Genomic DNA, 58374 nt, shown 5'->3' with positions numbered 1-58374 from the left:
ACCCTGTCACCAGTGTTGTTTCTATTGCTGTGCATCCACTGCTCGTGCAGTCACCAAATGCACACATTTCACATCAGCAGATGGCCATGTCCTCCTGCAGTGTTTATCTGGAGGTGACTAATGGCTTGGAGATGCCCACTTCTTCCGACATTTAGGCTCATGGCCACAAGTCACAGTGCCTGGGTATAAGTTATTTAAAGGGCAGGGAGACAGAGACAAGGACAAAAGTAACCAACCATCTCAATTTAAAAGAAACTGATCAAACAAGAGTTTATGATAAAAACTTTATTGTCTTAAATATCAAATGTTTTACACATCACTTTTTCTTCAGAAAGTTCCTATTAAAAAAAAGAAAAATAAAATAAAGTGTTTTGATTACTTAGGGCTGACTTACATTTCATTATCTGACAAAAACTCAAACCCAAACGCACCTAGTTCACTCAGCTGCAGAGAGGTCCTATGTCTAGCCCCTAAACCAATGGCACAATGCAACCAACTGTGGGATTCCTGAGTTTGGTTCCCTTAAGTTCTCAGAGTTTTCCCAACTCTCAAAACCAAAGCGTTATGGGAGTAAAAGAGCTACTGATTGGCAAGCCTATTTTGCCAACCTGCCTAGTTGTTCTTGTAAGATGCAGTAGTCTCAAAGCTTAAAGAAAAATCAGGAAAGCAATAAAAGTACAATTGCAAGAACAAAGGGGAAAAGAGGGGTTTCTATTTGCTAAAATTTGCCAAATATGGCTACAAAACTGGTAAACAAACCTTACTTGAGTGCAAAGCCCATTAGCCCAACTTGCCATGGAAATAAAATTTTGAATAAAAATGGGCAAGTCAATGTTCATTGTAAGCGCATAGTAAAAAAAAGCAAATACATTGATCTGAGTATATCACCAGAACTATTTCGAAAGGATGATCAGGAGAATAGAGAATGGAAATATTATCATTCAGAGGGAAAGGTCTCAGATGGGAAGCATAAACTCAAAGCTGTGGGGCCTTCAGGGAAAGAAAAAGAAGTCTAATTAGCATCAGGTAATCTCAGACCAAAGGAATCTAGAAACAAACTGATGTGACTGCCTCTGATAGGAAATTACAGAGGTCTACCTTTCTTTAAGTCACTGATGCATCATTCAAAGTTGTATGTAAAACAAACTCATGGTAAACAAAATAATTTATTAGTCATGCATCTTCCCAGGAAAAAAATATACCAGCATGCCCCTTCCCCAAGTCAGCTAATGAAAACCTTCCTATGGTACGTATTCAAAGAAATATAATTCTGTAAAAATTATTCTAATTCTGTATTCCACACCCCCACCCCAAGTCTTCTGTAGTTTGCTTAACTTTTTTTAGGTAAAAGAAATATCCTCTAACTCCTATGCCCTTGCACCATTTTCTCTGTAGCTTTCATTCCCTAAGATTGTGCTCTGAAACTTATCTGCTATATCTTCTCACCTTTCACAGCCCCCAGAGGGTCTAGATTACCAATCACCAATACATAACAGATAAACCTGTGAGAGTTTTCTAACTGTAAACCTCAGAAGTCACTAGCAGTTAAGGTCCAGAAATTCTACCTGTATCCTTCAGGATTACTACATACGTGGTGATGTTTTAAATAATGGGTTAAAGAATGTCCTTTTGATGGAGCTGTCCTGTAAAAACATTTGGTAGAGCCTTGAATCTTCTTGTAAATAAATTTTGCCCACCATCCAGTCCCAGAACCACTGCTTGCTACATTTTCTGCTCTTGATTCCTATTTTCACATCTTGCACTCAGCTGCTTTAAAACAGCAAATCTTCCAGAATCCTCTGCTAAGTCCTGTTGGCCCAGATGGTTAGTATTCCAGAGCAGCCGTGCTCAGAGGGGGAGTGGGAAGGATGCCGCAGCACACTCCGTATTTCTACCCTGCATGGAAGGAGGTCCTGATGGAAGGAAAAGTTGACTGTCACTGGTGCATATTAGGTCATCTTCCATTTACTTGCACTTGCAGCACTTCTATCCTGCCCAATTCCCCCTCCACCAACAGTATACATTGATTTCTGAATCCTTGATCTCTTCAAGTGTTTCTACCAAATGTTAGAACATTTTTTGTTGGTTTCTCCGAGTCCATTTTTTTAAAAATATTTTTTTTTGGAGCAGTTTTAGGTTCACAGCATCTAATTCCATTTTGAGCCTGATTTTCCCAGTTTTCTCTGAATTTGAACCAAATCATCCTAGTATGACTTTTAAAATAAATGATGCTAATAGGCAAAAATAGATCTTGCACTTGAAGCTAAAATTTGTTTCATGTCTCTTTACTAGACTGAAAGCTTCACAAGAGCAGCTTCCAGTCTGTTTTAGTCACTCCTGTATCCCCAGTGCTCACCAGTACCTGGCACACAGGCACTTAATGTTTGAATGAATAATGAACTCTTATTCAAAGATTCAAACTGCATAGCCTTCAAGAGAGTAAACGTTTCCTGTGATATAAGATTTTCTTGAACTTTTGCTCTGCCTTCACCACAATACTGACAGTGCAACAAAGAACATAATAAACACTTAGAAACCATTTTTTGGGGTATACCTGATACAAAAAAGCCATGTCATAATCCTTCTACCTGGGGAAATCTAATGATTTGGTGCAGGACAATTCTCAACCAACAATGAACGTGAGCCTGAGGACCACTCCATGCATGCCGATCTCCAGGAGAGCCGTTTTCAGACTTCCCCGCTGCCCCCCCTCCTTCCACTTTTATTCCCCACCCAAATTTCATGCCTCTGCTATTTGGAGAAACTAAGGCACAAGAGAAAATCAAGCATATCAAAGGTTCCTCCCCTAAGTTCTTTGATTTACTCAGTGAACTCCTAGTAACATCTACCGAGGGACCACAAAGGTAGAGAATTTGAGCCATGATTTTACATCTCTGGTTCTCAAGGACATGCTTTGCATTTACTTTGTTGTTAACAGGAATTGGCGTTTTTAAATCTTTCAAAAAGAAAGCTATTTTTATTTCACAGAACTAAGTTAACATTCATCTTCTCGGAAGGGAACTCTTGAGAACCCTGTCTCTTTCTAGTTCAGCCGCGGACTACACTAAGTCACCAAATTCAAAGGAGATATTTGGCTTTTTGGTATCTGTGCTAGAGAATGCATAATCCAGTTAGCTTCTCTTATGATATGTTACCACTGATAACAAGTTTGAAATACGCAGCAGTTCAATTATCCTGCTTATACTCTCTGCAGGTGGCAAAGAGATAGGAAAAGGAAATCAGAATGTACTGCAACTCTTCTGGCCAGTTACTTGCAAGGCTGTATTTTATATACATAAAAACCACCATAACTGAAGACTACATCTGTAGATATAAAAATTGTTTGCTTTTTAATCTATGTAAAATTAACTGTAGGATATCTGTCTATCACACATGTATATATACACATGAACTGATGGTTAAACCAACTAAATTTTTATGGCTTTTACTAGGGATAGTAAGCTGTGCTAAGGGAAAAACAGGCAGATTCCACCTTAGCTGGTTATCATAGAATCAGTGACACAAAGTCTCATATATCTTTCCATGTAACTCTCTTACTGGAGAAATGCTCTGGGAAAAAAATACAAGGTGTGTGTCTCCCTTCAGTATATATGGAGACAAGGAGCTCTGGAAAGTTCTGTAGGCTGCAAGGCAGAACAGTTTTCATACACACTCACCATCTATGTAGTTCCCATTGCAACTGGTAATCTTTATATGTTAATGGCTAAAGCCCAAACTGTGGGATGAAGGCTATTGGCTGATGTCTGGATGCCTAAAGAGGTACGAGTGGAAGTAATTCTTACCAGCTGCCAACGGCAAAATCTATAGCCTAGGTATAGCTGTCTGGTTACCAAGCACATTCTTATACACAGGAACCAACCAAAGGGAAACTGCAGAAGTCATATAGGTAAATCTTCTCCTCTCTTTGGTGAATAAACAGATACCACCCTTGGAGGTACCTGCTGACCACAAGGCTGTCCATTACCGGTTATGGCAAAGGAGCTATCCGGTAAAGCAGCCCATTACTGGTTACGGCTGGCCATTATCAGTTCTGTTGGCAACCAGAGGAGTTCACAATGATTTTATCTTATTCTTGGAGAAGTTAATCTCTAATTTCTGCACTCTGAATAAAAATTGAAAACGAAGGTTCACTAGTGTCATGTTCCTGAATTCCATTTGTGTTTTACAACTGCTAAATTTAAAAATGATTCAAAATCTTGACAATGTCAACAACTTGACTTTCATACAAACGATGGACAGGAAGATTTAAAAAATCAAAAGCAATTATAAGTTGAAAGATAAATGATGAAAAAGGACAAGGATATTTGGCAAGTGGGTTAAGCTCAAAGTATTCCTAATAAGAATACATGTACAACGATAGGCCTATCCAATTTTCTCCTAGAAATAAATATACATATACATACAATAAAAGCTATCGTAACGAAACCTTTTCCAGATTGATATTCTATATCCCACCTGGGACTGACTCCCAAATCTCCACATTGTGAAAATTCAGTGGCCAAGCCTCTGAACAGTAGCCAGAGGAACTGCTAGTACAGAAAACTCTGAGGCCCATCTTCACACAAGAAGGCCTTTTTGGAGGAGTCTACTGTCATAGACTCACCCCACTTTGTAACCCTACACTCATCCCACTTTGTGACCCTAAAGATTTATAAGCTTAGAATAAATTCCCAAGCATACCCATAACGCAAATCAGGGGCCCATTGCATTGCTACTAAATTTTGCTTCAATCATAGCACCACTACTTAATTACAGTCACAGCTCTAAGAGTCAGTTGACAGAAATCCTATCAGCAGGTTCCTAGTGCATCTTACATCTTTGGTGTAGGGCAGGCAAAAGGATCTACAGCACATGATTGTCTAAAAGAACACTTTAAAGACAATCTGGCTAACTTGTTCTGAGCGCCCTTCTGAACACAGTAAACTACAACTCTTTCTGTCAACCATTCCCTAACTTCAGAGGGTCATGAGGAATCTATGCAACTTTCCGTCATATCACTCAGGCTCCTAACACACATACAAACCTCACAGCTAAAAGAAAGAACATGGAATAGGGTAAAAGAAATGTCTAAGTGCCCCCAAATCAAAAATTTTAGAACTCCTGAGATATGAGCCTCCATTTTGATTGTGCTCAATGACGTGAATTTTGACAGAAAGAATAAGCTTTTAAAGAGAGTAAGACTTTAGACAAAAATCACTTAAAGTTAAAAGTTCACAAATCACCCTTTTGAAGCTTCTGTTTCAAACACATTGCAAATTATAACCTGGAATAGGGAATTATCATTCTCAAAATTCTCTTCAATAAAACCAAGATTTCAGATTCCTGCTAGGTACATAAGAGGGTTTATTTTCCACGAAAAAAAGTATCTAAAATCTACCCAGTAGAATTATTGCACAGTGGGGCCCACAGGACAATGATTTCCAAGGGCTAGTCCTCATATAAAAAAAGGCCACAATAAATACATCTATATACTATATGCCCCACTCTAACTTGACATGTGTAAACACAAATATGACGAACCTTGCTTAAAAAAAGAAGCTCCTGAGGAAAGAAAGGGATGGAAAACTCTACCAAGGCCACTTGAGTCAGAAACTCCAATTACTATTTCCACTGCCATGAAAGACACTCACCAAATACACTGACCATTCCAAGCACCAAGATAAACCAGTGACAGGGTTATTTATCACACTTGAATATTTCACTCAGATCACAGCTCAAACTAAGCTTTAGAAGAACTTCCTACAAGAAGATGAGCTTGGAAAGGAAATAAACTGCTGGCAATCAACCCACTAGCCGAACATAAGTTCATCATTAGTCATTAAGGGTTGAGTTGTGATCAGTGAGACGCTACCAAACCCAGTCACTAGTTAATTCCAGTGTTTAGGCCATTATTTTTCACTCACAGTTCTTGAAACATCACCATGACATTTGCAAATGGAATTACAGTTTTTTCTCTCTTTTTTTAAATCTGGGTAGCACCATGGTTCGCTCTAATGTTAATTCCCTCACAGTATCCCACCCAAGATATCTGGCAATCCACGCAGCAGCCTGTGATGTACAAAGCAGCCCAAGTTTTAAACCCTCCCAACTCATCCCATTAAAATGTCAAATCCTAACCACACGAATAAAAACATACCACTCTAGGAGATATTCTTCAATTTCCCGTTACAACTGATGAATCACAATACATAAAGCACTAAGTATGATTCCAAACACCAAACCATGTAATCAAGTTTGTAAACCAAAAATTGAGTCAACAAGCCATACCTTGCCTACAGCACAGAAACAGCCAAATTATGAAGTTGATCTGTTTTTAGCTGCATGGGTGGTGGGATTTCTCACGGCTTCTGCTTTTTAAAGCATTCACTCTCATTCTAAAATGGTATGCTATACACAAAACCACCAATTTTATTCCAGAATACATCATCTTAATGTTAATAAAAAGCTTCTGTATGCACATACTGCCAATACATTTAAAAAGGCCCAAATTTTAACAAATAGACAAATTCATCAGACAAGAGATCATAAATTACTTTGGCCGAAAAAAATCTTTAAAAAAAATCTGGCTCAACATTCTGCTTGCAGGTTTCTACATATACGTGTATGTGGTGAGTGTGTATGTGTAGATATATAGCTTTTTTTTAAGGGAATGGAGTACGGTCTAGCCCACTTTTCCATGGTTATGTAGGAACTACAATGTTCTTTGCTAGCAAAACAAGAAGTGCAAGGTCTGCATTTCCACCAACTCGATGCAAAGCCCCAAGAGCTTCCTGCAAAGTAAAGCCGGCACGGAGAATCCGGTTAATGTCCGCAGCAGGAAAAATTAATGGTGCAAGAAAGGAGGGACTTGATGATGGATGGCTGGTAGGTGGTACAAATTCTAGAAGTGGCCCTGCAGCTTCAGAACAGACATTTTCTCTAGTCTCAGGCCTGTCTGTCACTGGATTCTGTGTGCCCTGACCCAAATCTTTAACCAATATGAAACTGGATGACAAGGACTCAGTTTGCTCAGAAGTCTGACTGAGTGCATCCTCCTCACCTGCTAAAAGTCCGGGTGAAATTTCTACACCAAAGGTGCAATGTAGTTGGTTGGACGTTTCAGCTGAGGCTTCAGTGACAGAACTGCTCTCATTTATTGACTCCTTAGGCTTGGGGACACCTTCCTTATCAGTTAATACGCCATCACCTCGACCCCTGAAGTTAATATTTTCTACATCTTCTACTCCAGCGTCAGTTGAACTGTATGTTAATTCTTCTGTCTTCACTGTTACAGATACGGCCTGATGAAAGGAGACCTGTGAACAGTGTTCACTCTGGGTAGCTGTAAGATGCTCATTTTGGGTCCATCTCTCAGAAAGGTCCTTAATACCTGTTTGGCTCTCAGTTACTGTCTCTGATTGACAGATAACTTCTTCCGATGTGTTTTCTGAAGCTGGTTTACTACTAATGACCAAAAGTTCATGAAGTTCCTTCAAGGCTGCCGTTACAGATGAGCAAGATTCCTCTGTGGACTCTACAGATGGCTGACAACTGCCACAGAGACTTATTAAAGAGGAGGGGCAATTCCCGTATTCTTTACTTGTTCCAGACATTTCAACATTACTTTCTGGAAGCTGTAAATCCTGAGTGGAAATGGAATTACTCAAAATTTCAGAGGAAGGGTTACATTTTGATGTTTCTACTTCCATCAGGGGATTATCTAAGGTGAGATCAGATGCACCGATGTTCCTGACACTGGTATTCTGACCACCTGCTGAATTAAGCACAGCAGCTAGGGACTCTTCAACTATATCTACTTCCATAAGTGTTTCTGAACTTGAGCAGCCAAAGCATCCTGAAGGTAGAATATTTTTCTCTGTACCCGAAAGGTCCACAGTCTGCTGTAGCCTGTCTCCTTTCATTGTAGCTTCCGAACCAATACTTCTTTGTTGATCCTGTTGCCTTTCTCCAAGAAGTTCAAGGTCCCCTGTGTTACAGAGATGTTCTTGGTCATGTAGAGCATTCTGTTGTATAACCTCATGCTGTTCATTCCTTGGTTCTTCATGCTGCTGAAGGCCACTCGCTTGACTCAGGTCCTGATATTCTGGATGCCAACCCTTTTCATCTTTTAGCCTCTGTGGTTCTTGCATCCTAGTGACAGATAAACTAACTTCCTGTCTTGTGTGGAGATGAGATGTGAGGCCCTGGGTGCTTCTTTCAGCAGATTTCTCTACATTATCTGCAACAATGGCTTCTTCGAGTGAATTCTGCAAAGGCATAGCTGGACTCTGGTCTGCTGGAGCACTGTCTGCTGAAGAAGCACAATCAGAAAGATCCTGCAGAGGAAGATGTTCTTTCTTTTCAGAGGTTACCTGGAATTCAGCTGAAGCCTTCAAAGCCTTCAGAGCTTTAGGTTCAGTGCTGTCTGGGTCGCTGGGCTCAATAGGGCAGACGGAAGCAGAGACAGAGTGAGCAAGACTTGAAGGATTACCGATCTCAGGACTCTGTCCTGAAGGATGGGCTTGATGGTTAAATCCATCTGAAGTTGGTAATGATGACATTCCCAGTGAGGTAGTTTCTTTACCGCTTTTCTCTATATAGAACAACAGTGAAAGGAAAAAAGATTAATTAGCAGGTTACAAAGGCCACTAAATTATCAGAGAACACAAATCTAAACAGGACACAACAAAATCAGGTCCTTAAACTTGGGTTTGTCTTATATTTATAGACTTTATACAAGAACCATTCTCATCATGGTGGACAATTTAACATCATAGCATCAGGATAAGAGGTAGGCATGTTCTTAACAAAATATGTGTACTGTAATTCAATATTTTTATTTAAGTACCACATAAGGGCTGAGTTAGTGCTCAAGACTGAAGGACATTTATGTATCTTTATTCTCAGTGGGTTCAGAACTCTAGAATAGTTTCTCCAAGTGTGTTCTCTCTATCACTTGCCCTAAAGTCACCTGGGATGTTTCCTAAGCATGCAGATTCTGGATACCATCCTTGGGATAAAACCCAGGAATTTGTATTTTCAGTAAGTTCCTCAGGTGATTCTTAAAAGCACAATACAATCTTGAGGATTTCAGTACTAGAATGATTCTCGTGCCAACTCACTTTCAGAGTGTCAAATGTGAACACTGCGAAGTCTAAACCAGGTATATCTGGGACAGAGCAGGAATTATAAAGAGAAATAAGAGTGTGATACTACTCAGGGACCTTCAGAAGACAGAGGAGCAAACATTCTATTTATTTCTATCCAAACATTCCAAAAACTATGTGAGCTTGACTCAGAACAAAAAAAGCGCTAAAGATCAAACAGATTAAATCCCAATTATTATCTTACCAAATAATGCAATTTTAAAAAGGATTATCAGTTACTTTATCACATTAACAACTAAGTAAGAATATTTAAGTACTTTAAGGGCAGGGAAATGTGGGCAGGGGAGGGCAGTGGAGGGATATAGTTCATAAATTTTCCAATAAGCAATAACAATTTAGATCCACTGCAACTTACTGACCACTCATAAAAAATGGAAGGATTAAATACCACACCTCAATGTAAACATCATGATGTCTTTAAACATCAGTTCCAACTCTCCTTTTGCCACTAATCCAATTAAAAATTGCCCTCTATGCAATTATTACAAGATCTTTAATTAAAAGTCAAAGGCTGGTAACAAAAATGACATCACAATACAAACTATTAGGACAGATGCAATTCAAATGCTTCATGTTGACTGTACCTTAAGAAGTCATGAAGCAATGCAGTTATGATTCAAAAGGCTCTAAATCATTCTAATCCAACATAGGTTAACAGCTTGAAAGATAAAGCACTATGTCAGGAAGTTACTGACTTCTTGTGAAATAATCTTATAGTTTAGGGATAAACAGGAAAACAGCGTGTATCTCAGTGCAAACTATACTCATTAGAGTCTAGAAACACAGTTATTAGTCTTATTTATCAATCTCTAAGGCTGACTCTGAAAGAGGTTCAATTTTGAGTTAATGGGAACACAAAGATGCACTGTAGTGAAATATCCATGTTATTAGCAGCACAGAGGTGGGCAAAGGTAATGGCCTTCTGGCAACGGTACGTCAGTTATAACAGCTGGGGGAGGTGAAGGTGAACATGACCTCAATGTACTCCGTACTCACTATGAAAGCGGCATATAGTCCTCCTGTAGCTGAGATGGTCAGTTTCACTGGCCTAAGTCCTAAATGTAGGGGAGGACTGGGTCAGTACTATAGGACAGGAGAAGAGGATGAGGACAACGGACATTAATAATTAAAGATGGCTGCCTTTAACCCATCCTTACAAGGAAAATGAAAGAAAGAAGCAATTAAATGCTATATATCTAATTACAACCAGCCTGCAAACCCCTATAAAGTCCTAGGTTGATCGTCTAAAAAGACCACTTTTCCTTCTTTTAATAGGTCAGTGCACTCAGGCTGACGCTTATCATATCTGCACTACAGGGATATGGAAGCAGAGAGCCTCCTGTGGAAAACTGTCAGGGTAGGGAGAGAGGGAAAAGCAAAGTTTCAGCTCTTGTTGGAAGGTTAAACTTCAGTCCTGCCTATGTTATTGACTCTGTGACCCTGGCCAAGTCACCTGGCCTGTTTCCATTTCTTCTTCAACAGAATGAAAATTTCAGCCCCTCTATAATGCTGGTAGTTGTGTGCAGTAATGTGAAAAATACACTTTCAGTTTTTCAGAAGAAAGGGACTTATAAAATCCCTAATAACACAGTCATCTCCAACAACAAAGTGCTGTGATGCTAATATTCTTGATTTGATATTCACAATGGTCATTTGTTATCGCTGGGATTTTTTTCCCCCTCGAACTGTTCTAATGACTGATAAAATTTTAAATAGGAAACCATGCTTAGATATGTATGTATGCCAACATACAAATACACATACAGGCTAGTTGTAACCAGATTAAACAAGGTGAAATGGTGAATGACAGAAGCTAAATTCTAGAACTGCTGCGGATACGAAGTCTTTCAGACCACAGACGATGACTGGGTGGAAGGCTTAACGTGGTGTCTATAAATACCTGGTCTGGGGCCCACTCCAGCTGCAGTACACACACACTACATGCATCATGGCTTCTGACGCTCTGTTTGAATTAGGAAACAGACAAGCAAACTCGGGTTAACAATGCAAACCACACAGCATGCAGGGTTATAGTCTCCATTCCTTTGCCATCTTTAAGATCAGGAACTGGCAGAGTCAAAGTGGGGGAATGTTCCTGTAGTTTGGACATCAAAAAGATATGCTGGTTGCTTTAATTCTCTCACAATACATAAAGCAATGTGTCAATTTCAACAGATTTTCAACAGAACTTGGAAAGAAATTAATTTTACACACCTACACAGAGAATTCATGGGCAAACATGTGAAATAGGTGAAAAAAAGTAGATCCATAGACGGAATTACATGATATGGAAATCCTATGGAGTAAAGGTGAGCGAACACATATTATAGAAACTTTCAAAATTTCTTTTTCAGTTGAGATTTATTTTTAGAAGAAGAACAAACCTAACCTGATTACTTATCCTGGCTTACCTTGTCTATTTTTTAAAATACTCTGAATTATTACTTTTCTGAATTATTTTTTGATCAATAGAAAAGATAAAGATATTCTGCTATAGAATATCCACCAAAGAGACAGTTTTTAGCAAAAATATGTTCACCTACTATGTCTAGAGGTAGGTGATTTTGATAATAGTGGGAAGATGATGTTCCAAACAAATAGAATCTGATGTTGAAGAATTATCTCACTATTTAAACATTACAAAAATTAGTGCGAGCCATATATTGTCAGTAACAAAAGGTCACATGGGTAAAGAGCCACTTCCTTTTAATCCTTTAAAACTGGTACGCCCCCTTCACTATGGCTGAAAACATCTGTGGTTTCTATTTTAATCTCTTCAACTTTTTATTAAAAGAAAGTAATTACTCAAAGAGGGTAACTGTTAGTAGGTTATAAAGCACTGCTACTGTCAGCTAGTGTTTCTCCAGTAAAAGCACCAAAACTGTGGGGGGAACAATAGAGGTTTCACAAAATGATAACATGTCCTCATTTTATTAATGTGTAGTATTATGACTAAGCTGACAAGTTACTAAACAAAACAAAAAGTAAAACCTTCTAAGTAGATATATCAAACTCATTCAAGCTTGCCTTGCGGGTAAGGTTAAAACTATTAATTTATTAGGCTTTCTCTGTCTGGTTGTTCAAAATTCTCCCCTTCCTACCAAACACTTAAATCACAACCCAAACTGTACTTGATATGTAAAACTGAGCCAAAAGGTGGTGGTGGAGCAGATTCTGAACAAAGCCAGCTTGGAAACTCCATCTGATACTCACGCTCATTCTAAAAAGTCTCAAGGCTAGACCACTGGATGTTCTCTGGTGATGCACACTGGCAAAATCTGGCTGCTTACTGTTGAAGCTCTTACCTTTTTTGTCCTTAGGAGAAAGCTATTCCCTGAACTTGTAGCTCTAATACATTTTACTATATCAGCAAATGCAATGTGTGATATTAGTCACTAATGAAGAATTACAGCTCAAGACTTTAAAATAACTCAAACTTAAAAGTTAATTCTCTTTAGCTTCTAGAAAATATATTCCAGAGTCACTGTTCTGTAAGAGATGGGGAAAATTTATCCACAGAAGTGGGATTTCGGCATAACTGTGTCCCTCCATTTTACCCAGAAAACTTGGTTTGATCTTTAGAATTAAAGAAGCTACAACAACTGAGACTTAGGAAAAAAAAGTATTAGGTAGCTTCATTTTGGTGGCAGCACTTTCAGTAGGTATTAAAAAGCTTAGTGCTGCTAAGTCACAGACACAATGTCATCCTCCAAAATAAATGGGCCTAAGAAAAGAACAAGAAAATTTCCAGGAAATGTTGAACTCAAAAGGAAGTTTCTGCTTACTGTTATAATTTTCTTCAAGAAAAAAAAACACAAGATTCTTTAGGAATCCTACCAAAATGTGCCTAAGCAAAGAACTCCCCACTCTATCTTGGACACAGCAATGGATTGCTATTTCTGGATCTACTGAAACACGGGAGTTTTTCTGTACTGTATTTAGAGATGGGAGGAGGCAGTAAGAAGGCAAGGAACATACCTACAACAGGACGATGAGACTGATTACGACTGGAAAGGTCCCTATTCCCCTCTGAAGCTCCAACTTCCCTGGCTCACCCACCAATAAGGAGTATTATTTAAGAGCTTCGCCACTCCAAATACCTGCATCCTCTACAGATTTTTGAAGGGCTTCTGCTAATTCTTGGTCTGCAATCTCCTCTGGCCGTACTTCCTCTCGCCCGGCCCCATATGCCAACCGGGCACACTCTGGTAACTCCCCCTCAGGAAGGAAGGTGGTCTTTGAGCCTGTGGTGCCGATCACGAGTACATTTTTCTTGAGGTCAATGGAACACTTAGAAAAAGAAACCAAACACTGATGACAGCAGATAGAACACGATGCAGGAAAATTATGATCTTGAATTTAAAACTCCATTCAAAAAGAGCAACACTGACAGAGATGGCTCAAAAAACCACTTTTATCTAAAAGTATTTAAACTTTAAGCTATGTGACATTGTTAATTTAGAATCTATATCTATATATATATATTTAAAATTTTAATTTAATTTATTTATTTGTTTTTGGCTGCTTTGGGTCTTCGTTGCTGTGCACTGACTTTCTCTAGTTGTGGCAAGCAGGGGCTACTCTTCGTTGCGGTGCATGGGCTTCTTTCTCATTGCAGTGGCTTCTCTTGTTGCGGAGCACGGGCTCCAGTAGTTGTGGCACGTGGGCTCAGTAGTTGTGGCGCGAGGGCTCTAGAGCGCAGGCTCAGTAGCTGTGGCGCACAGGCTTAGTTACTCCGCGGCATGTGGGATCTTCCCGGACCAGGGCTCGAACCTGTGTCCCCTGAATTGGCAGGTGGATTCTTAACCACTGTGCCACCAGGGAAGCCCTAGAATCTTTTTTTTTTTTTTTTTAAATAAATTTATTTACTTATTTTTGGCCGCATTGGGTCTTCGTTGCTGTGCGCGTCTTTCTCTAGTTGTGGCGAGTGGAGGCTACTGTTCATTGCGGTGCATGGGCTTCTCATTGCGGTGGCTTCTCTTGTTGCGGAGCTCAGGCTCTAGCCTCGTGAGCTTCAGTAGTTGTGGCACATGGGTTCAGTAGTTGTGGTGCACGGGCTCAGTAGTTGTGGCGCACGGGCTTAGCTGCTACACAGCATGTGGGATCTTCCCGGACCAGGGCTCGAACCCAGGTCACCTGCATTGGCAGGTGGATTCTTAACCACTGTGCCACTAGGGAAGCCCCCTAGAATCTTTTTTAATATTTAAATTGTATAGCAGAATGATCTTTATGGGATACAGTTTACACTTCTTTGTCAAACACATTAATTGTTCATGTCTGAATTCAAATGCAATACATATTCATTGTACAAAATTTGGAAAACTGCATGCCATAATCAGCAGCCACACCTTTTAGAAACATATCAGTGACTTTTTAAAAACTAAAACTGAGACATACCATTTATATAGGTCTACATTTTTGCTTTTTGCTTAGTGTATAAAGTACAGCTTATATTTAAAGTCTATGCCAATGGTCTCAAAAGTGATATATGGACAAGACGAGCTCTACAAAAGTATTCTGTATTTCATACTTATGCTATCCTCTTTTTCAGTATATTTTTATAATTACTTAATATAGGACAGTTACACACATATATTTTGAATCCGTAAAGCTGGAGACTGCTAGTCTATACCATGACTTAAAAATAGCGATAAATAAATAAATAAATAGGGAGAGATTAGCAACAAGTTAATAAATCAGGTTTTATTTATATGTGCATTCGCTCATTCCTTCTACTTAAAACTATGCACCTGGATTTGAATATCAATGCAATATATTTCAATGGGAATTTAACATTAAACATTTAAAAAAGAGTATTAGTGTGCTTGCTTAGGCAGCACATTACTAAAACTGAAACGATGCAGAGATTAGCATGGCCCCTGCGCAAGGATGACACGCAAATTCGTGAAGTGTTCCATATTTTTATATTACTCAGCCATAAAAAAGAACGAAATACTGCCATTTTCAGTGATGTGGATGGACCTAGGGATTGTCATACTGAGTGAAGTAAGTCAGACAGAGAAAAACAAATATATGATATTGCGTATATGTGGAATCTAAAAAAAATGGTACATATGAACCTATTTACAAAACAGAAACTGAGTCACAGATGTAGAAAACAAACTCATGGTTTCCAAGGGGAAAAGGGTGGGAGGGATAAATTGGGAGATTGGGATTGACATATACACACTACTATATATATATCGATAAGATAGATAACTAGTAAGAACCTACTGTATAGCACAGGGAATTCTATTCAATACTCTGTAGTGACCTATATGGGAAGAGAATCTAAAAAAGAGTAGACAGCTGAAACTAACACAACATTGTAAATCAACTATACTCCAATTTAAAAAAAAGAAAAAAAAGAATATTAGTGACATAAAAATGTTGACTAGATATGAAACCTTGTTGGGAAAATTTTTACTACCCAAGAGCACAATAATTGCTTCTTCAATGAGTGAAGTTTAATCTTTAAACAAATTATTAGCCTTCAGAATGGAAATATAAAAATCACTGCAAATGAAAATATTTATAAATCATTCTCCCTGTACTAAATAAACATTTCCATTCCCAACATCTTATGTACACCTTTTTCCTTAATCTCGAAGCTCTTCTCCCCAAGTATTGTTTGACCAGCTACTAAGGATTTACTAAACTTAGGCTCGCAGTAAAATCATCATTGTGTATTATGTACATCTCCCTACAAACCCATCAAAAAATTACTTGAGGCACTTCCCTGGTGGTCCAGTGGTTAAGACTCTGCACTCCCAATGCAGGGGGCCTGGGTTCAATCCCTGATCTGGGAACCAGATCCCGCATGCCGCAACTAAGAGCCCGCATGCCACAATCAAAAGATCCCGCACTTGGCAGCGAAGATCTCACATGCCACAACTAAGACCCAGAGCAGCCAAATAAATAAATATTTTTTTAAAATTGTTTTTAAAAAATTACTTGAGTTCTAATCAGAAACTAAAAATTACACAAGGGAACCAAATTGTCCATTATAGTCTCAAAACAGATGGCAAGATTCAACAGATTCAGAACGATTTCACAAAAAGGTTCTATTTCTACTGATACAGAATTTCAAACCTTGTATGACAACATCACCAATTAAGGACCTTTCCAGGTTTGAAGTCATGCTTCTTAGTTTTGCAGTATATACAGCCATGATGGAATAACCATTTAACACACAAAAAGCCAACGCAAAAAGAAAGTGAAGCTCTTAATTACCTGATGCCGTTTCAGCATGTCCAGTCCCAAAAGCATGTCCATGGGCTGTTCCTCAAGTATAGAGAAGGAACACGCCAGGAAATCTCCTTCAATTTGAACCTGAGCTAAAGCACACGAAGAAAGGAAGAGGTTACTGATTTTTCCAGGGAAGGTCTGGAAATGTATCTATCATTCTGTGTCTTTCTTCCTGCAATCAGTCAAAGTCAAGCCAAAGCATGCAAACAAGTGAGTTAAGTATGAAAATCCAATAAGACCAATAATCAGGTTAAAAGCCAATGAAGGCACCAGCTCATAAAGTGGATTGGGTAGAACTACTGCCCACAAGACCTGGCTTGATATATGATACATGCTCAGCTGGTGAGGAAAGCTGGCATTAAGAATTTAAAAAAAAAAAAAGAAAAAAAAAAGACCAAGACCAATTCCTCCAATATTAACCACCTGCTTCCTGTACACTTACAAAAGGCTTTCTAAAAGGAAAATAAAATCAGTACACTTTAAACCTTTTAAATTAAGCTCCAAGAAGTAAACTGTTTATTACTGCCTGTTATAACCAAGTTTCTTTGCTTGAAGTCTCCTGCCTTGCCGCTTTCCTCAATTACTCCTCTTATTTCATATGTAAGATGTTTTTTTAAAAAAAGACTTTGTCATTAATTATGTCTTATGAGCAGAAAAGTATATGAAATATATATATATATACTGTATATATATAGTATAAAGCATAATAAAACAAATACCCATGCATCTATTTCCCAGGTTAAGAAACAGAAAACTAAGAAGTTTCCTGTATGTCCTACTGATCATAGCTTATTCTTTGCCTCCTCCAACCCTCCCAACTATCTTGGTTTTTATGTTAATCATTCCCATCTTTTCTTAGAGTTCTTACCATTTTTCTCTGATTTCTAAGCAACATTTTGGTTAGTTTTGTGGTTTTGAACTATGACTTGCTTCTTTTACCCAAAAGATATTTTGAGATATTTTATTCCTGTGGGTGCATGTGACTATATTTCTTTCATTTATACCACCCCTAAGAGTAAGTACTATAATGTCTAAGACACCACCACTGATTTGTTTATCCATTCTGCTGCTATGGGACTTTTGGGTTGCTTCCAGTTTCTGCCGTTGTAAGCAATGCTAACGTGAGCATTCTTGCACTTGTCTCCTGGTGTGCCGTGAGTTTCTCTAAGGTATACTCTAAAAACATACAGGGTTCTAGGGGATATTAGCTCAGCTCTACTTGATGCTGAATTATTTTCCAAAATGTTTCCAGGGGTTTTTTTTTTTTTTTTCCCCAGGGGTTTTTGGAAAGTTCCCATTGTTCCACATTCTCCCAACACTCAATATTATTAGATTTAAAATCTGGCAAGTAATTCTCTATTTCCCTGATTAATGAGATAAAGCAATTTTTCACACACTTATTAACCATTTGAGTTTCCTCTTAAAGTGCTTGTTCAAATGTTTCTGCAATTTTTTATATACCAGTTTTGCTTACTGAGTTGGAGGATACACAAACACACAGAATACATATATATTCTAAATATGAATCCTTTATTAGTTATACATGTTACTAAGTTCTTTCTTAGTTTGTGTTTGTTCACTTTCTTTCAGATGTGTTTGATGAAAAGTTCTTAATCTTAATCAGCTGTATTTATCAAATAATTTCCTTCGTATCTTTTAAAGAACCCCTTCCCTACACAAGACATTCTCCTATATTTTCTTCTAAAAGCTCTGACTTTGCCTTGCACATCCAGGCCTTTAATCAACCTTGAATTGACTTTTGTGTGTGATGTGAGACAGGGTCCAATTTCCAATTTATTTTTTCCACATGGATACCCAATTGTCCTAGCACATTTCCTGAAACTTTCCCACTGCTCCGTAAGATTTCCCCTCTCATTTATCAAGGTTCATGTTAAGCATGGGTCTGCTTCTGTTCTAGTCCTTTGGTCTTGATATTATCTAGAAGGGGAAGTTATTCCAGAGTATCTTGACTACTCCTGCCATAAAGGGCCTACATAAAATTTAAAATTAACACATCAAGTCTCACAAACAAAACAAAACAAAACAATTTATTGGGGTTTTAAATGTATTACAACGACTCTGTTGACGAATGTGGGAGAACTACCACCTCCAACATACTGAAACTTCCTATCCATGGTGTAGCTCTCCTTTACTTAGACTACCCTTATTGTTATAAGGTTTTCTTGATACCTATCATAGCCAAAGTTGCAAAATGGTACAACTTGTGCAACCAAAAGAAGGACACAAGGGATTGGTATTTTTTGTCTCCTATTATCTTCTCACTAAAAACCATGAGAAATCTAAGAACTCAGACTCTGAAGCAACTGGTTTGTGGTATTCTTACCCAATTTCAGTCCTACTGTGTGTAAGAAAGTACATAAGAGGTAAGGTATTTAAACTATCCTTATTCTATAGAAATCAATAATAGAAAACACGGAGACTTCTAATAATAGACAAATGTATTAAAACAGGAAAAATGAAACAGATATGAAGAGGAAAACAGGTAGAAAAACTACCACTTGCAATGAAAGAAAAGTAATTTACAGTAAAAAAACCACTTTTTTATCTGCAAATTAAAGGGATAAAACTAAAAATACTTGATTGTATAAGGAAATTAAGGTGAATGTTCAATCAGTGCTGGAGAAACTAGATTGGTACCAGTTAACAATATCAAGAGCCTTGAAGGGTATTCATAATCTTGGATTTAGTAGGTTCACTTATGGGAATTTTAACTAAGGAAAAAAAAAATCAGTTTGCACAAAACTACACAAAAATGCACTTCCATGTTACAATGACAAAATATTGACAGAAAAATATATCCCAAAGGTTGACCATTAAACCCATACAACAGAATGCTATGCATTTATTTAAGTGATGCTTATGAAATTTATAATGGCAATTGGAAAATGCTCTTACTTTTTCTTAAAGCAAAGTATAAAAATTCTACATAGTATTATATGATCACCTTTTATAAGAAAACAATGCCAGAAAGAGATATGTCCAAATGCTACTACTGATTGATTCTCACCTAAAAGAATCACTTTTGCTTCTTTTCACATTTCTATACTTTCAAAAGTCTCTACAATGAGCAACTAATTAAATGGATAATGAAAGAAAAAAACAAAGAAAAGAACAATTCTGATTAAAGACGAAGGACTGAACACATGTATTTAACTTAACTTACTCCTAAAAAAAGCACAATAAAAAGTCGTTTTTCTTCTAAAATGTACACATTACTAAGGCCAAAAATAATGGAAGAGATAACTGAAACACAGTTTTGGAACTAGAAAGCAGATGACAATAAGGAAAACTAAGCAGCAACCCTTTTTAACATCACAGAACTCCCAAGAGGCTGATGAGCTCGCTGAAACAAGTACCTCTGCACGCAGGGGTGGAGTGAGCCCAAAGCAGGAGCACTGGTTAAAGGTCTACGGAGGCACAATTGGACCTCGGGGCTCCTCTCCTGCACTCTGCTCAGCCAGGTGACTAGCGCCTCACCCCAACAGTAGACAAGAGGTTTATTTTCTCAAGAGGCTGAAACAGAGGCTCTAGTAAGAGAGGTGGGCATGAAGGAAGACAGAGATAAAACAACAAGCACCAAACTGAAAACTAGAGGGGTTAAATGGAAGCTTACTGAGACTCTAGCCTTTTTCTCTGTCCCAACTTCCAGATCACCCACAATCAGCATGGCTGCCCACCCAACTAATCCTCCAAATAGCCTTTTGGTGTCCCACTCTTCAAATATGAGCAGACGCCAAGGATCACCAGACACTTGAGAAAAACCATCTAACATGAAAGAAAACTGTACCAAACAGAAAAGAAAGGTTAGAAGACAAAGTTGAGGAAATCTCGTTAAGAACCTCCCAAAACACAATGAAAGAAAGAGAAAGAAAATAAAACTAGAGGACAAGTCCATGATAGTAGATTATCCTACCTGAATAACAGACATCTCAGAGGGGAGGAAATCATTATCAGAACCATTTTTCCAGACTGAAAGGTATCTAGCACAGTAGATGAAAAGAGATCTACTACACCCAAGTACATCATTGTGAAATTTTAAAACACTGAGGTCAAAGAGAAGATCTATAAGCTTCAGAAAGGGAAAAGAAATCTGACACATAGAAGATCAAGAGTCAGAATAGCGGCCAGCTTCTCCAAAGCCACACTGACAAAAATCATGACGGAAAGTGATTTCCAACATAGTCAGACGGGTAGAATGTTGGAAAAAAAGACGTGTTCTGATATTTAAGGACTCAATTTACTCCTGTGCACTTCTTCTCAGAAAGTTACTGGAAGATGTACTCTAATAAACCAAGGAGTGCAAAAAACAGAAAAACGTATGGGATCCGTATCATCCAACGTAAGACGGAAGTGAAAGGCACCCTTCAGGACCCAGATTCCAAAACAGCAGCTATGAAGCAGCCTTGAACCCCTAGTCCCGGCTGGAAGAAGCATCTTCAATAGGATGACGTGTATAAGGGAGATTTACACACTAGGTAAGTGTTTAGGGATGAGTAACAACCAAAAAACTGAATGACACACACATACAAAAGACAAAAATTTCGAGAAAAAATACTAGACATGAAAGGAAAAATAATCTTTTTCAATTACATGGCTCAGCTCTCAACAGTATTTACATAGTCCTGTCAGTAAATAGCACTATAAATGTGTTACTTAGAAATATGGAGGTAAGCACCACAAGAAATCAGCTAAAATAGTGGAAAGGGATCACCTCTAAACAGCAGGAAACAGAGGTACATAGGGGACTGGTGTTCTTTTGTAACCAGCTAAACGATGTTACATTATAACTCTGATAGACTATAGGGTTTAAAATTGCTAGGGACTGAGCGTGCTGCCCTATCCAAAAGGAATTTTTAAAGTCCACTACCCTACAAAGACTCTCAGTGCCCTGCACTCACCTAGATGTACCCTTCCAATAATCTTCTGGGTGCCCACTCCTTTGGCGATCCCTGCCCACCGACGGTCCACCAGCCTCATTATATTACACCTTTCTGCACAAGCTTGGCTCATAATAGTCATCTGGGCACCTGGAGGTGGAGGGAAACATCAGGTAACAAAGACAAAATCCACATGTGTGGGAAGACAAAAAAATGCAGCACTAAGAACAGGGCAGAAAGCAAGTATACTCCCAAGCTTCTGTCTGTGTACAATTATTCCTACCTAGCGGGCTTCCTGCTACACTTAGTTCAACTTTCAGTTTTACATTGCAATCTGAAACACAGTGTAGAAACTTCACATTGAGGGAAACAACATTGTTTAAATGTAATAATTAAATGATATTTTAAAACTTTAAACAGCAAAACAACGTGGAAAGGATTTCCAAAAAGTCAAACTATGTCTACAGATGGAAACACTCAATTAAGCACTACTGCACCCTCAGATCAGTTGTCACTGAGTATCTCTAAACATCTTACCAAGTTATTTTTATTTCAAACTCGGACGCTCTAATTTACCAGTTAAAAAACACATCATGCAGTCTCTCAAAAAACTAGAACTGAACTCTCCATTCTCTGCTCCAACAATTAGACCCTCTTTCCTATCAGGAAGAGGGCCCTAAGGTCTTTTCTCTCCTGGTTACATACACTCACCCACAGAGCTGGAGTCAGCCTGTGCAGAAGACAGACGCTTCTCTCATCTTTATCGAGGGTCCTAATCTCTCCCACAGAATCTAGTTCCACATTCCTGTGTGTCTGGACATGTCTATCTCAAAGCCAATAGGTATAAATACTCTTTCTCCCCAAATAATTCTCACTTCGGATTTCTCCCCTTGCCAATGGAATTCTTTTTCTTACAACCATAAAACATAGGAAACTGTTCACTTTCGACCCCTCTTCTTATAGCCTTCTCCCAACTCTCAGACTCAGTTCCAATCCTGTTAATAAATTCTGGGCAATTTCTGACCTTTCTTCTTCTAACCATAGCAATTAACCTGGCTCACACTCTATCCCTCTAGCTAGTGGACAACTTCTCTGGTTTCCAATCCTCTCTGTGGATATACAGTTTAAAGCAAGGAAATAGTTCTGATCCTTAGGGGTACAGAATACTCCAGAACTGCCACTGCCTTCAATCTTCTTAAAATACCACCTTCTTCAGATCCCTTATTCATCTGCTCAAAGGTCCTCAAAGGTTCCTACTGTTTACAAGATCTTCAAACCCACATCACCACAGCCTCAGATCCCACCTCACCCTGGTCCAACTATTTCCAGCTGCTATAGACTGTTTGTGTCCCTCCAAAATTCAGGTTGAAACCTAATTCCCAATGTGATGATATTAGGAAGTGGGGCCTTTGGAAGGTGATTAATTAGGTCATGAGTGTGGAACCCTCATGAATGGGATTTAGTGCCTTTATAAAGGAGACCCCAGAGAGCACCCTCTCCCCTTCCGTGTGAGGACACAGGGAGATGTTCATCTATGAACTAGGAATCAGGTACCCAATTTGCCAGCATCTTTTTTTTTTGGCCACGCTGCAGGGCATGTGGGATCTTGCTCCCCCACCAGGGATCAAACCCGCACCTGCACTGGAAGTGTGGAGTCTTAACTGCTGGACCGCCAGGGAAGTCCCTCTGCCAGCATCTTGATCTTGGACTTCTCAGCCTCCAGAACCGAGAAATAAATCTGTGTTGTTCATAAGCCACCTGATCTATGGTGTTGTGGCAGCCCAAACAGCCTTAGATACCAGCCTTACAGCCTGACTGCTCTAAACCTTCCACTTTACCCAGAGGAATGTCTCCTTTGTCTCTTACTCACTCTGACCCTCCTGTAGAGTGCCCCTTCCTCTACTTTCGATTTCTTTGAATTCTACTTATGCTTTTAAGGCCCAGCTCAAGACCCATCTCCTCCCCAGCTGACTGTCCTCTCCCAGTGATCTCTCCTCTCATTCAATTCCAACACTTCCTGTTCATATTACCCACAGATAACTTACACTTTATGGGCACTTAAAGCTCTTGGCATTTGAGGAAGGTTAAGAGTCAAGAAGGCCCAGAAATAATGAAGGAAAAGGGAATTTGGGAAGGCAATTCTTTTTTTTCCCCCTTCCTCACTCCACTCCTCATAAGCTAGTTATTGGTGTAAAGTCTGCAAACGCAGGATGAGAAGGGTCCCTTTCACTGCTCTCCTGCCTCTTCTTAAGACTCAGGTCAAAGCCCCCATCTTCTCTACCCATGGAGACAGCTCAGCTCAAACGCCGTCTCTTTGGAGAAGCCACGCCTGAGCGACCCAGTCAGAGTGAGAATGTGGTCTTCATGTTCATCCAACACGCATCTGGTTTTTGCACAGTGGTTAAGAGTTCTGGCTTCAGGCAGATCTGGGGCTGAATCCAAAGTCTACTGTTCATGAACTCTGTATACCTGGAAGAGTGATTTCCCCCCCTCTATATCTAAGTTTCCTCATCTGTAAAACAGGGATAATAGAACATAGCTCATAGGGATAGTCTGAGGATTAAATAAAATTGAAGATGATATACTAAGCACCTAGCATGGTGCTTGGCACATAGTAAGGGCTCAATAAATGCTGAGTGTTATATCAGGGTCTCTTATGAATTTGTCTCTCACTCGTAGGAGCCCTATGAAGCTCCAGTCTTACCCCCAAGCACTCAGCACAAGGTCCTGCACATAGCACTCAACAGTAAATAATCAGCAGATTTACTCCTCCCAGGAATATATGCATCTCAGGACACAAACTCTTTTTTTTTTTTTAGTTTATTTTATTTATTTATTTTTGGCTGTGTTGGGTCTTCATTGCCGTGCGTGGGCTTTCTCTAGTTGTAGCGAGCGGGGGCAACTCTTTGTTGTGGTGCGTGGGCTTCTCATTGCGGTGGCTTCTCTTGTTGCGGAGCACGGGCTCTAGGCGCGGGGGCTTCAATAGTTGTGGCTCACGGGCTCTAGGGCACAGGCTCAGTAGTTGTGGGTATGGGCTTAGTTGCTCCGCGACTTGTGGGATCTTCCCGGACCAGGGCTCGAACCCGTGTCCCCTGCATTGGCAGGTGGATTCTTAACCACTGCGCCACCAGGGAAGCCCAGGACACAAACTCTTAACAGTTGAAACCTAGCATGTGCTCAGGTATTTGTGGATGAACGAGTGGAAGAAAACCTACTTGAGCAGGGGTTTTTACTTCTCTAGGAACACACTCTATCTCATGGCCTCAAGAGAGATACCTAGAATGAAGGCACAAGACCACTCAATTACACTCACATGGTGCTGCTCTGTGTGGTCTTACTCAAGAGCAAAGTGTTGTTACTGAGAGAAAAGGTGCCAGTGAGTACAGCATTATCTGAATGCTCAAGTGGGGAACTCTGGTCTCCTGACCTGGCTGTTAAGTTCTTTAAGGGCAAGAACCATGCCCCATACACCCTTAAACTCCTCACAGCTCCCGGTAAAGTGCTGGCACGCAGACCAAGCTGAAATATGTTTGACCTCTACTCTACACGCCTCCTTCTTATAGCTCCTTATTCTAAACCCATTTACTCCTGTTTCTTACAGAGGTATCCTAGAAATTAGGATGCCAATTAAGGGGAGGTAGGAAGATAAAGGAGACACTGCAAAATACAAAACTGGTTAAGAAATAATTAAAGAAAAACCTATTACAAAGAAAAGATTGGCAAGTGAAACAATAACCCCTGGGCTTGTTAGTCAGCTGTCCAAAGGACTACTGCCATCTTTAACAGACACCAGTCTCCCCTTCTCCCTGTGTCAGGTCAGAATGTTGGATGTAGAGACAAAGACACAAAAGATGGAGACATCACCTGAGTCAACAAAGGCTTTCACAGGATGTCCATTCACTTTGCAGTTAATATAAAGCATCACTACTTGGCCAAAACTTTCCGGAGCCTCTTCCATAGCTATTGTCATGTTTTCCTCAATGTTCTGTTGCCTGTAACAAACCAAAACCAGGCACACTAAAAGCATTATTTCCATGAAGAGCAATCTGTTTCAAAGTCACAATATTAAAAACAGACCTGTACATATCTTTTGCTCCAACTATAGCGGCTGAGTCATGGAAATGGAAATTGGTGCTCTATCCTGAAATATGTGATTTAGTAGGAGGAAGTGAGATACATAATTGGCAGAAAATCTAAAGGCATACAAATCACCTTCATGTAAAAACAATTATGTTCCCTTTACAAGCTCAGAAACAGGAAAACAAACTTCTGGAGAGTAAGGGTCACAACCCTTTTTATCCTGTAGAATATCAGAATTTCATCAATGCTCCAATTTAAACTGAGGATTTACTGGGTATCTGGGTACATTTCCTATGTCCACTGCATTAAAAATAGCTTGCAAATATAATACGCAGATGTTTCAACTGCTTGTGTTACATCTGCTGCTTAATTTCCAAATCTGTAAAAAATTAGATTAGTTTCTAATCTGTAAAACGGGAACAATAATTTCTACCATAGGATCGCTGAGAGGTATAAAGCATCTAGTACACAGTGCTAAGGTAAGAGCAGATGCTCAAAAATATCTAACTACCTGGCTGTCACTCAGAAAGCTACACACACACATATGTGTCATAGTTCACCTGGTCCATCTAAACATTTCTTCAAAATTGAATGTATTCTAATTCTCACATGAGAAAAGCACATAAAACGGAGTTCCAGCTTACTCCAGCATCTCATGTCTTCCTCCCCAACTCTTCTAAAAACATTATCAAACACTACAAACATTAATTTAAACTAGGGTTGGGGCCAGGCAACTTTGCTGAAGACTGAGACAATTACAGAACAGGGTCCAAGGTGGGATCAATTACAGCTGTAAGCCAGAGGCTGGCAAACCACAGCCCACTGTTTGTTTATGGGAACACATCCACACCGTTCACATAGCTGCTTTCACACCGCACTGGCAGAACTGAGTGCTACTGACAGAGACTGCACGACCGGCAAAGCCTGCAATATTCACTACCTGGCTCCTTATGGAAAAAGTCTGCTGACCTCTATTCTAAACTGTAGCGCCGGTCCCTTCTGTAATAATACTTTAGCTCAACTGTACTGATGGCTTTATCAGCCAGTCTATAATAAAATATTAAATTTCTCAGAAAGTCAAAGGTAAACTTGTTTAATTTAGCCCGGCAAATATGCGAGCTACTATATACCTCAGTGTACACGTACCCTGTGTAATCACTGGTGTAGCATACCAAATAAAACTGCTATAGGCATTCTATACAATTACACAGCTTTTCTCCTAGGTCACATTATTAAATTTAAAAATAACCTAAAATTAGTTGTGCACTCCTGGCCTTACATTGACTCCAACCAAGATACATTTCAGCAAAAAATCATCTGAAATAATACCAGTTACTTTGGCTACCCTGGGCTCTATGTCACTTTACAGGCACAAGGTTTTCTCCTTTAAAAGAACACATGCATTGTCCCAGTTCCCCTACCTCACCCCTGGGAAGAAACATGAGCCCTGTGGATGTGCCTCGTTTCACCTCTCTTCCAATAGCTTGGTGTCATGGTTTGGCTATGACGCCTCCCCACTGCCCCGCCCACCCCTCCTGCTTCCTGGCTTGAATGCAACTGTTCTTGAGAGTTATGTCAGGCTCACTTATAGCTGCAATACGGTCTAGTTCAGAAAACGCAAATATCTTCCCATTTCTCTGCGTAGATTTAACTAGAGAGATGTTTCTCAAAGATAGTTATTAGTATCCAATATGATTAATGGGAACACTATACAGACAAGAACACAAGTGAACGGCTTAGGGCTATCAATTGATTCTGGTGTATTTACATTTCTCTGATTTCAAATGTACTCAGAGAAATAAGAAACCCTTTATTTGACTTCCAAGTTAACAGTGTAATATAATGACCAAGTTAGGTTTCATTTAAGTAACCAAAGATGATGATCAGACCCCTGAAAGGAGCAGCCTCACAGTTACTGTGCTTAGTTATACTAAGGCCTTCACAATTAGCCATAAACCGAATCTGGGATGGAGGAAAGCAACTGTTCTTTTATTCAAAGGGACTGACCGAACAGCTTCTTGCTTGTGACTAGTAAGGGGACCAAGGCTGGCACTAGCATCCTTGTACCTGCTTAGGCCCCACCCCTTAAGATTCTATCTATCTATCTATCTATCTATCTATCTATCTATTTATGGTTGTGTTGGGTCTTCGTTGCTGTGTGCGGGCTTTCTCTAGTTGCGGCGAGCGGGGGATACTCTTTGTTGCGGTGCGAGGGCTTCCCATCGCGGTGGCTTCCCTTGTTGTGGAGCACAGGTTCTAGGTGTGCGGGCTTCAGTAGTTGCGGCGCACGGGCTTATTTGCGCTGCGGCATGTGGGATCTTCCCGGACCAGGACTTGAACCCGTGTCCCTTGCATTGGCAGGCAGATTTTTAACCACTGCGCCACCAGGGAAGTCCCACCCCTTAAGATTCTGATTCATCAGGTTTGGGAGTAAAGCCTGAGCACCTGCATTTTTAAAAGCTTCTCATATGACTTTAATGCTGCCCCAGGTGAGAACCACAGCATTAGAGAATCTGGAGCTGGAAACCAGTCCTGCAGTCAGTTTATCTGCTGAGGCCAGTACAAGAACTGTGGAAGGAAAACGGACTTAGGACTATCAGGCTCCTCTTTGTACAGTTCTCTCTAATTCAGTCATGTCCCAGCCCTGGATTTAATCGGGGCTCATGCATTATGTCTAAGGAAAGAGAGTCCAATCAGTGTGAGTAGCCAGCCTAGTAGTCTCACCAAACTGGGGGCTTCTGCTCAGTCCTGGGGTCATCTACCTGGAGTTGCCTTAATAATGTGCTGTGGGCTAGTCAGGGAGTCTTTATCAAAATTTTAGAAAGTCATTAAGTTAGGTAGCTGTATTTTTGTAACGTTGAATCAAAATGCAAGGAAAATGGAAGAGGAGAGAATAAACTAGAAGACTGAAGCTACTACCTCAGATGCAAAATAAGGAATCTACCTCAAAGCAGATGCCCAACAAATACAAGATGACCTGGAGTTTGGGAACTCCAGATTCTCTAAATCTTGCTCTTTGGGCAAAGGAGTCATTACCTTATATCTTCTTCTATCTTTGCCTGAGCTTCGAGATCAAAAGGGTCCGCAGAAAAGAGACGAATCCTCTCTTGCTCCCTCCGGGCTCGGTCCTGCTGCTGCTCCACCAGGACCCTAGAAAATTTCTCTGCAACAACAGTGGGCAAAATCTTAAAAACCATTATATTTTCATTCTTTATTAGTATTTTTCCACACTGAACAATTTCTCAAAATACAACTGTAAGAGATGCAGAAAGGATGGCTAAAGATCATTTAAAATGAGCAATTACGTTTACTTTCTATTCTCTGAAGAAAAGATTACTTCTTCACCTAAATTTAGTGTAAAGAAATACTGCATTTGCTGGGGCTTCCCTGGTGGCGCAGTGGTTAAGAATCCGCCTGCCAATGCAAGGGACACGGGTTCGAGCCCTGGTCCGGGAAGATCCCACATGCCGTGGAGTAGCTAAGCCCGTGCGCCACAACTACTGAGCCTGCGCTCTAGAGCCCACGAGCCACAACTACTGAGTCCACGTGCCACAACTAATGACGCCCGCGCACCTAGAGCCCGTGCTCCGCAACAAGAGAAGCCACCGCAGTGAGAAGCCCGTGCACCACAACGAAAAGCAGCCCCCCGCTCGCCGCAACTAGAGAAAGCCCGCGCGCAGCAACGAAGACCCAACACAGCCAAAAATAGAAACAAACAAATAAATAAATAAATTTATATATATAAAAAAAAGAAATAATGTATTTGCAGACATCATCTCAGAGATGATGCCTTTTCAATTTAAATCAGTGTGGCAGATAAATGATGCTACCCCTCCCCTCCCCACTGCCCTTATTATCCTATTACCTAGAAATAAAATAGAGCGCTACTACCCCTCTTTTCCTCTTCTACTTTTGTTTCCTTTAAAACACACTCTGCCTTAAAGCAGATAAATTATAAGCAAACTACTGTTAGTCTGTCTATATTACCCGATGGATACTAAGCAGGAAAATTAGCAAAGAGAAAACACTGCTTGCTGTAAGATGGATGTATGTTACAAGAACCTCCTTTATTTGCTATTTCGTAAATGTGAGTACATTCAAATGTATAAATGTAAAAGTGCCATCATCATGGTCTTTGGCAATTAGATACGCTGCATAAGACATTAAAGAAATCAAAATAATGGTCATATGAACTAATACACACAACATGGATGAATCTAAAAAACACCGAGTGAAAGACGCCTGACACAAGGGAGGACATACTATATGATTCCATTTACATGAAGATGAAAATTAGGCAAAACTAACCTATAAGTATCAGAATACTGGAGCCTATAAGGGGAGGAAACTGACTAGAAGAGAACATAATGGAGCTTTCTGGAGTGAAAGAAATGTTCTATATTGTGATTGGGGTGCTGGTTACATTAGTTTGTCAAAATTCAACGAACTGTATACCTAAAATCTAAGTATTTCTCTGTAGGTAAATATTACCTAAATTTTAAAAATGGTTATTGAGGAATAAGTTATTAAGTATCTGTTATGTTTTAAAATTTAATCAGTAGGGTTTCATAACCCAGGAGTAAAACTGGAGAAATGTACAGAGAAAACTTAATTCATAAAGATGACTAAAAACAAATGTTCTGTTAAATACAAGAATGGCTAAAATATAGCCCCAAATAAACTGCTGGTGACAACCGCACTACTGTTAAATTTAGGGTGAATGAGAATAAAGGGGTTGCACTTTGCCAAACAGGCTGATGGCACTGGACCTGTTTTCCTGGAACTAAATCATTTTAACTGGCATCAGCTGGTTAACTGGTACTCTCTTTAACTGAGGTTCTAACTAAACAGGTTAAAATATCAGTACCTGGTCATTACAAGATATTATCTGCAAAAAAAGAAAAACCACACACACAAAAAAACAAACAAAAACCCCCCTGAATCACTATGCTGTACACCTGAAACTAACACAATATTGTAAATCAATTATACTTCAATTAAAAAAAAATCTGTACCTGGGTTATACACTGCTAAAATAATTAGGGGAAAAAAAAAAAAAAAAAGGAAGGAAAGGAAAACGAAGGGGCTGGTTGAGCTGTTTCAGAACTCTACATAGTCCTAAAATTCTGTCACTATTGCCAACTAACTCAGCCTCTGGCATCAGCACTAATTTACCTCTCACAGACCAACTGATATGTTCAATACAACATGTGACACAGTGGGCTGAACACACCAGTTGCTTGAGTTTCTCCACATTTGCTGTGATACAACTATTCACCTCAGGTTAGCTTGACAGCCTTCCAATTTCAGAAGCTTACCAAGATCTCCACTGAGCAGAGCATCTGCCAAGGGTGGATTGCGTTCCTTCAACAAGGACAGCTCATGGGGGTTGGCCAGCAACATGTCTCGGAGCAAGGCTGGATTGTCCAGGCCCTGAGGAGATGAAGCTACCTCTCCAGGAGACGAGTGGGACTGCTGAGCTCCTGCTGGCTGGCGCTGCCGGGTGTTGGACGTGCCAGGCACAGCTATGCTACGGAAGTCTATTCGGGGTAAGTCTGTTGGGGAAAATCGATTCGAAGTTTACTTCAAATGACTCCATAAAAACAAGTATTTGAAGGAAACAGCAGATTTGCACATATGTGGTATGCAATAGTAGTAGATGGTAATCACAGACATTCCGAATGCCCTTTCCCTGGTTCTTTCTCACGCTGACCTTGAATACAAAGACTGCAGTCCGAGAGTGAATAGGTAGGAAAGAACAGAAAAACAGGGGGTTGGGGAGTAGAGGTAGGGATAGGAAGACAATGGTAATAATCCCAAATTCTTGGCTTATAAAATATCCCAGGATAATAAGTTTTTACTTACTTATGTCTTTAAAAAAGCAAAGCCAATCTCAAACATAACCATGCAAAGCTGGATATGGTTCTTAAGAAAAATCCTAGTCTGCTTTCACATATGCTCCAAAGAGCCCTGACACCTTGGGTAAAGAATACCATACATATCAAGTGAACAGCATAATGTTAGATGTTAACTTCTACAAGTATGTGCCACACTTATTAGTTCTTTGAATTTACACTTTCATCTGTGCATCACTGCTAACTCTTCTCATACCCTGGGAAGCTAGTAGGTGTAATCATTTCACGGGAGAGAAAAAAAGAAAAGAAACCTGCACAGGTTCTCAGTGCTGAGTACACCAAAAGATTTAACAGGTTCACAGGCCACACTCCCAGGTTCCATACTCCAGGGTGAGCTGACGTTATTAAAATGAAAGGAAAATAAAAGGGAACCTTACCCAAAGGACCCACATATTGTATGATTCCATTTATGAAATGTCCAGAATAGGAAAATACAGAGACTGAAAGTAGACTGATGGTTGCCTAGGGCTAGGAGGCATGAGGGAAGATGGGGAATGACTGCTAATGAGTACAGAGTTTCTTGTAAAGATGATGAAAATGTGCTAAAATTGATCATAGTGATGGTTAGGCAATTCTGAATATACTAAAAATCACTGAATTGTACCCTTTAAATGAGTGAATTGTATGGTAGTGAATGATATCTCAATAAAGCTGTTATTGAAAAAAACAGTTGTATTTTTAAATAGGAAAAAGAAAACAAAAAACATAAAATCCTAGGATAAGCAGAATGACGGGCTAAGACTGAGTGAATCCACATTTCTTCAACCCCAAAATGTATCTGATGATTGCACCTGCTCCAAGTCTGGGGCTGTCCTGAAGCCTTGTGGACTTCAAAGAGAAAAAGAAAATGCTTAAACTCAGGAGTAAGGTTTGTGCCTCCTACCATGGGTTCAACTAGGCACTTTTCTTCAAACAGACCTCAGCTGGCAGTGTGTGTGTGTGTGTGTGTACGTGTACATGGACATGAACTTCGAACCAATGAAAAAGTGAAGTGAATAAGATGATCTTTGTGAGGTAGTTAATCTAGGTCAACCAGCAAAACATATATGGGTGGGTCTTCCTTATGGGTTGAGAAATTTTTATCTCAACCCTGTTATACTTATCTTGAGAGTCCACTCACTTCGGAATAATTTTGAAAAACTTGTTTGTTTACCTTACAGACCAGAATTGCCTCCCCTCCCCCACCTACTGGCTCTCTTGTCCCTGTGGCACAGCACAGGAAAAGCAAGAAACAGTGAATCTCAGAACTAACAATTTCACCAAATTAACCACAGGAAGATTTGGGCTTTACTGATTGGTTTATTTGAACCCCTTCCCTTTCTAAAGTTTAACAGTAGCCCCAAGGGAATAATGTAATCTGGATCTGAAAGTAACAGGGCTTGATGGTCTCTTATAGCTCCAGTTGCAGGCTGAATGGAAGCACTGTGTTCTAAACTGGAGTCGGTCATCACCCAGACACCTAAACTCCTTTGAGTCTCAGAAGCAAGCTATGGACCCTCTCCCCATCAAATGCACAGACGCCCACACAATTCTGCACACTGTTTCAAGGACACAGAAACTTCCTAACTCCCAATGCACAGATTCTAGATGTAGCATCTAAGATAAATAAGTTTCTTTTTACATGATTAACAAAGATGGTGGGAAAGAACCAGAATTTGGTGGTCAGCTGCTTAAGGTTCATAAGGCTCAGTGTAACGGGAAAAGCATCAAGTTTTAAATCCTGTGCCTTCACTTACTAGCTATGAAGATATTATTTAAAAATTGTCAAGAGGTATCTCTTCCCTACAACAGTTATGAGATGACTTGAAATGTGGGTGCAAGTGCCTGGCTGACTGCCAAATGTTCAGCAAAGGCCTATCACTGAATGCCAGACACAAAGCAGCAAAAGTCAGCCAGGAAGCACAGGCATATGCAGCCTCTCAAGTCCTTCTCAAGGATAAAATGATCACTGATAACAACAGAAGTTAATATTTACTGACGGCTTGCTATGTGCTAAAGGTTTTACATGCATTATTCTCCCATCAACCCCAGGAGTTACGGTTAATTATAGCACACATCTTACAGATGAGGAAATGGACTTAGAGTGTTAACTTGTCCGAAGTTACCCAGCAAGCAAGTGGCAGAGTCAGGATCTGTACCCTGGCAGTCTGAATCCAAGGCAAATCCAAAACTCTGAACTATGTTATCTACTAATGCTTGCCAGGGCTGTGAAACCATTATGAGATGCCTTACTTGGGAACTGCACCGAAGGGCGAGGGTCTGCATTCTCCTTCTGTCGTAAAATCACAACATCGCCATCTTTTAAGCCATAAGAAGCCAGTGATCTGTGGTTGTCTGTGAGAGGTCTTTCAGCGTAGACAATCTGCAACCAGAAAAGATTTAATAGTATAAAGCACCGAGAAGTAACATGGTACAAAACAGAAAGACTACAGTCTTCCTCTTCATTAGAGAATGTCACTCCCTGCTCAAAACCCTCCAGTGATTTCCCATCACACCTAGAATAAAAGCCAAAATCCTTCTCATCAACTACTAGGCCCAAACAATTCGGCTCCCTGGCTCCCCCATGACCTCATCTCATACCATGATTGCTATTCCTCAAATAATACCAGCAACTTCCCCCTCAAGGCTGTTTCACTTGTTGTTCTCTCTACCTGAGGAATGTTCTTTCCCGGGTCATTTTTTTAAGGTCTCTGATCACACACTACCTCTTCAGAGTCCTTCCCTAATATTTAAAATGCACCCTCACCTCCCATATTATATATTTTTTCTTCATGATCTCTCTGTCCCACTAAAATGTAAGCTACGCTGAGGACAAGGACTTTACTTTTTTCACCATATCCCAAATGCCTAGAACAGGGGCCTGGTAGATAAATAATGCCCAAGTATTTGCTGAATTAAAGGACAAATAAATCTATGGGAAGTAGACAATTTTAGATTTAATATTGAGCAGGGAGGGAAATGGGAGTGATTTATTCTGGGGATGATAACTGCAGTACTATTAAATGATATGTTCACTCCCCACCCACAAGTTTTAGTGAGACATAACTGACATACAACACTGTATTAGTTTTAGTTGTACAACATGATGATTTGATATATGTATATATTGTAAAATGATTACCATGATATGTTTTGTTAACATCCATCACCCCATATAGTTATAAATTTTTCTTCTTGTGATGAGAACTTTTAAGATCTACTCTTAGCAACCTTCAAATATATGATACAGTGTTAACTCCAGTCACCCTGCAGTACATGACTGTACTGTGTCCACTTTTTTTTAAAAAATTAATTAATTTATTTATTTTTGGCTGTGTTGGGTCTTCGTTTCTGTGCGAGGGCTTTCTCTAGTTGCAGCAAGCGGGGGCCGCTCTTCATTGCGGAGCGCGGGCCTTTCACTGTTGCAGCCTCTCTTGTTGCCGAGCACAGGCTCCAGATGCGCAGGCTCAGTAGTTGTGGCTCACGGGCCTAGTTGCTCCACGGCATGTGGGATCTTCCCAGACCAGGGCTCGAACCCATGTCCCCTGCATTGGCAGGCAGACTCTCAACCACTGCGCCACCAGGGAAGCCCTGTGTCCACTTTTAAATGATCTCGCACACTGGAAAGTCTGAAATGTTCCCAAATACCAAGCTTCCTGAGTTCTTCCTTCTCTTCGACGTTCCCCAAACTTTTATCACTCTTATGTTTATGAGTGGAAGATAAAAGTGGAAGAAATTTAAAAAAGAACAATTAAACACAGATGGAAAAAAGGATCAGGGATGTATTACTAAGGAAAATATTTTTATGATGTGCAATCAAACACAGAAGAAAGCCTGAGAGCATAAAAATAGATGAAACAACGGGCTGTGGAAAGAAAAGGGACAAAGGGCATACTATGATTTCACCATGAAGGAACACAAAACCTAACCTGCATTATGACCTACTCTGTAGAGAGGCATTCAGAATAAACTCTGGCTTTGAAAGGTTTTCTTCCTAACAATTCACTTTCCACGAGGCCACTGGCAAACTGAGGAACCTGAGTTCTGTCCTGGCTCTGACAGGGCCCCCGTCACTCAGCTGGTCCAGGCTTCATAGTTCACATTTGTCAAGCAAGCAGCTGGGGCTAGATAATCATTACACCTATCCTTTCCAAGTCTTTCTGCTACACTACCATTTTACAATGTTTCCTCAAGTGTCCTCATAACTCTCATAGTAAAACTGCCTGACACAGAACCTGAAAAATACAGGATTTAAACTGGAAAAAAAAAAGATCTGTCATATCTGCTCTCAGAATTTGCAATGACATGAGAAATAGAACAGGAAAATCAATTTAGTTCCTTCCAAAATCAAATACTTCTGGGGTTGAACAAAAAGATGATCTGCAGAATTTGTAGGCTGAATTATATTTTTTAAGTTCTATACAGGACTAGAAAAAGTATTGTTAGTTCTTACCCTCACCTGCAAAGTCGAAATATGTTACAATAGATTGCAACTGTCATTCTATCAACCCATTCACTCTCCCTTATTTAAGCATATATCTCATAGTAAAAGTATACCAGAATCAACATAGATGGTTTGCAATACAACCTGAGAGTCATATTATAGCTTCTGGGATTGCTTTAAAAACCACCACAAATCTGAAGTGACAAGTGTCATGGGTTGAGGTGTGCAGCAAGAAAGAGGCATGCAAGAGAAATGCCATGCAGGCAGCTCCTACAAGGGGGTTTCAACTTTGTGAAGCAACCATAATGAAAGTACCAGTGGCCTAAGGCCTACTCCTTAATTTTCCAGGGTCAGGAATTCAACTATCAGTATATTTAGAGACACATGATCCGTCAACGTATTCTAACTGTACTTATAAGAGAACATGTACTTATCTACAACGAGAAATCAAACTCAGGAGAATCAGAATGCTCCTATCCACAAGATCACTGAATTTTCTTCAGGCTGGAAATGCTACATGGAAAGCCATATTAAAATAGCAGACGGCTACCACTGAGTGAGCTCCTACTAGGAGCCAGCATCTTACTAGGTTCTTACGGTCTTCCACTTAATCCTCATATCCTCTCGTTTAAGTCTCATAATCAATTTATGAAGTAGATATTAACTGTCCCATTTTATGTACAGGGAAACAAATTACAGTTAGGTGACCTGAGGCTCCACAGCTATTGAGAAGAGAACTGGGATTGCAACCACATCTGCCTGACTTCACAGCCCATACTCTTTCCTAGTACCACATACAACTTTCCCAAATATAAGTCCAAAGTGGCATGGTGAATTAGCTGGGTGACCTTTGCAAGAGCTACTAAGCCACCTATCACTACTAAGGGCCTCTACTCACCAGCGGGATCAAACACTGTCCACTGCTCAATGTATCCCCTGCCCTGAACATGAAGAAAGAAGCACTACCAACCCCTCACTCTTTGGATTCCCATTTTACAGATGCCACACATCATTCCATCACTGTTCAGCTGAACAGTTTTTCCTCAGCAGACAACATAATTTTTTAAAAAGAAGGCAGCCTGATCTAACAACAAAAATGTAAGATCCAGGCAGTCAGTACCATCAAACATGTAACATGAAGTATGGAAGGTTGCTATCTGCCCCAATCTCCTAAAAAGACTAGACTGGAGAATGTGGGTAAGGATCAAACATTCTTCAAACTGACAAAGCAGCAGGTGTATACCATTCTAGTCCAAGGACATAGGTGAGATAAACAGTAGCTTAGTTGAAATTATAACTGCCAAAAAGAACTGTTTTGTTGTTGTTGTTAAAATAGGCTTAAGAATCTAAGACAATTATTCTGCAGCTTAAGTTCCAGAATAAATCTGAATGATTTTCCAACTTAATACGAGTATCTAGTAGACCAATGGTTTCAAATTTCTACCAGTCAAAACAAAATGAGTTTTGTTTATGGCATTGGTGATACTTTCTACCATTCATAATACCCAGCTCAAAGGTTATAAGGCTCAAAATTCAAGTTTTACCAGTTATAAGAACTTACAACAGGAAAACTTATACAGCTACAAGTCTTAATCTCCAAAACTGGCACAACTGCTAGTACTTCTCCAGAGGAGGCACCCTAGAGACTGAATTCTCATCTTAACCAATATTTAACAATACACTAATTAATACAACTCCAAAGCCTTTAGGCATGATGTCAAATGTTTTCTGGTCTCTGAATAAGAGATTTCAATCAATCAACAGATATCGTAACAGTACATTTCTAGCATTAAGGATCATAAACTGACCACGAAACCCTTGGAATCACATTTGAATGGCTTCATAATAGTATCTACCATTAGCTGAAAGCCCACTATATGACAAGTGATCTACACATACCATCCCATGTAATAGTCAGCTTGACTTTTACAACCCTTCTGGAAGATAACTTGACAATAGTTACTAAAAGCCTCCCAAAAGACCTGGCAATTCCATATCTAAGACTTTATCCTGGGCTTCCCTGGTGGCACAGTGGTTGAGAATCTGCCTGCCAATGCAGGGGACGCGGGTTCGAGCCCTGGTCTGGGAAGATCCCACATGCCGCGGAGTGACTGGGCCCGTGAGCCACAATTGCTGAGCCTGCGCGTCTGGAGCCTGTGCTCCGCAACAAGAGAGGCCGCGATAGTGAGAGGCCCGTGCACTGCGATGAAGAGTGGCCCCCGCTTGCCGCAACTAGAGAAAGCCCTCGCACAGAAACGAAGACCCAACACAGCCAAAAATAAATAAATAAATAAATAAATAAATAAAATTAAAAAAAAAAAAAAAAGACTTTATCCTGAGGAAATAATCAGAAATGGAGACAAAGCCTTAAGTATATAGGTATCCACGGACATGTTACTTGTAACTGCTTCCAAATGTCCCCAATTCAAATGCCCAACAAGGGACTTCCCTGGAGGCAAAGTGGTTAAGAATCCACCTGCCAATGCAGGGCACATGGGTTCCAGCCCTGGTCCGGGAAGATCCCACATGCTGTGGAGCAACTAAGCCCGTGTGCCGCAACTACTGAGCCTGCACTCTAGAGCCCGCGAGCCACAACTACTGAGCCTGCGTGCCACAACTACTGAAGCTCGCGCACCTAGAGCCCGTGCTCCGCAACAACAGAAGCCACCACAATGAGAAGCCCGTGCACCGCAAGGAAGAGTAGCCCCCGCTCGCCCCAACTAGAGAACGCCCACGTGCAGCAACGAAGACCCAACGTAGCCAAAAATAAATTTTAAATAAATAAATAGTATACCATCACAAACTCTCTTGTCTCCCTCCCTCCCTCCTTTCCTTCTTTTTTTTAAAGGTATTTTTTAAAAATTTATTTATTTTTGGCTGTGTTGGGTTTTTGTTGCTGCGTGCGGGCTTTCTCTAGTTGCTGTGAGCGGGGGCTACTCTTCGTTGTGGTGCACAGGCTTCTCGCTGCGGTGGCTTCTCTTGTTGCAGAGCATGGGCTCTAGGCGCCTGGGCTTCAGGAGTTGTGGCTTGCGGGCTCTATAGAGTACAGGCTTAGTAGTTGTGGCGCATGGGCTTAGTTGCTCCGCAGCATGTGGGATCTTTCTGGACCAGGGCTCGAACCCGTGTCCCCTGCATTGGCAGGAGGATTCTTAACCACTGCACCACCAGGGAAGCCCTCCTTTCCTTCTTTAAAAAAAAAAAATGCCCAGCAAAAGGAAAACAAATAAATTGCAGTACATCTGTATGATGGTATATTATGTGGCCATTAAAACGATAAATTGCAAGAATTTGAAATGTTATGGGAAAACGCTGACAATGCAGTGTTGATTGAAGAAAGATATGAAATTGTTTATTACAGTTCAGGCCATATGTTTTAAAGATATATTTTAACTATATAAGAAGAAAAAAGCTTAGGAAAAAATACATTAAAACGTAAACTGCAGTTATATCTGAGTTATAAGGTAATAAGTAATGGTGTTATTTTCTCCTTTTCTATATGTTACAAGTTTTCTATAATGAATATGTGGTATTTATCAGAAAAGAAATACAAGAAAATTACCCGTGAAAATAAACATGGCAAAACCAGCTACAACAGAAATTCTCAGTTTCTACTGGCTTAAAATAGTGTTTTGGGCTTCCCTGGTGGCACAGTGACTAAGAATCCGCCTGCCAATGCAGGGGACACGGGTTCGAGCCCTGGTCTGGGAAGATCCCACATGCCGCAGAGCAAATAAGCCCATGAGCCACAACTACTGAGCCCATGTGCCACAACTACTGAAGCCCACACGCCTAGAGCCCATGCTCCACAACAAGAGAAGCCACCGCAATGAGAAGCCCACACACCGCAACGAAGACCCAACACAGTCAAAAATAAATAAATAAATTTACTTAAAAATAATAACAATAAATAAAATAGTGTTTTACAGGGACTTCCCTGGTGGCGCAGTGGTTAAGAATCTGCCTGCCAATGCAGAGGACACGGGTTTGAGCCCTGGTCCGGGAAGATCCCACATGCCGCAGAGCAACTAAGCCCGTGCGCCACAACTACTGAGCCCCTGTGCCACAACTACTGAAGCCCGAGTGCCTAGAGCCCATGCTCCTCAACATGAGAAGCCACTGCAATGAGAAGCCTGAGCACAGCAACAAAGAGTAGTCCCCGCTCGCTGCCAACTAGAGAAGGCCTGTGTGCAGCAACGAAGACCCAATGCAGCCAAAAATAAAATAAATAAATATACAAATAAATAAATAAAAATAAACAAACAAAATAGTGTTTTACAAACCATAGATCATGCTGTGTGCAGAGCTGCATTTCCAGGATCATACAGTTACTGCTATTATTTGGTATTTAAATATGCCTTCATTTGAGAGTTCTTATACATTCTGCACACTTTTTTTTTTTTAAAACCACATGCCACCTATGGGGTAAATTATAACAATCTTTCAAAAATGCAAAGATATTAATTTCAAGTGAAGCTAAGTTCTTAATAATTGTTTGAAGTTCCTCTAGCCAAGTCTGCATCAAAGCATCAAACAGGGCCATGCCTGGCTTCCAAACCCACACTTGTGTTAAGAGATGGAACATGCCCAGCTTCAATCACATGTGCAAGTAGAGATTGTTCCTATTCTAAATTTGTTATCACTGCATTATAACTACTATAATCAGACTAGAGCTGTTAAAAATTAACACCCTTTCCAAGCATATCCTTATGCACAGTCGATGCTGATGTTGAAAGACTGAATTATAAACCAGTGATCCTTAATGAGGGGCAGACATACGACACAGTTCTTTAAGGATGTAGGAAGAAAACAGAAAATAATTAGAATTTGCATTTCCATTTTAGTTCATCCTTCCTTAAATTCTATCCTGTGCCTGTTTATAATGACCTAAGGTATTACTTCATGTATATAATTGATGTTTACAGCTATTACATACATGTAATATATATGCATTTATATTATGCATATGCCATTAGTTCATAAATATTATTTATTATATACATCACAAAGATGCATGTTCCAAAACATTTTACTCAGAGGGATACTTGACCGAAAAAGTTTGCAGACCAGTGGTCTGGACACACAGTAACAGGAAAGAATAGACAGGAACAAGAAAAAAAAAATCCCCGTTAGAAATGGAGTCAGAAATGGAGGTGAAGGAACGAGAACAGAGAAGGGAAGTAAGAGGAGTAAAGGTAAAGAGACCAGGAGAACTTTGAGAGGAAGGAGGGGAAGATGAGTAATATGGGAGAACCCTGGGAGGTAAAGGAGGGGTGGGGGGAGGCCCCAAGTAAGTGAAAATGATATATTTGTGCATAAAAACTACAATGATGTTTACTATTATGATTTGGTGAAAGGAAATGACTCAAGTGTCTAGGGTGGATCCTGTTCCTGCTTGATGGGCAAGCAACTGAAAGACAACGGACCACCAGACATCCTAAAATAGACACTGTGTTAGGTTACAATGGAGCCAACAGAACAAACTTGAAAAACAGGAGCTGTTTACCGGCTATGTAATACAGGCTTAACACTAGTTGGAGCCCAGGTTTCCATATGCTAATTTGGCTTGGGAAGGAAGTAAATGCCAAAACATTGACCTAATGAATAAGAAAGAATTTGGAGTTAGCCTAACCGTTCAATTAGGAAGGTACTGCTAACCTTCCGCACTGGCAGGACAGTGCCTGCCTTACCATACAATTAATCGTCTTTCAATCTGACACCCTCTTTTGGCTACAGCCATCTCAAAAAGTGCAGGAATACAGAAATCACAATCTTTGTCTTCTCCCAAGCCCAACAAAGTCAATTTACATTTTAATTTTTTTATTTCCCTTACCAGCTGGTGATTATAACTAGGATAAAAGAACAGCCAGAGGGAAGAGAAACAATTGAAAAAGTCACCTTCAAAAATCTGAGTTGATTTTCCCTCCCTACTTAAACTTCTTTTCTAGCTCTCTACCTGAGGGATTCATTGACAGAAACTGGTTCCTGAGTTTTTGTGGATTCTTTTTTTTAACAGAAGTTCCAAGAAATCCCTTTTGCCAGAATGCCTATTTGAGTGACACCTTGTGCCCCCAAATAAATTCTTTCTTGATATTCAGCTTATGCCAAGGTTCTAAAGTTCAAAGTGTAAAGGAATCATACTCACTTCTGAACAAAATATTGACACACTTGTTTACCATAGCACAGGGCAGAACAAGCTGTAGTGAGGCAATAGTTTTTGGAACTATTTCATAACTGCAGTAGGAAATCAAGATTTACCTTCTGGGGCCTTGGACGACTTCTATAATCTTCTTAATGTTTAGACTATGCCCTCCGAGGCCCACTTATCAAGTCAGGATTTACATGTTTCAGTGTGAAGGCCACAGAGTTACTGCCACCAAATCTGTTTGGTGGCAGCATCAGAGCATTTTGAGAATAAATTACTTTGCTTACTTAAAATGTAAGAGCAGCTTAATTTCTTTCCAGCAGGATAAGGGAAATGAAACAACCAAATCACACTGAGGCCATTTTTAAGCAAATATCCTCATCAAGCACTGAGCTCTGAACTCACCCAAACTCTGAATTGTGACCTGAAAGAAAGAGGGATCTTGGCCTACTACCAGGGAAGAAACCAGAGAAATAGTTTCGGTTGAACTAATAATTACTTAAAAAAAAATAATGATTTAACCAGAAACGCATGTGGTAGGGAAAAGAGCATTTCCAAAGGCTTCAAAACAAGGTGGTGCAAGTCTCAAACTTTTCCCTTCACTTCGAGCGCAAATCTCTACACTTAAAGGTAAATTACGTTTACTTAGGCAAGAGCCCTCTCCAAAAAAGCAGATGAACATCCATCTCCCACAGTGATCCAAACTGGTATTTCTGGTTGGGGAAGCAGACTGTATGAACTCTTGCAGACCTACGGCTTCTTCTTAGGTCTACGCCGACACCCCAAACTCGAGAAATTAGAGAAGGGGTCAAAGAGCCACAAGGTGGGGCGGGCCGCCCGACAGTCCACGCGCTCCTCAGGCTGCAGTGGGTGCGTCTGCGGTCAGGTTCTCCGCTCTCTCCCCCAGCACCCCACCCCACGCTTGGGGCGTATGGGGGCAGCCACCGATTCCAGCTCCCTCCCGGATGCGGGGGTGGGCTGGGAATGGCCATCCTGCTTCCCCTCCACCCCCCAATTCCTCACCAGCAGCAAAAGGAGTGCGTGAGGCCCCGAGGCGGGAGGGCTAGCTCCGGAGGGAGGCCCCACTCGCCGCTCAGCGTACCTGGCTCTCGGCTGCGGGGATGCCGGACTCGAGCTCACACAGCGCGCGGAAGTTGTGCAGCTCGAAGTCGGCGTCGACCTGGAGGGAAAAGGTCACCTCGGAGAGGTCCCTCCGCACACAGTACACGGTGAGCAGCATGGCCCGGGCCCGACCCAGCTCGGCTCGGCCCGGCCTCGGCGCGGGGCGGCGGCGGCGGCGGGGCCTGGCTGGTGCTGCAGGCGGACGGCGCGGGCTGCTCGCTCGCCCGCCCGTTCGCTCCTTCCCTCCCTCACACACGCTCAGTGACTCACTCCCTCCCGCCCTCACCAGCAAGTACAGCCACCACCACCCGCCTGCAACTTCGTCTGCCTGCCTGCCTGCCGGCCTGCCTCCCACCGCTGCCGCCAAGCGCGCCAGCCGCCCGGCGCCCCGCCCCGCCGCAACGCCGATGCCGTAAAGCCCGCCTGACCCGCTCCGCCTTCGCGGCGCAGCAGAGGGGCGGAGCTGGGAAGGGGAGGCGGGAAGCAGCAGAGGATTGCAGGGCTCTTGGGACGGGAGAGGGAGGAAGGGCGAGGAAAGGGGAGCGAACGAAGAGAAAGAAATAAGTATTAATTGCTTGATTTAGTAAGTGACGTCGGTGGAGGACTCCAAAATCTCATTTATTCATCCGACAGGCATTTATTGAGCGCGTGTTGGCAAATAGCCACGTGGGTACAAAAATGCGTAAAAATACAGGTCTTTGCCCTTAATGAACTCTCAAGCTGATACAGGAGACTGAGAACCTAGCAGATTGTTCTCAGACATATTTTCCAAAGTAGAAATTGAGGCTCAGACAGCTTACTTTTCTTCTTGTTCTGATGATTTAGGGTTAAAATCAAAATCACGACCCTGCCTGGATTATAGAACCCCTGCTCACTGGCCCCTGCCTTGCTCTTCAGCCCTGCCTCCTGAGCCCTGTCTGCACTCTGCCCTCCCTGCCACATTGTGACTTTCAGTTCTTCCTAAGCTCCATTTCCCTGCCTCGTAAATAGTTTTCCCTCTACTTGGACTGCTTCTTTCCTAGTCCTGGCAAACCCCAGCACCTATTGCAGTGTTTTTTATTGGGCACAGCTTAGAATCCACTCGATAAAATATGTGCTACTTTACTGGCCTGTTTAAGGCCACATAGCTGATGAGAAATAGAAGCCCAAAACATGAGGATGAGTCAGAAAACCAAAAGGGAAAGAGGAAGATACAATGGATACAAGATTGGCATCTCCCCATTTACCCCCCGCTCCCCCATCCACGGAGTAGGGACACCCTCTTCTGTTATAACAGGAGGGAAGGAGGGGTCAGGATGGCTATGGATGTAGGTAAGTGTAGGTAGGTTTGGTGGCAAGAAAGTAAGCGAAAGACCAGCTGAAGATGTATCTCTGTAAAGGAAGAGGGAAGGTTTTCTGGGGAGCATAAAGACAGAAGGTGGAGGAAGGGGGCGGGGTGGAGAAGAGTGGTTGTTATCAGCTACAGAAAGCCTATCAATGGCTTATGCAAGTGAGGGTTTATTTTTCTTACAGGATAGGAAGCCTGGAGGTAGACAGCAGCATTGATTCAGTGACTCAATGATACAAGGGACAGAATTCTGGCAAATCTTTTGGCCTTTCCCTGAGGGTCATGATATAGCTGGTTGCCTCCACCCCATGCACCATTTTCTTGTTCAAGCAAGAGGTTGCCCAGGAGTCCCCCAGTAGGTTTCTGCTTACATCTGGCCAGAACTGTGTCACACAGATGCAAGAAAAGGCCAGGAAAAGTGAGTGTTTAGCTTGTCTCACCTCTTTAAAGGGTATGGATGGGGTGCGGGGGTGGGGGGGGAGGCGGGGGAGGGGTTGTAACAGGTTTTAGGTGAGACATACCTACCACCTACTACAGCAGAGAAGGTTTGAAATAACCATTGTAAGTTGAAGCAAATTGAGTAGAGAAATGATGTAGAATTGCCAGATGGTATCAAGGATTCAGCTGAAGTTGGAATCATGAACTGACTGATTTTTGTGTTACATTTTTTTCTATTGGTGCCCAGATGTGACAGATTTTATTTTCCAAAGATGGCCACGGCAATATCTTCCATCTTATATGTTCATCCTATAATGTAATCATGACATTCCTCCCATTAAGAGATGGGGTATATGTCCCTCCATTTGAATTATGGCAGATGGACTTTGGCATAAGTGTCACTGTGTGACTTCTGAGGCTAGTTCATAACAGGCAATATAGCTTCTGCCTGATTCTCTTGGAACACTTGCTCTTGGAACCCAGCAGCCATGCTGTGAGGAAGCCCAAACTACCCCAGGCAGTGAGACTACATGGAGATAACATGTATAGACGGTTCAGGCAACAACCTAGCTGAGATCAAAGCCAATTACCAGGAATACCCTCCTAGAACATGAATGAAGACACTTCCAGTTGATTCCAAATCAACCCTAGCTGTTGAATCATCTCCAGCCTTTGAGTCTTCCCAGCTGAGGCCCCAGACATCATGGAGCTGCCTCCACTGTATTCTTTTTGAATTCCTGACCCACAGAATCTGTGAGCATAATGAAATGGTTATTTTACATGACTAACTTTGGGGTGGTTTGTTACAAAGAACAATAATTGGTACACTGAATATAAGCACAGCCAATAAACTCCTAAAAAAAAAAGAGAGAACTTTTTATTGCAGCATAATGCACAAAAAGTGCATGTATTTTAAGTGTATATGGTGAGATTTCACAAACTGAACATCTCTGTTCAGAACATTATCAGTACCTCAAAAGCCCCCCTTATCCTTCTTTCTATAATTAATAGTAATCTTTTAAAAAATATATTTATTTGGCCGTGCTGGGTCTTAGTTGCGGCACGTGGGATCTTCATTGCCGTGTGCGAGATCTTTAGTTGCAGCATGCGAGATCTAGTTCCCTGACCAGGGATCGAACCCGGGCCCCCTGCATTGGGAGCGCAAAGTCTTAACCACTGGACCACGAGGGACGTCCCATAGCCTTCCTTCTAATCACTAACTCTCCCTCCCCAAACCCCTCCAAGTGTAACCAGTATCCTGACATTTAACAGCATAGATTCATTTTTTTTAAAAATTTTATTTATTTATTTTATTTATGGCTGTGTTGGGTCTTCATTTCTCTGCGAGGGCTTTCTCTAGTTGTGGCAAGCGGGGGCCACTCTTCATCGCGGTGCGCGGGCCTCTCACTATCGCAGCCTCTATTGTTGCGAAGCACAGGCTCCAGACGCGCAGGCTCAGTAATTGTGGCTCACGGGCCCAGTTGCTCCGCGGCACGTGGGATCTTCCCAGACCAGGGCTCGAACCCCTGTCCCCTGCATTGGCAGGCAGATTCTCAACCACTGCGCCACCAGGGAAGCCCAACATAGATTCATTTTGATTGTTTTCCTATCACATATAAGTGGACTCACACAGCATGTAGTCTTGTGTCTGCCTTCTTTCACTCGACATTAAGTGGGTTTTGTCCATATCATTGTATGTAATTATAACTTGTACATTCTCCTTGTATTTTGTTTGGGAAATACACCATAATTCATCCATTCTGTGGCTGATGGGCATTTGAGTGGATACATTTTTCTTTGAACCATTTTGACTTATGGTTTTCAAAATTCGCAACCAAAAGAATCCTAACTAATATAAGCCCACAGCTTTTTACCAATCAGACCCTTTCCTCTCGGGCCTCACCCCTTTTGCACTCTGATCAGTTGCCTCCTGTGATCTGGCTCACAGTAGCTCCTCCCACTTCTCTCGCACCGCTCTATGAGATGGACTTTGCATCTCTATTACTTGTGACCACAAATAGCTTCAGACATCTCTGGTCCTTAATTCTAAGTCAGGATGGGGTGGGTTGGACAAGGCCTAGACAAGCAGGGCTACCAAGAAGTTCCATGATCATTGCTGTTTGTCAAGAATCTTGTAGATGTTTGCTAACATTTGCAATGCTCACTTCTTGCCAGGCACTCCTCCATGCATGTTATGCGTGTTGAGTCGTTTAATCCTCACAACAATCCTGTGAGGTATTATCTCCATTTTACAGATGAAGAAACTGAGGCATAGAGAGGGGTCAGTCACTTGCCCAAGGACACACAAATGGCAGCTTGAATTCCAGTCAGGCAATCTGACTTGAGTCTAGGGATTTCCCTGGCAGTCCAGTGGTTAGGACTCCATGCTTCTGCTGCTTGGGGTGGGGGGCGGGGGTTTGACCCCTGGGCGGGGAACTAAGACCTCGCAAGCAGCAGGGCATGGCCAATAAATAAATAAATAAATAAATAAGACTCAAGTCCACAGTCTTAACCATTATTTTAAACTGCTGAATGTGAGACCTCATTTTATCCTTCTAAAAGCCCTCAGAGATAGGAACTATTAGTATTCATTCCCATTTCATGGATAAGGAAACAGGTGTGGGGATTTTAATTAACTTACCCAAGTTCACTCAGCTAGTGAGTGGCAGATTCTCCAAACTGGAAGAAACTTGAAGAGTGAAAACATCAGTTTGACTAGAACACAAATGCTCTGCCTGCACTTTAAATGTGGGGAAACCTTGCTGTCCAAAACCCTGACTTTCCTCACCATTTGGTCACCACCAGCAAAGTTGCTGTCTACTTCGAGATTCTTGCCTAATTCTTCTCTATTAAAAAGAGCAAATCAGTAAAGATATCTACCCTAGTTGATTTTAAAAATTCCACACAATAGGAATTAAATCTCCCAAATACTGTAAGTACTTGTTTGATATTTGTGCCTGCTTTTTTTTTGCAGAGGGTGGGGGCAGCGCTTAACAGTAAACCATTTAATTCTCATAGCTCTGGAGGTTGGGAAGTCCAAGATCAAGGTGCTGACAAATTTGGTGTCTGGTGAGGTTGCCTTTTTTTTTTTTTTTAAAGCAGGTATTGATATATATTGCTCTTTAAAACTTTACTTCCTCATCAGCTCCTGGTTGCTCAAAGAGGCCTATCTGTCCTTATTTTTCCTGGCATGTCAACTGATAGCAGATGATGCTCCATTTTTCTCATTTTACCTTAACACAAAAACTCTTTCGGTTTCCTGTTTCTTAGGCTGGGATCATGTGCATATGTATAATGCAAAGCCTCCTTCCTTTCCTGCTTATCTTTCCTAAAATCTGATAGCGTTTCAGTCCCACTACATTCTAGGTCAATTCTTCCTCATTGCAGATGCACCTTGTACTCATTGGGCTATCAAAACATTTCAGGTAAATATGGCTGTAATTTCAAGCACCATAATTTGCCTACTCAGAAGTTTGGAGCTAGAGATCAATATATACTTTGATTACTAGAGTCAGCCCTGGGCAAAACAACAAAATAAGCCAAAGTTTGTCCTTGGCAAGCTCAACTTTATGCTCCTTCCTTGGCTTCTGAACTTTCTCTCCACCTGTTCCTCTTACTTCTCATGTGCTCCTACTTTCTTCACTTGCCTTTTCAAAACTTGCTCTCAAGAAAGGATTTGGACTAATTCACACTAAGGTACTAGTGACAGCAGAAACTCAATATGATCTTTCTTAGGGTATCTGCATTTTAACAGGGTATAAATCATCAGCTGCAGATTTCTCAGCTTCAGGGAATTTGTTGGGGAAGGTCAGTTTTCTCAAGAACCTCCTGGATTGACACAAACCTACTTCACCTACTCTGCTGACAGCTGAGCTGGGCTTTGCTGATCCATCCTTGACGTATCTAGTTCAACACTCACCTTGGCAGTTAAACTGCTCTTTTCTATTCTTCTTCCTCTTCAAGAAACTCCTGGTTTTACATGAAAAACTTGAGTGTCTTTCTTCTTGGGATACCACATCACCATTGTGGAGGAATCTCAGGTGTCACGGCTGAAAGTACAGAACCAGCTTTTAAGATACAAAGTGGATACAAAGCATTCTGAGAGTGGGCACTGCCAATGTCAGAATCATTACAATACTGTGGATATGTTCAAAGTCCTTTAGCCACATGGAGCAACTTTGGTCCACTCACCATAATCAGCAGTAGAACCATATGGGGCATAGACCATTTATTTATTTCTTCAACAAACAATTATTAACACCTACTGCATGCCAGACATTGTTCTAGGTACTAATGGTACAGCAGGAAACAAGGCAAAGTGCCTATCCCCATGGAGTTTACGTTCTAGTAGGGGGTGGCGACAAAGAACATATAAAAATGTGTTAGGTGGTGATAAGTGCTATATAGAAAAAAAAAAAAAAAAAACAAGCAGCAAGCAAGTGTTCGGGAGGGGTGGGGAATTAGGGCACACAGTGGTTGCTACTTTACACATGGTGGTCAGAGAAAGCCTATATTACAAGGTGACACCTGAGCAAATGAATGAAGTGAAGGCATGAATCATGTGGATATCTGGGGAGAATACTCAGCACAGGCAACAGCAAGTGCAAAGAACTAAATATGGAAGGATACTGGCCCTGTTGAAGAAACAGCATGAAGAATAGCACTTCTGGAGATAAATGAATGAGGAGAAATGGATAGGAGCCTATCGGACCAGATTATGTGATAAGTAATTGCAAGGACCTTGGCTTTTACTGACTGAAATAAGAAGCCACTGGAGCGTGTTGTGCAGAGAAGTGACATGAAAAAAATCACTTTGACTGACTTGTGGAGGAAGGCAAAAGTGGACTAGTTAGAAGGCTATTACAGTAACTCAGGTGAAAGATCATGGGGGAATCCAACCAGTGTGGTAGCTGTGCAGGTAGAGAAAAGTGGAGATAGTCAGATTGTGAACTCATTTTGAAGGTAGAGCCAATAGGACTCATTGATACATCGGATATGGGGTGTGAAAGAAGACCCAAGGACAGCTGCAAGGCATATGCCAGTAGTACTTTATTTTTTTGGCATGCAGAACTTCCCCGACTAGGGATCGAAACTCTCCCCTGCAGTGGAAGCACGGAGTCTTAACCATTGGACCACCAAGAAGTCCTGTCAATAGTACTTCAAACCCCTCTGCTTGCTAGAGGGACATTTGTTAGAATGAAAGGATTGCCAACATCCTCCTGGGCAGTTTTTAAAAAGAAGAGCTGGGCCATCCCAAGTTCTCTCTTCAAATCCCTTTCAAATTAGATTTTTTTTTTTTTCTTTTTGGCCAGGCCTCACAGGCCTGTGGCAGGATGCCCACACATCCTGGTCTGCACGCTGGGACCTAGACTTCATGAACTGACGTGTGGATAACTAGGCTCCGCCCCTCACTCACGAGAAGCTTTATTAGTTCTCTAAATTCACAATGTAAGTTCTACCTTTTCAACAACTACTTCAGCAAGACAGTCTCTCTACCCGCCCCCCCCAAAAAAAACTCCTCTTGCCCCAGATGCAGTATCTCTTTTAGCCAGCGCTGAATATACTGCCCAATTCAGTATCCTTTATATCCCTAATTTTCACCCCTCATTTGTCACGAAACTTCTTGGCATCCTAACATTCGCTCGTGTTAAACCGGTTGGTCAGAACTGTCTCTGTTTCGGAAGGCAAATTTCAGCATCTGACGAGTCTTATTCTCAGGAAATGCTCCTGCACGACCAAACTAGACCCTTGAGCCCAATTCAGCACCGTTTCATCGCTTCGCTATAGCCGGCGCAGAAATGCCTCAACTGCCGGTTGCGTTTCTCTTCGGTTACGGGAGCCAAAGCCAGGACTTCTTACGACGCCAGGGCGGAAACCCCAAGAAACGACCCTCCAGCCCCATCACCACGCCCGCCGTCCCAGAGCCTTGCGGAAACGCGCCTGCGCCGCATCACGTGCCTGCTTTGTGATCTCCCAGTGGGCAGTGGCGTCTGATCACGTGACGCGCGTGACCAATGTCTGGCGTCCGCGCTCTGGGCTGCTGGTTGCTAAGTGACCCCAGCTCTCGCTAGTTTGCGCTGCTTGGCTTTGTCCCGGGAGGCAGTGGTGGAAGCTTCAGACCTGGCCCAGGCTCTTGGACGCGCCAGTGGAGGGTCTTTTGCGGCTGCTGCCTTCTCTCTGACGGGATCCCAGATGGTGGCCCCCACACCCTTGCGCCTTCAAGGCTTGAACCTGGGCTTCCGGGCATCCGCGATCAGGCGGGCTCCGGTTCCTCTGGGACTAACCCGGCGGCTGGGGTGCCGCAGGGCCGCACTGGGTGGACCCGGTCCACACTGCCTTGGCCACCTCAGCCTAGAGAACCGGCTCAGACTCTAGTTCCGGCAAGGGTGTGACTGAGGCAGTGGCTGGCTGAGAGACTAATGCCTGTTAGTCCCTGGCGTGGCTTCCTGTAGTTTCCTTCCTTGCGGCTTATGTGAAGACTTAGGCTTGTTGCTTTGTCCAGAAAAGAGAAATAGGAACTCTGTGTGCTGTGCTTGCCTGAAACGACTGTGTCTTGAGTACTTGTAGACTGAAGGATAACAGATTTTGATTAAAAAAAAAAAAGAAAAGTTACTCCCAGAAGTCAAAAGAGTCAAATACTTTAAAAAAAGTTTATATATTTAACATTTTTTAAAAAAAGCCTTGTCTTTGGGATATCTAGTAACATTGGCAGTCTTTTTGCTGTTCAGCATTTTTAATCCAGAAATACTGTGGTGTGCCTGGGACTGGTGTGTACTGCTTGTTAGAAAGTTTGATATTTCATGTGTTCCTAACTTATATTTGGATTGGGTTTCACTTACTTCATTCTAATCATCAACTTGTGAAATAAGGTGGGCAGGCTTCGCTTTTTTTTTTTTTCATGCATAAGGAAACATGATCAGAGAAACTATTTGCCAGACACCAGTGCTTCTCAAAGTTGAATGTGTATAGTAACCACTTGGGGATCTTGTTAAAATGCATATTATGAGTCTTCAGGTCTGGAGCAGGGCCTGAGAGTTTCTGCATGTCCAGGAAGCTCCCAAGTACAGAAGAAGCTGTTGGCCTGATACATTGTTCGAATAGCAGTAGTCCTAGGTAATTGCTATTCCTAGTTAATGGCACAACTGCCTCCTTTCTGTATCTGATTTTATGCCACAACAACAATTTAACATCTGTGAACTTTCAGTACATATGAAGGGAAAATCATAGGATGGAAATGACAAACAGCAGATAGTCTACATAGAATTTCTATTCAGTACGCATTTTAGTTAGTTTGTTAGTTTGATCTTCTGAGGATTTAAAATATTTGAGAGAAAGGGCTTAAAACTATCAACCTTTTTGTTGTTAAAAAGGCTTTTAAATAGAGAAGGTGAAATTTCTCCTGGCATTGAAGGACATATTTAACTAGGAGGACCCATATCCAGAGTTGACTCCCACTGACTCACCACGCATTCCCAGTCCTTTGTTTCTTTTAAAAGCTTCATCAAATTAGAACACACGTGCAGTTCTGAACACAGAGACTAAGCAGTGAAGACTAGCCAATTTATCCTCTGGTTAAAAGAGAAGAAATTTTAAATGGAATAAGAAAAATTAGATATCCAGGAACCTAGCACAATGATTTTTAAAATTAATTAATTAATTAATCTATTTATTTATGGCTGTGTTGGGTCTTCTTTGCTGCGTGCGGACTTTCTCTAGTTGTGGCGAGCGGGGGCTACTCTTCGTTACCGTGCGCAGGCTTCTCACTGCAGTGGCTTCTCTTGTTGCAGAGCACGGACTCTAGGCTCGCAGGCTTCAGTGGGCAGTGGCATCTGATCACGTGACGCGCGTGTGGCACACGGGCTTAGTTGCTCCGTGGCATGTGGGATCTTCCCGGACCAGGGCTCGAACCCATGTCCCCTGCATTGGCAGGCAGACTCTTAACCACTGTGCCACCAGGGAAGTCCCCACAATGATTTATAGAATTGATGGTGCTTCATATATGTAAAAATTAATGAAAATCATTATGTTGTCATTAATGAAAGATTTGAATGTCCCAACTAGGCTCTTTGACTCAGGTATGGTGCTGTGGTTTTCTTAATGTTTCTTGTGCTTGGGGTTTACTGAGCTGCTTAGATCTACGGTTTTCATTAAATTTGGAAAATTTAAAAAATATTTATTTATCTACTTGGCTGCACTGGGTCTTAGTTGCGGCATGAGGGATCTAGTTCCCTGACTGGGGATCGAACCCCGGCCCCCTGCATTGGGAGCTCAGAGTCCTAACCACTGGACCGCCAGGGAATTCCCAGTGCTGTATATGTTTGTATTCCTATAAAACTTGAGCTTTGTTCTGGGGTGTAGTTAAGTTACTTTGGAATTAGTTTGATTTTTTTGCATCTTGCTTTTTTAAAGATTTGTTAGATAGGATGAGAGCAGGGCTGACTCTAGGACTGATTATTCCCCCTGAGGCAAGACCTCTATGAGTACTCTTCCCAATGCTCCGTAAATTATGAATTTTTCTTTTCTTTTTTTTTTGGCCTCGCCACGCAGCTTGTGGGATCTTAGTTCCCCAACCAGGGATTGAACCCGGGACCCTGCAGTGAAAGCGCCAAGTCCTAACCACTGGACTGCCGGGGAATTCCCAAACTATGAATTTTTCTAATCTGGCTAGTGGGACTAGGCACTATTCCCAGCTGGATATAAGAGTCAAGCACCTTTCCCTCCAATCCTTTCAAGAGGTTCTTTCCCCAGCCTTGGGAAGTTTTCTTGTGCACAGGTGCTAAGCAGTACCTTGGTGAATACTAGAAGAAATCTCTGGGGTTTTTTCTTTCTCTGAACTGCTCCACCATCTCTGTCACTCTGTCCTATGAACTCTAGCTGCTTTGGTCTTCCTGGACTCAGCTCTGTATGCCAGACTCAGGGACTCCACTGAGCTCTGCCTCCGTTTTCCGTTCTTGCACTGTAGCCTGGAAACTCAGGCAGTTCTGGGGCAGTACCGGGGCTCATCTCATTTGGTCCTTTCTCAAGGATTACTGTCCTTTGTGGTATGATGTCCAGTGTATTAAAGACCATTGTTTCATAATTTTTTGTTCCTCCTTTGGTTGTTTTAGGTGGAACAGTAAGTCTGGTCCCTGTTTCTCTATCGTGACTTCTGGAAATGGAAGTCCAAATATCACACCAATTTTACCACTTTTATCACTCAAACCCATTGGCTATTGAAACTCTTAAGTTAGGTTGCATACTGTTGAACTCACATCCAGTTGATTCCAGGAGAAGACAGCTATTCTCGTTTTTATATTCCTACAGACTTAACCAATAGCCTGGCACTTGGCTGACACTCAGTAAAAGCTGGAGTGGATGAATAAACTATTTTGAGCAAACAGCTGTCGATCAGCTTGTGGTGTTTTCTTCCAACATGTGTTGATGGGCTTTTGCAATTTTCTTCTTGCCTGCCAGCAGCAAATGAAAGCTAGGCAAAGTGGAAATTTCTGGGACTTGTTATTCATGATTGTAATTATCCACAAAAATGCACCCTTTAAAAAAGCTTATTAACAAGCATGAGGGAAGTTTTTGGGGGTGATGGATGTGTTCTAGAAGTGGGTTGTGGTGGAATGGCTGCACAAGTTTGTAAAAGAAATCACTGAATTGTACACTTAAAAAGAGGTGATTTTTGTGGCATATAAGTTATACCTAAATAAAACAGTTTTTAAAAAAAAACGCTTATCTTGAAGATTCCCAAGGCATTTTAAGGTGAAAAAAGGAAGTTGCCAACCAATTTATACAGGCTAAACCCAATTTTGATATTATCTTTTTAAAAAGTATTTATTTATTTATTTGGCTGCACCGGGTCTTAGTTGTGGCACTTGGGATCTTCATTGCGGCGCGTGGGATCTTTAGTTGTGGCATGCGGTATCTAGTTCCCTGACCAAGGATGGAACCCACGCCCCCTGCATTGGGAGCTCAGAGTCTTAACTGCTGGACTACCAGGGAACTCCCAGTTTTGATATCTGCAAAAGCTGCATATGCATTGAAATGTAACCTTGAGCAGGTAGGGATAGACTATGGTGGACTTTCACTTTGTACCATACACATGTATTAGTTTTGTAATCAGAAAAAAATAAAGATTTTGAAAGGAAGATTGTATTTTTTCATTAAAGGAGAGAGAAAATCAAGTAAAAGGCAAGAAAAAAAAATGTGTATTTGACCCATCCACAAGGTAGTAGACAGGCTGTTAGATTAGAAATCAGAAAGCCTGATAATAATTCTTGTTCTGTTTTTGAACTCCAAGCTAGGACAGATTATTTAGCTGCTGGCTATTGTTCCAGAAACCAGGTTTAAGTAATGAAGTGCATATTTGGAGTCTGGATCTTAAGTGTCAAAAGTGGAGCTCTGAAATGAGTTTGAAAGTAGCTATGGGAATAATGTCAATGCAGGGGAATCCTTTTATCCTCTTAGCTATCCAATAAATGATGAGATTCCCTCCCTCTCAACCACTCTGACCAGAGCCTTTGACAGGTAAGATAATCTCTAATTTGGGATTCTAGGGAGGAAGTTGTGTTGTAATATGCAGTAACATCACTGGCTTAGCACTTCAGTTTCCTTGTTAAATATAAATAATATGTCATATTTATTTTATAGGATAATTGGAAGGACAAATGAGATAAAATATAGCAAGTGTTGATTTCAGAAGGAAATTGGAATGTAAAAACAAGTCATCATGAAACAGAACAGATACTTTATCATACCACTGATCTTATTATACTACAGGAAATATTGTATCACACATGCTTTATTTGTATGAGATCTCTATCTGTACTTCAAGCATTGATCTTTATCCTCCAAACACGTATATGAAGATGTTCTGGGACTTCCCTGGTGGTCCAGTGGGTAAGACTCCACTCTCCCAATGCAGGGGGCCTGGGTTCCATCCCGGGTCAGAGAACTAGATCCCACATGCATGCTGCAACTAAGAGTTCGTGTGCTGCAACTAAGAGTCTGGGTGCCACAACGAAGATCCCATGTGCTGCAACGAAGACCCCACGCAGCCTAAATAAATAAATATTAAAAAAAAGAAAAGAAAAGGAATGCATCGGAGACTGGCCGGGGCTTTGAAAAATCTAAACATTTTCCTCAAGAAAAAAATCAAATGGTGTAAAGATTACATTAAGATAGCCTATTGTATTATCAAATTGTTGAGGTGTCAGGATGAAATCTGATTGACTAAACCATCTAAACTGTATGTCACCTGATTGAGTGATTGAATGAGAGCTCTGTCCATTTTTTGAATTCTCCTCCTTTCTTTGTTAGATGATCAAGAAGAAGTTTTCTGTGCCCTCTCCTGGTTTGACTTTGAAACTGCATAACAGTGATCTTTAAACTTCATTGGGTGGGGCTTTCCTTCAGTAAATGCATGCTCTCCCTCCCCTTCCTCTTGCCTTCGAAGGCTCATTTTGAACTATAGAGAGACAGAGGGGCCAGAAGAACTGTTCAATCATTCACTCACCTACTAAACATTTATTATATTCGGTTTTTTTTAACAAAGCACTGCCCTTGGAGGTCAGCCAAAAGGCAGAAGCAGATATTGGAACTTAAAATTTACTAGAACAGAGCTTCGGAACCTTTTTCCTGTCACAGCACACATAGAAAATTACACAATTTTAAGAACTTAAATGGGAAAAGAATTTGAAAAAGGATAGATACATGTATATATATAACTGAATCACTTTGCTGTACACCTGAAACTAACACATTGTTAATCAACTATATTCCAATATAAAATAAAAATTAAAAAAAATGACACAATTTGTATTTCCCACTGAGGTAAAGGGGAAGGAGGGGGAGGAGGGATTTAGGGGCATCTATATGGGATTTGGTAAAAAAAAGAAAATTCCATTTTCTACATATTGTATAATTATGATTTGAAAAATAAAATGAAAGTATTAGAGACAGCATTAAATATTGAGCTTATATAAAGTTTCCAAATAAAATATTTTGCAAATTTTCACTTCTGTGAATGTAACTATTTTTTCTTTTTTAATTTTCTTTTAAAATTTTCTTTTGAATGTAACTTTTAAATATCAGGTTTTATGCTTAAAATGGTTACATGCAATAATGACCAGAACTTTTCAAGAAGGATCTCTTCAAGTTCTTTTTTTTGTTTTTGTTTTTTATTTTATTTATTTATTTATTTGGCTGCGTCAGGTCTTAGTTGTGGAACTCAGGATCTTCGTTGAGGTGTGGGGTCTCTTCGTGGTGGTGCTTGGGCTTCTCTCTAGTTGTGGCATGTGGGTTTTCTCTCTCTAGTTGTGGCACGTGGGCTCCTGGGAACATGGGCTCTGTAGTTTTGTGGCACGTGGGTTCTCTCATTGAGGCGCATGAGCTCAGTAGTTGTGGCCCGTGGGCTTAGTTGCCCCACAGCATGTGGTGTCTTAGTTCCCTGACCAGGGATCGAACCCACGTCCCCTGCATTGGCAGGTGGATTCTTTACCACTGGACCACCAGGGAAGTCCCTCTCTTCAAGTTCTTGATAGCCATGAACAATTAGAAACTCAAATAGATAATACAAATTTAAAATTTTAACATTAAAAAACTTATAAAAGTTAAAATATTTAAAGAAATGTCTTATTTTCTTTCATTAACAATTGTACAATTGAAATTTCTTGTAATAACATTAATGGATCTTGAATCCAGTCAAACTCTTTTGTGTCAAGCATTTAAAAATGATGACACGAGACTTCCCTGGTGGCGCAGTGGTTAAGAGTCTGCCTGCCAATGCAGGGAACGTGGGTTCGAGCCCTGGTCCGGGAAGATCCCACATGCCGCGGAGCAACTAAGCCCGCGCGCCACAACTACTGAGCCTGCGCTCTAGAGCCCGCGAGCCACAACTACTGAGCCCTCGCGCCTAGAGCCCCTGCTCCGCAACAAGAGAAGCCACCACAATGAGAAGCCCACACACCACAATGAAAAGTAGCCCCCGCTCGCCACAACTAGAGAAAGCCCACGCGCAGCAACGAAGACCCAACACAGCCAAAAATAAATAAATAGATAAATAAACAACAACAACAACAACAAAAATAATGACAGCTCTGATTTAAAGCACATTCCTTCAGGGGTGATATCCACCTGGTATGTACTGGTATTCACTGTTAATGGCTACCTGGCATATGTTCTTTTTTTTTTTTGGCTGCGTTGGGTCTTCGTTGCTGCACACGGGCTTTTTATAGTTGCGGTGAGTAGAGGCTACTCTTCGTTGTGGTGCACGGGCTTCTCATTGCGGTGGCTTCTCTTGTTGCAGAGCATGGGCTCTAGGCACGCGGGCTTCAGTAGTTGTGGCACGCGGGCTCAGTAGTTGTGGCTCGCGGGCTCTAGAGCGCAGGCTCAGTAGTTGTGGTGCACGGGCTTAGTTGCTCTGCGGCATGTGGCCTCTTCCTGGACCAGGGCTCGAACCTGTGTCCCCTGCGCTGGCAGGCAGATTCTTAACCACTGTGCCACCAGGGAAGCCCCTGGCATCTGTTCTGATTGGTCAATATCTGTTCCATCTCAGATGTTAAATATTTTTAATGTCACCCTGCCCATAAGCATTGTTAAAGCAGTCACCCTGAAGTTAGCTTGGACACT

At 41.3% G+C, this 58374-nt stretch overlaps 1 protein-coding gene and 1 non-coding gene across 10 annotated transcripts; one reads left to right on the top strand and one right to left on the bottom strand.

The window, feature by feature from the left end:
* Positions 1 to 270: 270 nt before the first annotated feature.
* On the bottom strand, positions 271 to 43278 carry DDI2 (DNA damage inducible 1 homolog 2). Of its 9 annotated transcripts, none has more exons than XM_036833111.1 (10): positions 42976 to 43278; positions 33541 to 33670; positions 30712 to 30948; positions 28430 to 28556; positions 25178 to 25305; positions 21335 to 21463; positions 16401 to 16504; positions 13268 to 13457; positions 7061 to 8593; positions 271 to 1913 (listed from the first exon to the last, which is right to left on the bottom strand). In XM_036833111.1, exons 1-10 carry the CDS (start codon positions 43111 to 43113, stop codon positions 1849 to 1851), a joined length of 2781 nt encoding a protein of 926 aa, XP_036689006.1. In that variant the 5' UTR covers positions 43114 to 43278; the 3' UTR covers positions 271 to 1848. The 9 variants fall into 9 exon arrangements, with proteins under 9 accessions (XP_036689006.1, XP_036689051.1, XP_036689042.1 ...); XM_036833156.1 differs by having other exon boundaries at positions 271 to 338; positions 8373 to 8593; XM_036833147.1 differs by having other exon boundaries at positions 8373 to 8593; positions 42976 to 43277.
* On the top strand, positions 14990 to 15091 carry LOC118887044. Its single transcript, XR_005017868.1, has one exon. It is a non-coding gene; the product is annotated as a U6 spliceosomal RNA (small nuclear RNA).
* Positions 43279 to 58374: the final 15096 nt, after the last annotated feature.

The sequence above is a fragment of the Balaenoptera musculus genome, chromosome 1, assembly GCF_009873245.2.
Source record: "Balaenoptera musculus isolate JJ_BM4_2016_0621 chromosome 1, mBalMus1.pri.v3, whole genome shotgun sequence".
In the NCBI taxonomy this organism is placed as follows: domain Eukaryota; kingdom Metazoa; phylum Chordata; class Mammalia; order Artiodactyla; family Balaenopteridae; genus Balaenoptera; species Balaenoptera musculus.
Note: the sequence above shows the minus strand (reverse complement) of the source record. Positions and strands in the feature narration are given on the sequence as shown.

Bases quoted from the DNA above. Each gene is read 5' to 3' on its own strand.
- DDI2 (XM_036833095.1), bottom strand. From the start codon at position 43,113: ATGCTGCTCACCGTGTACTGTGTGCGGAGGGACCTCTCCGAGGTGACC. The intron at 30,949-33,540 runs GTAAGGCATCTC...TTTCCCCAACAG, and splicing joins CCCTTCGGTGCAGTTCCCAA to ACTTACCCCGAATAGACTTC. The intron at 13,458-16,400 runs GTAATTAAGAGC...TCTTTTTCTAAG, and splicing joins ACATGCTGAAACGGCATCAG to TGTTCCATTGACCTCAAGAA.